Below are 58876 nucleotides of genomic sequence, written 5' to 3'. Positions count from 1 at the left end.
GAGGAGAAGAAGTAGGGGAGGAGGAAGAGGAGGAAAATGCCTCCCTTAATGCAAATAAATTAATTAATAGATGTGGAGGGTTTTGTTTTGTTTTGTTTTGTTTTGTGACAGAGTCTTGTCCTGTTGCCAGGCGCCAGGATGGAGTGCAGTGGCGTGATCTCAGCTCACTGCAACCTCTACCTACTGGGTTCACGCAATTCTCCTGCCTCAGCCTCCCAAGTAACTGGGACTACAGGCATGCACCACCACACCCAGCTAATTTTTGTATTTTTTAGTAGAGATGGGGTTTCACCATGTTGGCCAGGCTGGTCTCGAACTCCTGACCTCAGGTGATCCACCCACCTCAGCCTCCCAAAGTGCTGGGATTACAGGCATGAGCCACCTCACCCAGCCTGATATGGAGATATTTTTAAAGTAAAAAAAGAATTTGTGCAATCACTGGACAAATATTTGTCCAATGCCTTCTAAATGCCAATCATTCTGCTCTTTGTATTTTGATTCACGGAATCAAGGTTAAAAAATTGGTTTGGGCAGCTTCCAAGAGATATTCACAGGTATATATATTACTCTGGTTTTCAGTCTACATTTCCCTTTTAATTACATGGACTTTCCCTTAATACAATAGCTATCGTTTCACCATGTTGGCCAGGCTGGTCTCAAACTCCTGGCCTCAAGCAATCCACTTGCCTCGGTCTCCCAAAGTGCTGGGATTACAGGCGTGAGCCACCACACTTGGCCAAGAACTGGTAAAACACGTTGTTAGGTATGTAAAGTATCCTAATGGTTAAAAGGAAGATGAGAAAAGCAGCAATGGCTAGCAGCAGAGAAGTTTTCTCTTTGCCAAAAAGTGCAGGTGGGTGATGAGTTTTGATCTGACCATGGCTAGATGTAGACATGACTCTCCTCTACTCAGCAGTGACCTAACACCATCTAACCAGAGTCGCATTCCGCATAGCCATTAGCCCCAGCCAATACATACATCTGAATCCTATTCAAACTATATTCTGCAGGATAATAATCTATAAAGGCAGACAAGACAGAATCCTAAAGTTAAGGGCTTCAGGTTAAGTGTACACTTTTAAATTTGTACAAAAATCTGGATTCTTGGGAAGCAGAGCATCTTAAATTTAAAAGCAGACTTTAAGGTACAAAAAGAAATCATAAAACAATATAGGAGAAAACACCGTTGGATAATAAGAATTGCTTAAGATGGGCATGGTAGCTCACGCGTGTAATCCCAGCATTTTGGGAGGCTGAGGTGGGCGGATTACCTGAGGTTGGGAGGTTGAGACCAGCCTGACCAACATGGAGAAACCCCATCTCTACTAAAAACACAAAATTAGCCAGGCCTGGTGGCACATGGCTGTAATCCCAGCTACTTGGGAGGCTGTGGCAGAAGAATCGCTTGAACCCAGGAGGTGGAGGTTGTGGTGAGCCAAGATCACGCCATTGCACTCCAGCCTGGGCAACAAGAGCAAAAGAAAGAAAGGAAGAAAGAAAGAAAAAGAAAGAAAGAAAGAAAGAAAGAAAAAGAAGGAAGGAAGGAAGGAAGGAAGGAAGGAAGGAAGGAAGGAAGGAAGGAAGGAAGGAAGGAAGGAGAGAAAGAAAGAAAAAGAAAGAAAGAAAGAAAGAAAGAAAGAAAGAAAGAAAGAAAAAGAGAAAGAGAAAGAAAGAAAGAAGGAAAGATTGCTTAATATAATGCATCTTTATGGAGATCCTGATTAAGGTAAGACCAAGCTGAGTGATAAATAGTTGCAGGGCATAGGACAGGAGTAAAGGTGATGCTGAACGGTGGCTCACGCCTGTAATCCAAGCATTTTGGGAGATCGAGGAGGGCAGATCACCTGAGGCCAGGAGTTCAAGAGCAGCCTGGGCAACATGGCAAAATCCCATCTCTACTAAAAATACAAAAAATTAGCCGGGCGTGGTGGCGGGCACCTGTAATCCCAACTACTTGGGAGGCTGAGGCAGAAGAATTGCTTGAACCTGGGAGGCAGAGGTTGCAGTGAGCGGAGATCACACCACTGTACTCCAGCCTGGGCAACAGAGAGAGACTCCATCTTGATGCCTAGCAGTCTTCTCTAGTTGCAAACAGTTAATAAATTCCTCAGGGACATATGGATTAAATTTTAAAATGGCCAAACAAGTGAATGTATGTTTTGTCGTGGTATAAATTTGATTGGGTATTTTATAGTCTCCATGTGGCTCTTAGAATAACACTAAAGGCTGAGGCTGCTTCTGGAATGCAGTTAATACCAGAGTCCTCACGTTTGTCATGGTTATATGTCTCTGATAGTGTCAAGGTGTCATTACTACAGAACTTAATTCTGAGGTTTTGCTGATAGTCTCCTTTTATATTAGAAACTTTGGTCATCTAATCTTATTTGAAGTCTGAGCTACTTTTTTTTTTAAATGTCAGCCAGGTCTATGGGTTCACCATCATAAATGAATGACTTGCACAAAATAAGTACCATAGTCACTTGCATCTCTCTCATAAACACGTGCACGCTTCCATCTATCTGTATTTGTAATTTATATGACACACCAGGTTTGGTGATAGGTGATGGGGCGAAATATCCGCCAAGTACAGACCCTCCTCTTGAGGATTCCATGTTCTTTTTTTTTTTTTTTTTTTTTTAGATGGAGTTTTGCTCTTATTGCCCAGGCTGGAGTGCAATGGTACAGTCTTGGCTCACCCGCAACCTCTATTCCCCAGGTCCAAGTGATTCTCCTGCCTCAGCCTCCTGAGTAGCTGGGATTACAGGCATGCAGCAACACACCGGGCTCATTTTGTATTTTTAGTAGAGACAGGGGTTTCCCCATGTTGGTCAGGCTGGTCTCAAACTCCCGATCTCAGGTGATCATCCTGCCTTGGCCTCCCAAAGTGCTGGGATTACAGGCATGAGCCACCACTCCCGGCCTTAAATAAATCTTTACTAACTGAGACTATCCTAAGCCCTCTAGTTTTTCTCAGATGGACAGCAGGAACTCTTGCTAGGAACTATTTGCTCCCTGAGTGGTCTTGTCCCTGCCACAGTTCATCTGGCATTATCAAATTGTCTAAGATTAAGAGTCCTCAAAGGTAGAACTCATCCTTCACGTGTAGCACTAGAATTTAAATATCCCAGACAAGGCATGTGAATCCTTTAATCTGTTTTTCTATCCGATATTCAACCAGCATGCCCTGGCACCACATTTCGGCTAGGTGTGTTCTGATTGCCAGGTGTACCCCCTGTATCAGTTGTTGAATATTTTGAATATGGGAAGTACTCATATAATGTAGTTGATAGGTTCTTAGAAACTGCAACTTTAAGTGAAATGGTGAATAATGAAAACAATTTTACCCTAGGCTAATTGATATAAACAAGAATTAAGTTGCTACAGCATATTTCTAGTAACAAACTTCTTCTTTCTTCTTCTTCTTTTTTTTTTTTTTTGAGATGGAGTCTCACATTGTCACCCAGGCTGGAGTACAGTGGCATGATTTCGATTCACTGCAACCTCCACCTCCTGGGTTCAAGCGATTCTCCTGCCTCAGCCTCCAGAGTAGCTGAGATTACAGGCGCCCACCACCATACCTGGCTAATTTTTTGTATTTTTAGTAGAGACGGTATTTCACTATGTTGGTCAGGCTGGTCTTGAACTCCTGACCTCATGATCTACCCACCTCAGCCTCCCAAAGTGCTGGGATTACAGGCATGAGCGATTGCACTGGCCCAACTTCTTTTTTTTGAGACAGGGTCTTGCTCTGTTTCCCAGGCTGGAGTGCAGTGGCATGATCACAGCTCACTGTAGCCTCAACTTCGTGGGCCCAAGTGATTCTCCCACTTCAATCTCCAGAGTAGCTAGGACTACAGGCTCACACAACCACATCTGGCTAACATTTAAATTTTTGTAGAGATAAGATCTCACTATGCTGCCCAGCTGGGTCTCAAACTCCTGGCCTCAAGCGATCCTCTCTCCTCTGCCTCCCAAAGTATTGGGATTACAAGAGTGAGCTACTGCACCAGGCCCAAACGTCTAAAAAAGACCAAAATACTTCTAATTTTAAACATTGAAATAAATGTGAGCTATACATGCATTTAAGAAAGATGATAAAAGTCAGTGAAGTGGCTCACGCCTATAATCTCAGCACTTTGGAAAGCTGAGGAGGGCAGATTACCTGAGGTCAGGGGTTCAAGGCCAGCCTGGCTAACATGGCGAAACCCCGTCTCTACTAAAAATACAAGAATTAGCTGGATGTGGTGGTGGGCACCTGTAATCCCAGCTACTCAGGAGGCTGAGGCAGGGGAATCGCTTGAACCTGGGAAGCGGAGGTTGCAATGAGCCGAGGTTGCAGCGAGCCGAGTTCGTGCCACTGCATTCCAGCCTGGGCAACAGAGCAAGACAAGAAAGAGAAAGAGAGAGAGAGAGAGGGAGAGAGAAGGGAGGAAGGAGGGGAGGGAGGGAGGGAAAGAAGGAAAGAAGATAAAAACAAGTAAAATTATTACTTATGCCAGTTCGGGGTCACAGGTGGCTGGAGCATCTCCTGGCAGCTCAGGGTCCAAGAGGAGAACGAGCCCCAGATAGGATGCCATCCCATCACAGGACACACTCATACCTACACCAGACTGGGACCTCTAGATATGCTAGTTCACTCACTTTCACAACCCTGGGATGTGGGGGAAGCTGGAGTACCCGTAGAAAAGCCACGCAGACATGGGGGGAATGTGCAAACTCCAGACAGACAGTGGCCCCAACCAGGAATCCATTTTTCTTCTTATTGACATTATAATGAAACAAGGCTGAATGAAATAACATTATTTGAGGACCAGCTGTGTTCACCTCACTGTATTAAGAGTAGGTAGGGATGTATATGATATGAAAGAATAAAATAAGGCAACTGCTGTTTTTTGTTTGTTTGTTTGTTTGTTTTGTTTTGAGACAGAGTCTCGCTCTGTTACCCAGGCTGGAGTGCAGTGGCGCGGTCTCAGCTCACTGCAACCCCTGCTTCCTGGGTTCAAGCGATTCTCTTGCCTCAGCCTCCCGAGTAGCTGGGATTACAGCCATGCACCACCATGCCTGGGTAATTTTTTTGTATTTTTTGTAGAGACGGGGTTTCACCATGTTGGCCAAGCTGATCTCAAAGGCCTGACCTCAAGCGATCTGCCGGTCTCGGCCTCCCAAAGTGCTGCGGTTACAGGCTTGAGTAACCATGCCTGGCCACTTACTTCCTCAGACAGCAAGTGAGCGTTACAAGAGGGGCAAGAAGGGAGGTATGTAGGGGTAGGTGTGGCGGCTCACGCCTGTAATCCCAGCACTTTTTGAGGCTGAATCGGGAGAATTACTTGAGCTTAGGCATTTGCGGCCACCCTGGGCAATATAGTGAGACCTCATCTCTAAAAGTTAAAAATTAGCTGAGCCTGGTGGTGCACGTCTATAATCCCAGCTACTTGGGAGGCTGAGGTGGGAGAATCACTTAAGCCCAGGAGGTGGAGGTTGCAGTGAGCCCTGATCATGCCACTGCACTTCAGCCTGGGCAACAGAGTGAGACATTGTCTCAAAAAAACAAAAAAACCACACACACACACATAAAAATAAAAAATAAGAAGAGAGATATTTAAAACCCTAGTAGTGAGGATCCCAAACCTGACCGCCCTCTGTATTTGTCTTTGTGGAAAATGTTATGAAAAGCACTTGTCCCAGGACTGGACACATAAGTGACAGGCTCCACTCAAGTGAGAGACCTAGACCTGCCTAGGTGCACAGGGCCTGAAGTTTCCCAGAAATCTTTCCACCTACTATTTGGTATGGGCCCGAGATATTATTTGTACCCTCTTTTTATAGTTAAGGAACCCGTGACTCCTGGAGGCTGAGGGGTTTTACTCATGGCCACACATTCAATGTGAGCTGAGGACAGACCCAGGACCCCGGCCCTCCATCGTTCTACAATGTTCCATGGAAGTGAGCAATAAGGAAGTCCAAACACGGGGCCCATCAGGTAACACAGCTGGTTCAGTACTCCATCTGTGGCTACTGCCGTGGCAGCCGACTGAGCTACCATTTGATGTGGAAGAGTTTCGCGTGTGCATCTCAGGCTATTCCCTGCCCTCTTGCAGAGTCAGGACTTAGGCTCTCCTAGTAGACGCCCCTCGTTCCTAGCGTAGTGCCTGGCATATACGAGGCACCTGGCAGGTGTTTGAGTAAAGGCCTTGAAGCGTTGCCAGGGCTTGCAAGAGAGCCGGCCTTGCGCCGAGCTCACACAAAGCCTCAGGTCTTAGCACTCTATGGGTGGACCCACGTTTTGTCAGCTCAAGAGGTGTCCTTCCTTGGACACTGGGGCAGGAAGGAGAGTTGCTTCCCATTTTTTTGTTTGTTTGTTTGAGACGGAGTCTTGCTCTGTCGCCCAGGCTGGAGTGCAGTGGCGCGATCTCAGCTCACTGTAACCCTCTGCCTCCCGGGTTCAAGCAATTCTCCTGCCTCAACCTCCTGAGTAGCTGGGATCACAGGCATGCACCACCATACCTGGCTGATTTTTGTATTTTTAATAGAGACAGGGTTTCATCATGTTGGTCAGGCTGGTCCCGAACTCCTGACCTTGTGATTCACTCGTCTCCGCCTCCCAAAGTGCTGGGATTACAGGCATGAGCCACCGCCCTGGGCCTGTTTTCTTTTTTAACCAGTTGAGAGTAATAGTGACTGGCCTCATCACTGTCCAAGTACTGGCAGCCACATGGGGAATGAAGGAAGTCCATTAAGTTTTCATTCATTTGGAAATTCGGCTTTGCTTAGTCAGTCCCAAGGGCCTTACTGTAAATGTAAGATGAGAGAGCAAGGCTTCCAGGAAGTTCCTCGATTTACAGTGGGTTGCTTGTGTGTGCGTTTATGGGTGGGCCTGGGAGTCAGACCTCCTCCTTTGTCTTCTGGGAGAGCCCACCCTGGAGGCTGTGGGATTGTCTGCAACACCAGCTCTGCCAAATGAACTCAGCGAGGGATACCTCCTTCACAGAAAGAGCTCACAGAAGCAGGGAGAGTTTTCCACCCTACGTCACATCAAGCTTCGCTTTTTAACTTGCTGCTCTACATTGCTACCTAGTCTTAGGCCACTAACTGCCCAGCTGTCACAATAAAATATGCCTGTACCATTAACCCAGCTTCACCCTGTATAAGCCAAAAGTTACTCTGGGAGAAAAGTTGACACACGGGCCAAATTCCAAGTTGCTAATGGTGCTTTGACAGTCTCTAGCTTCAAGATGGTACCCCTGACACACACACTTTTACGTAACATCGGCAACTCTTTTTAAAACCTGTTTCAAGCCTGCTGTGGTAGTGTACACCTGGAGGTGATCAGCGCTCGATGCGGCTTTGAACTTTTGGGCTCAGGTGTTCCTGCCTCAGCCTCCCAAGTACCTGGGACTGTGGGTGTGCACCACCACAGCCAGTATTTTTTTTTTTAGAGATAGGGTCTCCCCATGTTGCCCAGGCTGGTCTCAAACTCCTGGCCTCATGCAATCCTCCCCATAGTGGTCTCCCAAAGTGCTTGAATTACAGGTGTGAGCCATTGCAACCACCCAGGTTTTTTTGTTTTTGTTTTTTTTGGACTTTAAGTTTTGCTCTCATTGCCCAGGCTGGAGTGCAATGGCGTGATCTCAGCTCACTGCAACCTCCACCTCCTGGATTCAAGCAATTCTCCTGCCTCAACCTCCTGAGTAGTTGGGATTACAGGTGCCTGCCACCACACCCGGCTAATTTTTTATGTGTGTTTTTAGTACAGATGGGATTTCACCATGTTGGCCAGGCTGGTCTTGAACTCCTGACCTGAGGCAATCCACCCACCTCGGCCTCCCAAAGTGCTGGGATAATAGGCATGAGCCACCGTGCCTGGCCCCCCAGTTTTTTTAGTAATAAAAATTATCTTAGTTATTGCAGCATTACCATTTGTATCTTGAAACTGCGACAGATTTTAGCAACTACTAGCAGCTCATAATGACTGACTTGAGCATTCTGGCATAGGTCATTTTTTCCCATTTTTTTCCTCTCAAATCCCCAGTGGAACTCTTCAGTGGATTTTACGGGCATGGAAAGACTTTTGAAGGACTCATAGAAAATAGATAAGTGGAAGGAGAAATTATGACTTAAAAAAAAAATCTCACTGTGCTCATCTTAATTTCCAGGTCAATAGATTTCCTTTAGGGAGCTTTGATTTTTAATTAATAGAAAAAGCATGAGCCTTGATCAAGACCCCAGGTGCATATATAAACCACAGTGGAAAGATCTCATGAAAATTGGTGTCATTTGAACATTGTAAGGCACCTAGCCACACAGAAACACAACAACAAACCCCAGTGCATTGTGAAAGCCAGAAGACTCTGCCTTCTGGTGTGGGCAGAGTGAGAAGTGGCTTTAGTACGCACCCCTGGGTCACACAGCCCCTACACTATGAGCGAAACTGGCTGGCTGGCTACATCTGTAATTGCACTAAAAAGCCATTAGCTTAGGCTGCTTCCAATATTTCTCTCTCCAGGCATCTCTCCCAGAGAGTAGGAGCAAGGAAAACCCAAGGTTATTACTTGAAAACGAAACAAAACAATGAAAAACAGAGACTACTGTGGCTTTACATACTGGTCTTGGTGGGGAATTGGTGGAAGATTTCCATGGGATAACAAGCTGTCCCCAGGCACCGGGGCTGGCAAAGGGGCTGGGCTCATCTTGGTGTATTTCACAGGGAAAATACACAGGGGTCCTCTCATCCCGGTGAGGAGTGTGAGATGCCCTCATTTCTAGGCGTGGGAAACCAGAGTGACAGGCAGGGCACCTTGTGTTGGCGACTCTTGATACCTCTTCCAGTCGGGGAGCTGGCGCAGGGCTGAGGCTTCTCACAGCAGCACCTTGTTCTGAGCTCAGAAGGGCTGTGGAGCTCTTTGTTTTTTGGATGACTCTGAGGAGTTGCCCACACCTAGCAGAATTCCACAGAGGCTCGGGAGAGAAAAAGGAACTCTGTCCTGTGCCCAGCGTCTGTGGCTTTGGTTTACTGACCACCTCAGCTAGCTCACACTTGATCTTCCTCCCAACTCCTATCCCCGTCCCCCTGGGGCATCCAGCGACAGCATTTCCTTCCCCACCTCCCTGCTCAGAGGCTGCCCTCCCTCCCTTCTCTGCCCAGTGCCAGTCTATCTCCTCCTGTGTTTTGACCTCAGCACTACCCGCCCCTGCCTTTCATGCAGTCATTTCTCTTCCCAGAGTTTTCACACCCTGGGAAGATCCTCTGGGTCCTGCCTCTCTCTAGCCCCTGTTTGCGCTCCTGCATTCTTGTTAAGAGTCGATTCTCAGCCAAGCCCAGTGGCTCATGCCTGTAATCCCAGCACTTTGGGAGGCTAAGGCAGGCGGATCATGAGGTCAGGAGTTCGAGACCAGCCTGGCCAACATAGTGAAATCCCATCTCTACTAAAAATACAAAAAAATTAGCTGGGCATGGTGGCTGGTGCCTGTGATCCCAGCTTCTAGGGAGGTTGAGGCAGAAAAATCACGGAGGTTGCAGCAAGCTGAGATGGCACCACTGCACACCAGCCAGGCCACAGTTCGAGACTCTGTCTCAAAAAAAAAAGAGTTGATTCTCACAAAGACAGCACAGTTGTCCCTGGATTCTACTTGTATGCCTCTCTAGGTGCTAGAAACTGTACTTTTTTCACATGCAGACAAGTACAGAGGATTGGTGCCTCTTGGCTTGCTGTGCCAACCTAACATGGCTGCCCAGGTAGGTAGCAACGGATCTTGGCCAAAGATATACAATGGAAGCTGCCTAAGGCTATGTGTAACCTTTGTCATTTTTGTTTTGTTTTGCTTTGTTTTGTTTTGCGATGGAGTCTCGCTCTGTACCCAGGCTGGAGTGCAGTGACATGATCTTGGCTCACCGCAACCTCCGCCTCCTGGTTCAAGTGATTCTCCTGCCTCAGCCTCCTGAGCAGCTGGAACTACAGGCACGCGCCACCACGCCTGGCTAATTTTTTTTTTTTGAGATAGAGTTTTGCTCTTGTTGCCCAGGCTGGAGTGCAATGGTGCGATCTTGGCTCACGGCAGCCTGCGCCTCCCGGGTTCAAGCAATTCCCCTGTCTCAGCCTCTCAAGTAGCTGGGATGACAGGTGCCTGCTGCCACATCCAGCTAATTTTGTATTTTCAGTAGACACGGGGTTTCTCCATGTTGGTCAGGCTGGTCTCAAACTCCCGACATCAGGTGATCCGCCCGTCTCTGCTCCCAAAGTGCTGGGATTACAGCATGAGCCACTGCACCTGGCCTTAATTTTTGTATTTTTAGTAGAGACGGGGTTTTACCATTTGGCCAGGCTGATCTTAAACTCCTGACCTCAAATGATCCACCCACCTCAGCCCCCCAAAGTGCTGTGATTACAGGTGTGAGCCACTGAATGATTAAAGATGGGGTACCCCACCTCCTGGTAAGCTGGGAGCTCTGGGATGGGATCAGCTACTAGAGAGATAGACGTTCACATTCGCATGATTTCTTCTCAGCCAGCAGCCCAACTCTGCCAGGCCACTGGGAAGCTGCAAGTGGAGGTGGGACATATACGTATGGTGATGCCAGGCTGGATTTTCTTCCCTTTGGCAGAATAAAGTGGCTAATCATGCATAGAGGGAGGGAACTTTTCACTGGGAACTGGAGCTCAAAATGACCAAGGACCCAGTGTCAGTGAGGCTAGGAAGTCCACGTAGAGAGAAAACACCAAGAGTGATTGGGAAAAAGTGGGCCTTCGTGGCAGGTGGTGGAGATGGAAAATGGAGAAGGGAGTGTGTCCTGAGCTGAGCCCTCCTGGAGGTGGACTCTGAGATGGAGATTTGCATGTGGTAAGTTGATCAGGGAGTGCTGCTGGGATCGACACCTGGGGAAGGTGGGGAAGGAAGCAGAATTGGACAGAGGGAGGGGTTGGTCTGTGATTCAGTTGCAACAGAGTCCTCAGTTAACCTTCCGGGGAACGCAGAAGCTGGGATAACTCTGGGACAACTCTTCCTTAGCGGGGGCAGGCAGAGGCCTGGATCTTTATTCTGCCTTAGGAAAGGGGTGTGTCCTTGGGCAAGGCAGCTCTTCTTAGCTAAGGCAATTCCCAAAGAGCACAGAAAGCAGTGTACGGCAGTATTCGCCGCACTGCGGAACCCGAGGACTCACAGCCAGGACACTCAGAAAAAGGAGCTCTCTAGAAGCACTGTGAAGAATTAACAAAAAGGCCAGGCACGGTGGCTCACGCCTGTAATCCCAGCACTTTGGGAGGCTGAGGCGGGCAGATCACCTGAGGTCAGGAGTTTGAGACCAGCCTGGCCAATGTGGTGAAACCCTGTCTCCACTAAAAATACAAAAATTAGTCAGGGCATGGTGGCTCACACTTGTAATCCAAGCACTTTGGGAAGCCAAGGCAGGCAGATCACCTGAAGTCAGGAGTTCAAGACCAGCTTGCCCAATGTGATGAAACTCCATCTCTACTAAAAATACAAAAATTAGCCTGGCATGACGGCAGTTGCCTGTAATCCCAGCTACTCAGAAGGCTTGAACCAGGGAGACAGAAGTGAGCTGAGATTGCGCCATTGCACTCCAGCCTGGGCAAGAAGAGTGAAACTCCATCTCAAAAACAAAATAAAAACAAAAATCCAGGCAGGGCGCAGGTGCCTGTAATCTGGGCTAATCGGAAGGTTTGAACCAGGGAGGCAGAAGTTGCAGTGAGCCAAGATCGTGCCATTGCACTCCAGCCTGAGCAACAAGAATTAAACTCCGCTCAAAAAAATAAAAATAAAATAAAAACAAAAATTAGTTGGGCGTGGTGGCACGTGCCCCTCTAATCCCAGCTACTTGGGAGGCTGAGGCACAAGAACTGCTTGAACCCACGAGGCAGAGGTTGCAGAGAGAGAGTGAGGCGAGATCGTGCCACTGCACTGCCACCTGGGCAACAGAGCAAGATTCTGTCTCAAAACAAACAATTAACGAAGAGCTCGAGAACTATGCAGGCCACATTAGGAAAAGGTTGCCCCCAACCTCACCTCTTTGTGTCTTCTTTTCCCGGGCGATGGTGGCAGTGGCGCTGAGGTTAGGAGGAGAGTGGCCTGCTAGGATGTTCGTCTGCCTGGGATCAACAGGCAGACTACAATATGCTGAGACAGGGAGTCACTCCCTGCTGCCCAGTTTCCTGACATTGATTGGCCCCTGCATGTCATCTCTCAAACTGTCAATTCCACAGGTTACTAGAAGGTCACCCATTTTTTATTGTTTAGAGGGTCATTTTGGGATAAAGATGAATCTGAATGAATTATTTTACCACCCAGCTTCCGTATGCCAGGATGTGCATGTGAAGAAAATGGTCGTCCCCCTGTCTGTCTCCAAAGTAAACTCCCAACCTCAGGATCAGGATCAGGCTGGACTGGTAACTTTCCATAGTACGCTTTAATAATTGAGATCACCTATGTTTCAATTTGTGTGTGTGTGTGTGGTGTGTGTGTGTGTGTGTGTCTAAAGCAATGCCTGTCCTTCACAAGCAATGCCACAGCCTTCACTTTTTGTATGATTTTCTAGCAGAAAGTTTTTGGCAAACATATTAGAGAGCATCATTTATTTTTCCAAGGATCTCTCATAATTTTTTGACATTTATATCCATTTTACTGAAACCTACATCCTGTAACCATCTTTGTTGATTTTTCTTCTCTAAAACTGAATTATTTTACCTAGTTTGTCATCGGTTCTTTTCTGCATTTCCATCAATACTTTAAAACTTTTATCTACTTACCCGATACTTCCCAACACATTTTTTTTTTTGAGACGAGGTCTTGCTTGGTTGAGCAGGCTTGAGCGCAGAGCATCATCACAGCTCACTGCACCCTGCCTCCACCTTCTGGGCTCAAGCAATCCTCCCACCTCAGTCTCCTGAGTCGGTGGGACCGCAGGCATGCGCCACTAAACCTGGCTAATTTAATTTTTTGTAGAGACAAGGTCTCCCTATGTTGCCCAGGCTGGTCTCAAACTCCTCGACAGGGATACATTTGAGAATATTCTCCCGTCTGGCTCCTCCAAGTTTCTTCCACCATTCTCCACTTGTGCCTCCCACCCCTCACTGGAACGTAGTAGTCTCTGTCCATATCATTTGCTACTGATAGTTTCCAGTGTATGGAGCTCCCTTCCGATAATGGATGTTTCCTTTCTCCAGTCTTTCTAGCCTCTTCAAGTCTCACTTTAAAAAATTACAAATCGCTGGGTATGGTGGCTCATGCCTGTAATCCAAGCACTTTGGAGGCCAAGGCGGGTGGATCACCTGAGGTTGGGAGTTCAAGACCATCCTAACCAACATGATGAAACCACGTCTTTAAAAATAAATAAATAAATAAATAAATAATCACAAATCATCATTTTGAACACTTGAAGTATTTTTGAATGATTTTATTGGTTTTGAGCTAGGATTCAGTCAGTTTCTATAAAACTCAATGTTATCTGTAAGCTTGATGGGTCTTGGAGAGCCAAGGGTGGATATTTCACAGGTGCCACACACACACGGCTGACACTCAGGTGCACATTTACTCTGTCCTCTGCCTTGTCTTCCATTTATTTATAGAGTTGCTCATCCTCAATAAATGCATAGAATGTGATAGAAAAGAAGACTTTCGGCCGGGCACCATGGCTCACACCTGTAATCTCAGCACTTTGGGAGGCCAAGGTGGATGAATCACGTGAAGTCAGGAGTTCGAGAGCTGTCTGACCAATATGGTGAAACCCCATCTCTACTAAAAATGCAAAAATTAGCTGGGTGTGGCGGCATGCACCTGTAAATCTCAGCTACATGGGAGACTGAGGCAGGAGAATCGCTTGAACCCGGAAGTTGGAACTTGCTGTGGGCCGAGATCGCGCCGCTGCACTCCAGCCTGGGCAACAGGCATGAAACTCTGTCTCAGAAGGAAAAAAAAAGACATTCCAGGGTGCCTTGGCCTCACAAAGGGCATGAAACTTGTTTTGGGTGACTCAGAGAAAATTTGATCAGGTAATGGAAACAAAGGGAAGTCCTCTTCTTTGGGACAGAAATAGTGCAGTGGTTAAGAGTGTGGACCTGAGGATCAGGTTTCTGAGGCTGGAATAGAGCAATTAAAGTCAAGCCATTAAAGATGATTAAAATTTCAAGTGAGCCTTTTTTTTCTTTTAATGAAAAATAAAGCTATAAATTATAAAAATAACATTTCATCTCATCCAGTAGAACATAGATTATAATTGCAACTATGCGCTCATTCTTAGCATGAATAAAAATAAATCTCATGTGGATTTTTTGGCATAATTTTTAAACTAAAATTATATGATAGCATGGTACAACAGCCTTCACTTTGTCGATGATTTTCTAGCAGAAAGTCCTTGGCAAACATTAGAGTGCATCATTCATTTTTCCAAGGATGTCTCATGATTTTTCAGCATTTAAATCATTGGTTTTGTTTTGAAACCCACACCCTGTTATCATCCTTGTTGATTTCTTTTCTCTAAAAGTGAACCATTTTACCTAGTTGGTTAATTTTTTTTCATGCATTTCTAGCAATACTTCAATATTTTTATCAATTTCCTGGACTTCCACATCTTTTGAAGTAACTGCAAAGGTAATTTGTAATCAATTCGCATTGCATTGTTTTTTTTCTCTCTTTCTTTTTTTAATTTTTGAGACAGAGGTTCACTCTTGTTGCCCAGGCTGGAGTGAAATGGCACAATTTTGGCTCACTGCAACCTCCACCTCCTGGGTTCAAGCAAGTCTCCTGCCTCAGTCTCCCAAGCAGCTGAGATTACAGGCATGCACCACCACACCCAGCTAATTTCTTATTTTTAGTAGAGACGGGGTTTCACCATGTTGGTCAGGCTGGTCTTGAACTCCTAACCTCAGGTGATCCATCCACCTCGGCCTCCAAAAGTGCTGGGATTACAGGCACGAGCCACTGTGCCTGGCCTGTTTTGTTTTTCTGCTTTTTATTTTGAAATAGTTTTAGACTTACAGAAACCTGCAAAAACAATAGAGTTCCTGTATACCCTTTTCCCAGATGCCCCAAATGGTAACAACTTTCATAACCAGAGAACAATGATCAAGATTAGTACATCAACACTAGAATAGATAGATAGATAGATAGATGATAGATAGATAGATAGAAGATAGATAGATAGATGATAGATAGATAGATAGATAGATAGATAGATAGATAGATAGATAGATAATAGATTTTTTTAAAAAAACAGGGTCTTACTCCATTGCCCAGCCTGATGTGCAGTGGCACAATCTCGGCTCACCACCTCCCAGGCTCAGGCAATTCCCCCACATCAGCCACACGTCACCATGCCTGAATAATTTTTTGTATTTTTTTGTAGAGATGATTCTCATTATATTGCACAGGCTGGCCTCGAACTGCTGGCCTCAAGCAATCTTCCTGTCTTCACCTCCCAAAGTGCTAGGATTACAGGCATGAGCCACTGCGCCTGGCCACTGGTACATAATTTTTAACTGAACTACAGTCCTTATTCGAATCATACCCCTTGTGACACTAATATGATTTTCTGTTTCAAGATCCAATCCAGGTCCCAGTTGTGTTGAGTTGTTGTGTCTCCTTTGTCTCTCTCAATCTGTGACAGTTCCCAGGCTTTCCTTATCCTTCATGACTTTGGCATTTTGGAAGACTATGGGCCAGTTATTTTGTATACTATCTCTCCATGTGGGTATTTCTGACATGTTCCCATGACTAGATTGGGGTTACAGATTTTTTGTAAGACCACAGAAGTGATGTTGTGTCCTCCTCTGCACATGCTGTCTGGAGGCACACAGTGTTGCTACATTTTACCACTGACAATGGTAACTGTCAGCTGGGTTTCTCCACTGTAAAGTTACTGTTTTTCTCCTTGTTATTAATGAATATCTTTTTTTTTTTTTTTTTTTGAGATGGAGTCTTGCTCTGTTGCCCAGACTGAGGTGCAGTGGCATGATCTCAGCTCACTGCAACCTCCGCCTCCTAGGTTCAAGCAATTCTCCTGCTTTAGCCTCCCAAGTAGCTGGGACTACAGGTGCCTGCCACCATGACCAGCAAATTTTTTGTATTTTTAACATCACCGTGTTAGCCAGGATGATCTCAATCTCTTGACCTCGGATCTCCTGACCTCACAATCCACCCGCCTCAGCCTCCCAAAGTGCTGGGATTACAGGCGTGAGCCACCACACCTGGCCAATTAATGAATATCTTGAGAGAGTTACTTTGAGAGTATAAAGTAGGCAAGTATCCTATTTTTCCTTAAATTTTCATTCTCTAATACATAAATGTTAAAGAAATGAGGGCAATGGAAAATCACCACTTGCCAAACACCACAGTAATAATTGTTGCATGTGATGTGCAGGTGGCTCTTGCATGCAGCACTTATTACCATGGTGTTTGGCAAATGGTGACTTTCCATTTCCCTCATTCCTTCTACATTTGTTTTGTTGTTGTTGTTTGTTTTGTTCTGGTTAGAGACAGGGTGTCATGCTGTCACTCAGGCTGGAGTACAGTGGCATAATCATAGCTTACTGCAGCCTCAAACTTCTGGGCTCAAGTGATCCTCCCATCTCAGCCTCCCAAGTAGCTAAGACTACAGGTGGGTGCCACCACCTGGCTAATTTTTCTTTTTTTCTAGAGACAGGCTATGTTGTTCAGGCTAGAATTGAACTGGGCTCAAACAATCTTCCTGCCTTGGCCTACCAAGGCAAGTGGCCTGCTGGGATTTCATAGGTGTGAACCAGCATGTCCAGCCTTCTACATATGTTCATTGAAATTTGGATTTTGAAGACTTAGTACAAAAAATGAATGTAAAATAGCTTATTAACAATTTTATATTGATTGCATATTGAAATGCCAGTTTTTAAGATGTATTTGGTTAAGCAAAATATGTTACTAAAATTAATGATCATGCCACTGCACGCTAGCCTGGCCAATGAAGCCAGATCCTGTCTCAAAAAAAAAAAAAAAAAAAATTAGGCCAGGCATGATGGCTCACACCTGTAATCCCAGCACTTTGGGAGACCAAGGTGGGCAGATCGTGAGGTCAAAAGATTGAGACAATCCTGGCCAACATGGTAAAACCCTGTCTCTACTAAAATTACAAAAATTAGCTGGGCATGGTGGCAGGTGCCTGTAGTCCCAGCTACTCAGGAAGCTAAGGCAGGAGAATTGCTTGAACCTGGGAGGTGGAGGTTTTAGTGAGTTGAGATCACGCCACTGTACTCCAGTCTGGCGACAGTGAGACTCCATCTCAAAAAATAAAAAAAATTTAGCTTTCCTTGTTTCTTTTTACTGTTTATAATCTGGCTACTAGAAAGCTCAGAATTACATCTGTGGCCCACATTTGTGGCTCACATTCTATTTGTATAGGACAACACTGTTCTAAGGACTCAGATAGTAAACTCTTGTGCCTATTTCATAGGATTATTGTGAGAATTAAATTTGAATCTTATATAAAATATTTGGCATGGTGCCTAGCACATAATAACTGCTCAATGAAAGTTAGCAATTAGTACTAAGATACGAAAGGACAGCCACTCTTAAGAACTCTTGACCGTTCTCAGGGGAACCAAAGTGTTTTCATTAAGAATATCAGATGATCAGGATTACCTTAAGAGGAGGATTGCTGAAGACTCTGAGCTCCTCCTCAGACCTGGAGGCTTTGTGTCATAGTTGAAAGCCAGTGGATGGCTGGACGCAGTGGCTCATCCCTGTAATCCCAGCACTTTGGGAGGCCGAGGCTTGAGGATCACTTGAGGCCAGGAATTCGAGACCAGTCTGGCCATCATGACAAAACCCTGTCTCTACTGAAAATACAAAAATTAGCTGGGCGTGGTGGCCAACACCTGTAATCTCAGCTGAGACTGAGGCAGGATAATCACTTGAACCCAGGAGGCAGAGGTTGCAGTGAGCCAAAAGGGCACCACTGCACTCCAGCCTAGACAACAGAGCGAGACTCTGTCCCCCCCAAAAAAAAAGGAAAGCCAGAGGAGAAAAAACAAAACTTGCTTATAGAAACCTAGGTGGGTCATTGATTTAAAATGGGAAATTGAAGAAGAGGATAGAGGGAAGAGCACACAGTAACACAGCCTGTCAGGAGGGCAAAGATGCATTTGCCTCATGGGACTGATGCCTAAGTGAAAAGACCTTTGTGTTGAATGGATGGGGAACCACGCTAGGCTTTCAGTTAGCAGTGATGGATGTCTGCTTAAAAGACCTGTCTTTATTCTGCATCAGGCCTACAGGTAAGGCCACCTGGTGCTTTACCTTATTCTTTGGGCATAACCGATTAGCTGCCAGGCTGAGGCCAGGGACCAGAATGTGCTTTTCCAATTATCAGTATCCAGTATATTCTTTTCCTGATGACAGCTAAGACACAAGCCCAATTCCCTTGATCTAACAATTGGCAGTGCTAGTACAGAGGATCTGTTATTTCATCCCAGAAGTTATTTGGGCTACAGCCAAAAAATGTGAAAAAACTATGGACTGATCAACATTCCAGATAAGTCTGTCTAAAGATACATGAATAATTACTAAAATTACTGTGTTACTGAATGACTTACACAGTCTTTAGCACATACTAGGCATGTTCACAGTGCTTTCCTTATAATAAGTCATTTAATCTTCATGTCAACTCCATGAAGTAGACATGATCATCATTCCTATTTTACGGATAAGAACACAGAGGCACAGAGAGGTTACATAACTTTTCCAAGATCACACAGCTAGTTGGTAGCAGACAGGAGTCAAACCCAGGTTGTCTGGCTTTAGAGTCCATGCCCTTAACTCCAACTCATACTGCCTCTGTATGTGACTTACCTCCTTCCTAATAAAGGAGATAAATCATTAGTTTTGCATTTGGGATTCTTAAATTGAGGCTTATGGAGATTTTGGCTCACCTTAATGGGTGATTGCCTACCTTTCTGCCAATGGGTAGAACTCCACTTTTTCAGAGAGGGAAATTGAGATGCAGAATGAAGTGTCAGGTTCTGTGATTTGCTTGAAGCCTTAGACAGTTGCTTTTAAGGCAGAGAATTGATTCACTGAAAGGATAGAGGACCTTCCACCCTGGCTGTCCTTGGCTCTAAAGAGTGAATCGGTTCAGCTGAGTGGATATGTCTCTCTCTAGTTCTTTGGTTGTCTGAGTTTTGTGTATTATCATTTGCTAAAGATATGGCAATGTGCTCTTTGCTTGGGTTTGCAGCTAGGAGACCTGTGTGTGTTTTCCCACTTCCCCCAGGAATGCGGCCAGAAAAAGCAATGACATCCAGGAGCCATCTGGGAATGCTTCCCAGACCTGTTCTAAATTGGGGCACAGAGCCAGCTGCACACTCCCGAGCTTCAGAGTTCACCTGGATTAGACTCACTGCAGAGGGGCTGTCATCAAGAATGATTTTTCTGGGGTCCCAGCTGTCCGGCTTTTGGTGGGTGATCCTCTTGGAGGGAAGTAGCCGTGATGTAGCTCTGAGCTCCGTGGGTAGGGGGCAGAGATGAGGAGCAGCTCTGCCTTTGCCACTGCCAGCCTCTGGAAGCGTGGGCACATGCCCGACTCAGATTGCTTCCAGACTCCTTTGGCCTACTGAGAAATGGGGAATAATGGCACCTAAGCTCATGTGACATTAGCCAAGCTTGCAGACATACTCAAACTACCGGAGAGATCTACAGAAGCAGCAAGAACCTCTTGAAATATTTTCATTATGTTTATTTAAGCGATGGAATCGTATGAGTCAGACTGAACACTCAAGCAGGGATAGGATCATTGAGGAGAGTTTAATTGGCAAAGGTGTGGACAAGTTAAGAGAAGCCAAAACAATAACAAAGCCTGCCACATCTAGCGACGGCAGAAGCTGTAACTTCCACAGGCTAGCACCAGCAGGAGGAGGAGTCCCTGCAGACAGAGGGCCCGTGAGAGTGGCAGGCTAACGAGCCCCCTGGTAGGAGCTATGACCTTAGGTAGTGGGGCATGGCTGTCAACCTGCAGCCCAGGGGAGGGCAGGGGTAGGGGAGGATTCATATCTGCCCCTTGCTCTCCTTCCTCCAGTCTCTGGCCGGTGGTACCCATTGGTCAAACCCAACCAGAAGACAGAAGTCAAAGAAACATAACAGGAGGTCAGCCTCCTGGGGCATAGGGCAGGGTAGAAAATAGAGGGCTAGCAGAAACCATTCCACAGAAAAGCCATGCAGTATGAGGATTTTAGGCTCCTGGGCTTGGATACTTTTTTTAAGATCTCACTCTATGAAAAGCCAGTTATGGCTTTTATACATGGCCAAAGAGAAGAAATCAATTGAAGAACAATTTCTACTTCTTGTTACAAGAATAAAATACGTTATTGGTCCTTTTGCCAAATCAAGAAATCCAGAAGTAATTCAAAGTCAGGGCTTCATCATCATCACCATCATTAAAAATATAGATATTCTCTACTTTTGTCGGGACTAAGCAATTAACTAAATGGAATGTGTATATTTCCCCCCATTATCCTCACCATAACCCTATAATGTTATTGCCAGTCATCCATTTATTCAGTAACTATTTTCTGACTATCTGTCCTGTGCCAGGCTCTGTGTCAGGTACTGAAGATCATTTTTCTGAATCAGATGAACAAAGATTTTTCTATCATGAAGTCTTCAGTCTCACCACACAAGCAAGTATGAAACAAACGTTTTCAAAAAATTAAGAGCATTTGAGATAAGAGCTTTAAAATAAAAGTGGAAGCCAGGGTTGGTGACTCTTGCCTGTAATCTCAGCACTTTGGGAGGCCAAGATGGGTGGATCACTGGAGCCCAGGAGTTCGAGACCTGCCTGGGCAACATGGTGCAAACCCTGTCTCTACAAAAAATACAAAAATTAGCCAAGTGTGATGGTGTGTGCCTGTAGTCCCAGCAACTTGGAAGGCTGAGGTGGGAGGATCGCTTGAGCCCAGCTGGCCAAGGTTGCAGTGAGCCATGATCATGCCACTGCACTCCAGCCTAGACAACAGAGCAAGACCTTATCTCTAAATAAATCAATAATAAAATGGAACACCTGAGGCAGTGGCTCATATCTGTAATCTCACTACTTTAGGAGGCTGAGGCGAGGATTGCTTAAGCCCAAGAGTTCAAGACTAGCCTGGATGACACAGTGAGACTCTGTCTCTATGAAAAAAAATTTCAAAAGAAATTAATTGGGTGTGATGATGTGTGTCTGCAGTTCTAGCTACTCGGGATAATGAGTCAGGGGAATCCCTTGAGCCCAGGAGTTCAAGGCTGCAGTGGGCTATGACTGTGCCACTGCACTCCAGCCTAAGACCCTGCCTATAATATAAATAAACAAATAAAACTAAATGAAAGTAAGCAGTGTTCTGAAACAGGGCACCTGACCTAAACTGGGAGAAAGAGAAGGCTCCCTGGAGGAAATGAGGTTTACGCAAAGTCCTACAGACTAAGTAGGAATTGACAAGTCGAAAAAGAAAAAAGAGCCTCCAAGGCAAACAAAGTATTCCCAGTTCTGCGGCGTGGAAGAGCAGAGAGCACTGGAGAAATGGAAAGGCAGACAGCGCGGTTGGACTTGGCCCTGGAGGCGTACACAAGATGAGGGTGGAGAGGTGGACGGGCTAATCACATGGAGCCACACAGGCTGGGCTAGGGATGCTGCATTTTATCCCAAGCATGATGTTTGTGCTCCTACGCGTTTCCAAGGATGGTGATAAGACGTTTTAAAAAGATGCCTGAGAACAGAATACAAGGTTTGGTGCAGGATGCATTCAGGAGGTTTTTGCACCTTTTCCTGTAAAAGAACAGCTAGTAAATATTTTCAGCTTTATAGGCCTCACGGACTCTGTTGCAACAACTCAGCTGTGCTCCTACAGTGCATGCAGCCATAGACAGTCCATAAATGAATGAGCACAGCTGTATTCCAATAAAACTTGTTTGCTGCCTGGCCGTGCTGGCTCACACCTGTAATCTAGCACTTTGGGAGGCCAAGGTGGGCCGATCACCTGAGGTCAGGAGTTTGAGACCAGCCTGGCCAACATAGTGAAAAGCCATCTCTACTAAAAATACAAAAATTAGCTGGGGTTGGTGGCCCGCACCTGTAATCCCAACTACACGGGAGGCTGAGGCAGGAGAATCTCTGGAACCCAGGTTGCAGAGGCTGCAGTGAGCCGAGATCGTATCAGTGCACTCCAGTCTGGGTGACAGAGCAAGACTCCATCTCAAAATCAAAAAAACAAACAAACAAACAAACCCCAACAACTTGTTTCCTGGAAAAAAAAAAAGCTTTGTTTTGAAATAAAAATTAAAGAAAAACACTTGTATTTACAGCAGAGTTTCACTATCTCAAAAAAAAAAAAAAAAAAAAGGAGGTGGGAGCTTATTCAGGGAAGACCTACTAACCTGAAGTTGGGAAGTTAAGGAGCTCCTATCTGAATTTTTTGTTGTTGTTGAGATGGAGTCTTACTCTGTCACCCAGGCTGGAGGGCAGTGGCACGATCACAGCTCACTGCAACCTCCACATCCTGGGTTCAAGCGATTCTCCTGCCTCAGCCTCCTGAGTAGCTGGGATTACAGTCACGTGTCACCATGCCTGGCTAATTTTTGTATTTTTAAAATGTTTATAATAAATCTCTTGATTGCAGACATGTATGGTTGTTTGGTAGAATTCAGAAACATTGCAGTAATGGCAGTTTTTTCAATTGGTGTGAAGTCCTCAATAATTATATATAAAATTGCTGTCAAACCAGTAAGACTGCATTTATGCATCCATCATTTTCAGGATTGTTCGTAACCTGGGCATATTTTCCCCAAATAACTTTGCCTCCTTGCATCACAAGGCCCAATTCGCTCACATTTACCTCAATGACAGTACCATTGGTAATAACACCCAAAATCGTATACGATGGGGATGAGGGATTCTTCTTTACACCAAGCATTGGTAGGCAAAAGGTGGCTTTCAGTTCAGGATGTGTCACATGGGCTTTCTTGAAACGCAAGCCCAGTGGCCAAATGAATCTTTCTTTCTTTCTTTTTTTTTTTTTTTTTTTTTTTTGAGACAGAGTTTCGCTCGTTACCCAGGCTGGAGTGCAATGGCGCGATCTCGGCTCACCGCAACCCAACCTCCGCCTCCTGGGTTCAGGCAATTCTCCTGCCTCAGCCTCCTGAGTAGCTGGGATTACAGGCATGCGCCACCATGCCCAGCTCATTTTTTGTAGTTTTAGTAGAGACGGGGTTTCACCATGTTGACCAGTATGGTCTCAATCTGTTGACCTCGTGATCCACCCGCCTCGGCCTCCCAAAGCGCTGGGATTACAGGCGTGAGCCACCGCGCCCGGCGAATCTTTCATATTTAGGTGGTTTTCTTGTAAATCCATCTCCAACAAAGCAGACTTTAGTAACCATCCTCTTTCATGCCTTCTTCTTTCTCTTTCCTATTCGGATAGCTTTTAATACTTCTGTTTCTCCCTGGGCACAGACTTTAGGCAGAGGGACTTCCCGTGTTCCTGCCTTCTCTTTTCGTTTCTGTTTAATCATATTGGAAAGTACTTTAGCTCAAGATCGTCCCTCTCTGTTCAGCAGAGAGGCAGGTCCTGCTCCCTGTGGAGTCTTCTCATTCTTTTGTTTGGTGTTTCTCTTTTCATGTATCTTGACAGTCTTTTTCATTTGTATTTTCTCAGCCTGGCGCTGTTTATGGTAAAGCTTAGCCTTCAGACCAATCATTTTCTTTGCTTTCTTTGAACGTTCATGAGCCTCTCGACTTTCCTTCTTTCTCTTTTCCTCATTGTAATCCAAATGGTATCCATAGCGTTTACACTGTAATTCAATATATTCGTTCTGTGGCATGGTGATGGCCACAGAGCCACCAGGAGTGGCCCCTGGGGTGCGAAAACGCTCTAAATTTTCAGATCTCAGAGACCCACAAGCCAACACCACGCAGGCTGTGACAGGAAAGGTAATTTTGTATTTTTAGTAGAGATGGGGTTTCACCATGGTGGCCAGGCTGGTCTTGAACTCCTGACCTCATGATCTCCCCGCCTTGGTCTCCCAAAGTGCTGGGATTACAGGCATGAGCCACTGTGACCGGCCTTATCTGGGAATTTTAAAATAAGGTCATTTTCAAATAAGAAGAGGGTAAGAAAAACGTAATACAAGAGGAGTCAGAAATTTGACATTGTGCAAAGCTTTGAAATATTTATTGCATACATGGGAGAATGGGTTGATTAGGGAAACAGTTACTGGACAACCAGGGCAACCAGGAATTCACCATCTACCCAGGTACATATTTTTTTCCATCAGTGCTTTAACTTCAAGGTACAAGCCCAGGGAGGTTAGGTTTCATCCTGGATTGCAGTTCTCCAAGTAGATGCAATCAAGGCACAAGAGAATTTAGAAAAGAAAGTGAGGGAAATGGTAGGTCATGGAATATACGGGGATGGGAGTCCCTACACCACTCCTGACCTTAAGTTGTAACGTAATGTATGTTGTGATCAAATAAACGGACTAACTAGAGAGAGCTGCAGGGGACGCCACGTCTTCATTGGAGGTTGAAGATCTAGAGATGGGAAGGAAGAGGAAATGGGATACTTGTTAATTACGGAGAGGGAGTGCTAGCTGGCACAAGGGTTTGGGAGGCAGTGTGGGAGAGGAGACTGCATCAAGGTCGAGGCAGAGCATTATGGAGATGAGAACAAAGCAGGTGATGCAGAAGCAAAGGCGTGCAGCAGGCATGGACCAACAAAAACATCGCCAGTGTCTCTTGGAGGCTGTTGAGCACCCCGCCTTCCAGTGCTCCGTGGAGGTGTAGAAATTAGAAAGTATGTATCCAGTGCTGCCAGACGTGCCTCTGCTCATCGTCTGTGCAGTGTTGACAGCTGCGTGTTGCTTGGTGGCTTTTTTGTGGTCATTCGCGAGGGAAGGAGGGAGGTGGGCAGGGCAGGCAGCCGCAGCATGGCATCATGGGGTTCTGTGTCTGGATGCAGCCTGCCCAAGGTCAAGCCCACAGTCATTGGCAAAGCCCAGGCTGATCTCTAACGCTTGTGCTGTTAGTCGCTATTGCTACACTCCCCTCTGCTGATCAGCGCCCAGACCTTCCAGGATGTCTTCTGCATTCTAAGTGCTCTGTCAGAGAACCAGGGCCAGGGATAGGGTGACGCAAGAGAGGAAGCTAGGGACAAACTGAAGGACAGTGAGATGGAAGGAATGAGTTCTAGCATTTGACAGCAGAGTAGAGAAATTATAGTTAACAATTATTTATTGTATATTTCAAAATAGCTACAATGATTATATTGTCCTCAACACAAAGAAAAGAGAAATGTTTGAGGTGATCAATATCCCATTTAACCCAATCTGATCATTACACATTGCATACAGGTATAAAAATATGACGTGTACCCCCCAAGTATGTACAATTATGATATATCGATTTTTAAAAATGTGAGAAGGTACTCATTCCCAGTGGTATGCACCCACTCTCAGGGCTGACCTTGAAAGTGGGGTCCCCCTTAAATTTTATGCACTAGCACTTCCCTTGCCTTGCCCTGGTTCTGACCCAGCAAAGAATTGTAATAGGAAGTGGTGTCTATAGGACAATTCACTTTGATTTTACATAAAGGTTTGTCAATTAACAATTCCAGAAAACAGGTACCTTTTTTTTTTAGGAGATTGTGAGCCCTTGTTGGGAAAAAAAATTACATGTCTCCAATAATTCTCAAACTTTGCTATATGCCATTCCACATTACTGCATTTTTTGTGGACTCTTTTGATCTCTAAAAGCACTATCTTGCAGATTCATGCAGAGATACAATATTGATAAGCCCCATGACATCCTGACTGATAGTACATACCTCAAAAGACTTTAATAAGAAAAACATCATTCTTTGAGGAGCATTTGGAATTTATCATAAGGAATTAATTTATAAGTCTGCTACCTTCATTGGAGAATATTTCCTCTACCAGGGTATAAAGCAGAGATATGTGTGTACCCTTCAATGACAGGGAACAAGAATGACATCAGTCCTTGAAGTCAGTCTCCTTCTTCAGAGCTCATCCTGAGACATGGCATCTTGACTGTGAAAACCAGGCATTGGATATTATGCGAGAGATAGAATTAGCATAGCCAAAATGATGGGCAGAAAGTAAGGTCACCTGATCCTACAGGGTCTTTCTTCACCATCTTTCTTTTTTTTTTTTTGAGATGGGGTCTCACTCTGTTGCCCAGGCTGGAGTGCAATTGCACGGTCTCGGCTCAGTGCAACCTCCGCCTCCCAGATTCAAGCAATTCTCCTGCCTCAGCCTCCTGAGTATCTGAGATTACAGGCACCTGCCACCATGCCCAGCTAATCTTTACATTTTTAGTAGAGACGGGGTTTCACCTTGTTGGCCAGGCTGGTCTCGAACTCCTGACCTCATGATCTGCCCTCCTCGACCTCCCAAAGTGCTGGGATTACAGGCATGAGCCACCATGCATGCCTAGCCTCTTTGCCATCTTTCTAAAATACATGCTGTGTCTCCATTAAGAGTGCTTCTGCTGGGCATGGTGGCTCACGCCTGTGATCCCAGCACTTTGGGGGGCCAAGGTGGGCAGATCATGAGGACAGGAGTTCACGACCAGCCTGGTCAACATAGTAGAACCTCGTCTCTACAAAAGATACAAAAAATTAGCCAGGTGTAGCGGCGGGCATCTGTAGTCCCAGCTTCTTGGGAGGCTGAGGCAGGAGAATTCGCTTGAACCTGGGAGGCAGAGCTTGCAGTGAGCCAAGATCACGCCATTGCACTCCAGCCTGGGTGACAAGGTGAGACTCTGTCAAAAAAAAGAGTGCTTCCTAGGTGAGTCACAGAACCAACCTGAGCAAAGTGATTCCTACGATGTCGCCTTTGGGCTCTTGAATTCTGGGATCTTGTCATCTCCTGTGTGGCCTTCATTCTTTGGTTTCTTCTTTCTTTATTTCCAGGTGGTCCAATGAGGTAGATTACAAGAGCAAATTATTTAAAAGCAGTTTAGGTTATATGCTTGGTTGATAAGTGCACAGTGAAGCAGAAAAGATGATTCACTTCCCCCTAGATTCACACAAAAAAACAACAGATAGAGAAAATGGGCACTGAAACTTTTTTTGCGGCGTTCTATTAACTAGAAATGAGAGCGACCCTGTGACTTAAATAAAGGACAACCAAGAGCACTATTCTCTGCTTTGTTTTTTTCCAAGAAATAGTTCAATTGGGAAGCCATTCCAATGGATAATTAGAAAGGAGGCAGTTGTCAGCATTTGCTAAAATTGAAATAATAATAAACATTCTTATATATCTCCAAATAGACAAAGACTTTGTTTTTACCAAATCTGGCTTTTTCAAGTCTGCCCTAGCATTTCCCCCAAGGTTGTACTTTCTGTGGATTTCGCCGGTGCTCTTGAGAGCAGCAGAGATGCAAAATGCATTTTTTTGTTTGGCTCACTAATTCATACATCATGCAAATTAGTTGTGAATGATGATTTATCAACAGCCTTATCAACCACACTTGGTAATTCTCTCTGTACATTGAGAATAAATGTAAACCATCTTATTCATGTACATTTTATGACAAATTGTCGTTCCAAGAGCTGTTGCTCTCACATTCTCTCATTTGAAGAGAACTTTAAACTTTTCCAAAGTACTTTCCCATCTTGCTGTGGACACAAGATCCTAACAGACTTTTAGAGATAGGTATTAATATCCCCATTTTATAGAGAGGTGCTCAAATTATACTGTGTTATTGTGATTGGTCATAGAACGCAGCACTGCGTCTTTGTTGGTTTTTTTAGGCTGGGTATCACTTAGCTGACTTTTAGTTCCGTGTTCATGTTAGCTATACCAATAAAGTCAGGTGCTAAGATAGGCAAAAGAAGTATTATTTAAAAAAAAAAGGCCGGGCACAGTGGCTCACGCCTGTAATCCCAGCACTTTGGGAGGCCAAGGCGGGTGGATCACGAGGTCAAGAGATCGAGACCATCCTGGTCAACATGGTGAAACCCCGTCTCTACTAAAAATACAAAAAATTAGCTGGGCATGGTGGTGCGTGCCTGTAATCCCAGCTACTCAGGAGGCTGAGGCAGGAGAATTGCCTGAACCCAGGAGGCGGAGGTTGCGGTGAGCCGAGGTCGCGCCATTGCACAGCCTAGGTAACAACAGCGAAACTCCGTCTCAAAAAAAAAAAAAAAAAAAAAAAAAAAAGGGAAAAAACCCTCTCAAAAAAAAAAAAAAAAAAAAAAAAAACCAGGGCTGGGTACAGTGGCTCACTTCTGTTATCCCGACACTGGGAAGTTGAGGTAGGAGGATTGCTTGAACCCAAGAGTTTGAGACCAGCCTTGGCAACATACTGAGATCCCTTCTCTACAAATAATAAAATCTGAGCCAAGAGTGTGGAATGCACCTGTAGTCCCAACTACTTGGGAGGCTGAGGTGAGAGGATCGCTTGAGCCTGGGAGGTTGAGGCTGCAGTGAGCCGTGATCACACCACCGCACTCCAGCCTGGGTGACACAGTGAGAACTTGTCTCAAAAAACCAACTAACCAACCAACAAAAAACCCCAAAGAAAATGGAATACATAGATAAGAAATGTAATTTATTTTTATAAGTACTTTTTTTGAGATTATTCAGTAAAAATATCTCGAAGCAGGAGTATCTGATGAAGGAGTAAAAATAGTATATGATTAACTTAAAATAATGCCTTTTCATAAGTAAGTAATGCAGAACAGAACAAGAAAGATCAGCAGCGGAGATAGGAATTAGGGATGAGAATGTGATGTGCAAATAGCTTACCTATATCTCGTGGTCTACAAATTTGGATACACGGTGATTTGACTGAATTCTAACAACGTGGGAACAGGGAATGGGGGAGAACCCAAGCTTCACAACTTTTACTGTGCCTGGGTGACAGAAGCTGTAAGCCCCAAGAAGACTCAGTGCCATGTCCTGTCTCTTGTGTAAACCAAAAATAAAGACCAAAGCCAAGTAGAAAACAAAAGCTATGTGTATGTGTAACTAAAACAGCTTCTCTGAGATATGCTGATAGCAGAGTACTGGTTATGCTAAGCAAAACTGAACCTCTCTCTTTCTGTCTTTTTTTAGTAGGCTTGCTTTGCTAGTGTCTTTTTTTTTTTTTTTTTTTTTTTTTTGAGATGGAGTCTCACTCTGTCTACCAGGCTGGAGGGCAGTGGTACAATCTTGGCTCCCTGTGATCTCCGTCTCCCAAGTTCAAATGATTCTCCTACTTCAGCCTCCCGAGTAGCTGGGATCACAGGTGCCTGCCACCACACCCAGCTAATTTTTGTATTTTTAGTAGGGATGAGGTTTTGCCATGTTGGCCAGTCTGGTCTTGAACTCCTGACCTCAGGTGATCTACCCGCCTCGGCCTCCCAAAGTGCTGGGATTATACGCCTGAGCCACCACACCCGGCTTGTCTTAATGTGTGTCAAGCAAGTAAACTCAGAGGTAAATCAAATCCCACCTCAGTCCAGGATAATCTACTTGGATTCACACTACACTCTACCCTTTTGCAAAATGACTGTATCATCTATATAAATTGTGAAAGTCATACCTAGTCTGCAGTTATTAGTTTGTAATTCAGTTTTTTCTGCCAAAACTTGTATAAAAAGATTACCCCGGCAACCAATTCTTCCATAGTATAAATGGAAGGCTGAGAGACAAAGATATAAAATAATGGGTTGGCTTGTAAGGGGGAGCCCAGGAGAAGATTGCAAATTCTTCATGTGCCGTATCATTAGACCGCACTGGGAACAGGAAAACACATTTGCATAAAATCCAATGTCATGCTCATGGATACAGTGAAACTCATCATTCTCAATGTACATAGGATGAAAAGCGCTTAAACCTTTCCCCTAATTATATATTTTCAAACAGGATGGGCTGGGCGCAGTGGCTCACGCCTGTAATCCCAGCACTTTGGGAGGCCGAGGCAGGTGGATCACCTGAGGTCAGGCGTTTGAGAACAACGGCCTGGCCAGCATGGTAAAACCCTGTATCTGCCAAAAACACAAAAATTAACCAGACATGGTGGCGGGCGCCTGTAATCCCAGCTACTCAGGAGGCTGAGGCAGGAGAATCACTTGAACCCAGGAGGTGGAGGTTGCTGTGAGCTGAGATCACACCACTGCACTCCAGCCCGGGCAAAAAGAGTGAAACTCTGTCTCAAAACAAAACAAAACAAAATCCCAATTTTTTTTTTTAAAGTATGCAACAAATGCAGGTCCTTTTTGTGTTTTGGCTCCATAAAATATTTGGTCTGAGGATAAATATTACAATATTTTCATCAACGTTTAAAATAAAGTCTATCTCTACAGTACTAGGACCAAATACTGGAATGTGACCTTGGGCTCCGTGTCAGCTGTAATGTCATTCCACTTCAGTGTTCTCCATGTATCCTCTGTGGGCCACCCAAATTGCAATCACTGCGGTTCTGGTTAAGGGTCAAATAGGGAGCTCCCCAAAGACCAAGTATATGGTGATCTCAGGGAGTGAGGCTGCAGTTTTTAAAATTTTCAAATCTCCTAGGAATCCTTAAGTGCAGTCCAGATTGGGATCTGCTGAATTAATGTTTTACTGTCATTGTTACTCATTTGTTCTTTTTTTTGTGTGACTCCCAGCAGGGAGTGCAATGGCACGATCTCAGCTCACTGCAACCTCCACCTCCTGGGTTCAAGTTATTCTGCTGCCTCAGACTCCCCAGTAGCTGGGATTACAGGTGCCCACCACCACACCTGGCTAATTTTTGTATTTTTAGTAGAGGCAGGGTTTCATCATGTTGGCCAGGCTGGTCTCAAACTCCTGACCTCAGGACATCCACCCATCTCAGCCTCCCAAAGTGCTAGGATTACAGGCATGAGCCACCATACCTGGCCTCATTTGCTCTTTTTAGGCCCCTTTCTTGGCTAGGAGGGATGGCTCATTCCAGCTTGAAGTCCAGAATGGAAGAGTTAGTGGCCAGGAATTTCCGGAAGAAAGAAAAAAGGGTAATTAGCTAGGTAAACAGGAAGTTAGAATCTGTTTTGGAGATAAAATGAGCCCACAGAGGCTGGGAGGAGAATGGTGACTGAGCCAGCTGTTGACTAAGGCTACTTCGCCTCCTCCCTTGAAACTTACTTGGAAGAGCAGCTGAGGCAGAAAGACGGAAAGCAGTCATTTCAAGAGTTGGTAACAAAACCTCCAGTTTTAGTTTCAGCTGCCTGCTCTGTAGATTCTTCTTCATAGAGAGAAAGCTCAGAGGTAAACCACATGGCACCGTGATCCATGGGAATCTACTCGGACTCACCTAAAGCGCACTACATTCTATCACTCATATAGCTCGGGATAATACATTTTTTCTTTGTTCATCATTTTAGTCTTCCCTTGCTCTGAAGTATTAGATTTTCTATATACAGCCTCCTCCTCCACATCACATATCTTATGAGCACTAAATTAAACTGGCAACTTTGATAGAAGTACTAATCTGTGACTAAATATTTAACAAGAGGGCAGAAAGGATTTACATTTTGATCTTCAAACATTGGAAAATAAATGCCCTTAGTTGTCAGCTTTCCAAATGGACAAGACTGCAAGAGCAAAACAAAATTTCCATGCATTTGATTGACCTCTTGTGAGTTGAGCTATTATTAGCAAACGAGAACTTGCCAAAACTATCTGGAAAATTCCAGATGAAAAGTGATTGAAACAAAGTATTTAAAGCAGGTTAGCAGGACCATGTCTGAAGGAGACAGATGATAAAATAAATCTGCATATATTGATACATCATATATGCCACATATAACATACATATATATACCTAACAATTCATTTTAATTCAGCAAATATTTATTGAGTGGCTCTTGACCATGCCACCCTAGGCTTTGGGAACCCAAGCAATAAGCTTTAAGTTTTCTTACCTCCAAGAACTCACAAGCTAGAAATATGTGAGACGAAACGCCATGACTCCCACAAATTAATACACCTGACAAGGGTTAGATTAGCAATTTGCATAAAGTGCTACTATTGCAGCAATTAACGAAGGAGAGGAAACTGATGTTTGTTCTGATGATCAGAGAAGCCTTTTCAGTAGAGATGACATTTACCTCCTTGGAATTACAGCAGACACGGGAGAGTGAGAATGTCACTCTGGCAGAGGAAACAGAATTTACAGGTTAGCAGTACATGGCTGGAATGAAAGAGTTGGGGATGGAGTAGATAAGAAATAGCAGTGACTATGGTTTGAGTGATAAATTTTTTTGCATATTCATTGATTCAGCAAACTTTTAATGGGTGCTGAGGGAGGTAGGCCTAAGTGCTGGGTACAGAGGCTGAGAAAACACGGGACGGAGTGGTGGAAGATGGCAACTTCATGTCCTCTAGCTGTGAAACAAACAGAAAGCACCAGCCCTGTTTGATCCTTCTAGAAGGATTTTTTGTGGTGTCCTAATGATCCCTTTCACTGATAATGGTTACCATTTCATAAAGCACCTTCTAAGTGCTGTGCTGAATAGCTGTGTTACTGCTAGTCCCTCCAGCAATCCTGCATGGGAGGTGCTTTCTCTATTTACACATAAGAAGAGAAGCTCTGAGTGCCTGAGAGTGCCCAGCTTGTAACAGACGATGCTTGGATTTGTGCAAGCATTGATCTCAATGGCCTGGTAATTATAAAAGCTGAAGAACAGCTGAAATCAAGAGTGTCTCCACCCCAACCCCGGAGGAAAATACCATCTCCAAACACCTTGGGACCACCCTGGTCTCCGGTGTTGCGGGACAGCTCTGTCCGATCTGTGCAGGTGATTTATGTCCGCCTGCTTTTCAGAGAGACCAGAGCTTATTGCCTTGCTGGGCAGAACTGCAACTGGGGCCTGCCCTGTCTCGTCCCCATCCCCCCGAAAGCAAAGATTTCCAATTACTGCTCTGTAGAAAATGTCAAAAGCATTATTCAACTATTCATTACCCCAGGTTTTGTAATTTTTCATATGTTTTTACTCTTATCTGCCAGCACTTGAAAAAGACCAGCTTTTTCCTCTTAAGAGAGCTTAATTTGCAGAGCTGTGCAGTCTTCCTATTATGTTCTTATCATCCTCTCCCTGTGGTAGGCAGAATGACAAGGATGACAAAAAAAGAACCAAAAATATTTGAAGGCCTTCCTGAAAATCCACAGGAATGAAGGATCCCCAAAGCCTGAGGCTCCGTTCCTCGAGTGACCTGGACGGAGGCCAAGGGCGGCTGGCACTAGCTCTCACGGTCCACTCAGCAGGAGCTCGTGGCTAGTGCTCATGGGACCCAAAGCACCACCCCAGGCCCGTGGGATTTCCCCCAGTGGCTTAACGGGGGGATTAAGCAGCTCTGAGGTGCCAAGAGGTCCCCTCTCCCCGAAATCCTCATATCAGTGCTAAATTACCTTTGGTATCCCAAGGACCAGAGGCTAAGGGTAGCTTGGGGTGAGTGGTTAGCTCTGCTCCCTTCTTCTCTGGCCCCTCCGCCCCATTCTTTGATAAGGCAATTGACATTTTTCTCTTTGCTATGTAAAGTGCTATGCAGAGGCAACTTCAAGTCCCCTAGCTCGCTCCGTTCCACCTAGATGGCGCCCCAAGCCCTGCCAGTGTGGAGATTCTGAGCAGCCATCTCCCTGGATGCTTTCCTCCCACGATCCCCAGGTTTCTGAAGCGGGCGCACCAGGACTCCTGGCTCACCCGGAGAGACGCCTTGCCCGCGGCGGGGCTCGCTCGGGGAAATCCCCGCCCACCTTGTTATTTCTACAGGGGAATCCCCGCCCCCCGTCCCTGTCACTCCGGGAAGGGAGTTCCCGCCCCTCGAATCAACCAGAGGGAGGGAATCCCCGCCCATCCTGGAGGCTTGGCGGATCCCCTGCGCGGCGCGGCGCGGCGAGGAGCGGACCCCAGAGCCGGTGCGTGCCGGCTCCGGGCAGCGGGACGCGGCGGGGCGGCGGCTGCAGGCGGCGGAGGAGCCGCAGGCCGAGCCCAAGGCGCCGGGATTGCGCCTCCCGCGGCTGCCGGCGAACCGCGGCTCTGCAGCTCGAGGCGGGCGCGGCGGCGGCTCCGGTGGTGGCCGCGGTGCGGCAGCTGCGCGGGAACCCGCCGGGCGGCGCCTGGGTCTGGACGCGCGAGGAAGCCGCGGGAGCCTCGGCCGAGCCGCCAGCAGGTGAAGCGACCGGCGCGCTGCAGGACGCGCGGCTCCGGGGGGGGCAGGGGAGTGGGGAGGCCCGGCACCCCCGAGACCTTGTGTGTCCGGGAAAGTTTAGCGACAAATGCGGGTGCGGGAATCCCAGCCCCGGCGGGGCGGGGAGTGAGGACGCCGAACCGGGGTCCCACGTTGGGCGGCGCAAACTCCTCTCGCATCCGGCCGGGGACGGGGAGGGCGCGGCTCAGGGGAGGGGGCCCAGCGGAGCTGGACCAGGACGGCGGGACCACCGGAGACACACTGCCGAGGGAACTCAGGACAGGGCCGGGAGCCCCTGCCCTGGCGAGCACCCCGGGTCCCCATGCCTGGATTGTCTTCTGGCCCCCTCTTTCGGCAGGAGCGGAGGTACTCAGGTACTCCGGCCGCAGGTTCTGTCTTGGGAACCATCCTCCCTCGGGTTTGTTTCATCTCTCGGTCCCTGTCTGCCCAGAAGAGACGTTAGATGCGGGGCGAGGGAGTGCAGGGGGCGCGCAAAGAGCAAGGGCATCTCAGGGCCGGTTATTGGCGTCTGCCAGGGAGCTGGGGAATGTAGTGATAGGAAAATCCTGGTCTCCCTCTGAAGTCGAGTTTCTCCTAAAACCTGGTTTTCCCCTCTATCTCTTCCTCGCTCCCTCCCTAGGGTTAGCGTTTGCGTTTTAAGCCTTTGAGCTGCCGGTTGTCCACGCTATTTGGAAAATCCATTAAAGCGCAAGGCTGAATTGAGCAGGGGCAGGGTTCAAGACCCCTGGCAGGAGTTTGCCAGAAGCTGTCCTCGGCAGCCCAAATCTATGCAGAGACCTTGGTAAGGGACACTGGAGTGGGAAGAGGACGAGATCTGGCATGGGCTGGTCACAGAGACTGGAATGGCAGGCACGAGGGCATTCCAGAGCCCCAGGCTTGCCCTGGTGCTGGAGGTTGGGCGGTGCTGGGGGATGGAGCTGAGTCTGAGTCTGTCCCTTGCAGCTGGCCCAACCATTTGTCTCCTACAAAGGTAGGGTAGGGGGATATGTTTGCCTTGACAAATCGCAATGAAAGTACTGGAAGTGGTTGCCGAGCGGCTGCAAGAAGTGATGTTCTGATCTGTCCTTGCAGAGAGACCCCCTGGACCTTCAGGGCTTTTTCTCTATTGTGGTCTCCCACACTTGCTCTGGGCTTGGGCTTTAGGAGCCTGGTATCTCTGCTGGGCCAGCTTTTGTGGGCTGTGACTTCTGGGTGGCGGTCAGATAGGTACAGGTTAGCAGGTGTGGTGTAGGAGTGCTGCTTGTGGGGGCTGAAGAGAATGTCTCAGAACACACCCCCGGCTGTAGGTGGTGGTTCTGGCTTCATCAATTTCTTCTTCCATTAGGATGGGCCCAGAGCTGCTGCTCCTGTAATAACCACGTAGTGGTGTGAGTGAGTGAATATGTGTGTGTGTGTGTGTGTGTGTGTGTGTGTGTGTGTGTGTGTGTGTTGCAGGGGTTAGGTGTAGGAGTAGGGGGGTGGCAGGTGCTAGGAGAGGAAAAATCAGAACCATCTGCAGTATATAAGTGCATCTACCTTGACATAGTTAATATGCTCCTGGAAAAATATTGAATTCTAATTTAAATCTATCACTGAAATTAATTTTGCATGCGCTTTATGGCAGTTTACTATTTAAGGAAACTTATGATAATTTCTCTATTCATTTCAATCATTTTATTTTTGGAATACCTGTGGTTTGCTGTGCTGGAGGCTGAGGAGGCTTTGAGGTTCTAGGATATGCTTAGATGAAAGAGGCTCCCACGCTGCCTTCAGTTTGTCAGTTTACATCCAGCAGAAGGGAGAAAATCCTGCTGAGCGCTCTGGTGCAGACCATTGTGCATGCTGCATGTAGTAGGCGCCCTGTGTTTATTGGATGAGGAAATGAAGAGATGATTAAGTGAGTAAAGCACCTGAAGAGTGGTCCAAATAAAACATTTTGGGAATATGGAAGAAAAAGAAGTTGCTTTTGCCAGAGAATCTGAACGGCTTAGTGGAGGAGCCCTTCGGTAGAAGTCGCATGTGCTGAGAGGTTGATCCTGAGTTAGGACTCAGTGCTGAGGACTCAGAAAAACTTGGTTCTCCAGATAGTAGGGAGATGTGTGGATTTTTTTTTTTTTTTTTGAGACTGGGTCTCACTGTTGCCCAGACTCAACCAATCCTCCCACTTCAGCCTCCCGAGTAGCTGGGATCACAGGTGTGTATCACCACACCTAGATGATTTTTTGCAATTTTTTGTAGAGATAATTTTTGTATTTTTTGCAACCAGGTCTTGAACTCCTGGGCTCAAGTGATCCTGCTGTCTTGGCCTCCCAAAGTGCTGGGATTACAGGTGTGAGCCACTGCACTCGGCCTGGACCCTTGTTCTGCTCCTTCATAGCCCTTTAGCACACACCATGCTGCCCTGGGTGTGTTTCTTTAGGGCCTTATTTTATTCATACCCAGATAAGACCTGGAACGGGTCACCCATCAACTTCCTCAGGCTAGACAGGAAAAGAGGCGGAGGGAGCACCCCAGGCCCCACCACCCAGGCTGATCATACTCTAGGGTGTTGTGGAAACCCTCTCCCACAGGCTCCAGGCCGGGTGAGCTGAGCAAGATAACACAGAGCTGTGGATACTCCCTTGCCTTTGATCATTTTGGCCTAAGTGACTCAGACCATGGTGGTGGGGGCATCTCTGTTGGAATGTGGCTCTGGGTCTCTCCTGCTGCACCAACCACAAGGGGACAAATTCCAAAGATGCACCTACAAAAGGTCAGGGGCAAATCCAAAGAGAGGCTGAATCTCTTTAAGAAGACAGACTTGGCCAGGCGCAGTGGCACATGCCTGTAGTCCCAGCTACTTGGGAGGCTGAGGCTGGAGGATCGCTTGAGCCGAGGAGTTCTGGGCTGTAGTGTGCTATGGTGATCGGGTGTCTGCACCAAGTTCAGCATCAATATGGTGACATCCGGGGAGCGGGGGACCACCAGGTTGCCTAGGGAGGGGTGAACCGACCCAGGTTGGAAATGGAGCATGTCAAAACTCCATGCTGATCAGTAGTGGGATTGTGCCTGTGAATAGCCACTGCACTCCAGCCTGGGCAACATAGCGAGACCCCGTCTCAAAAAAAAAAAAAAAAAGAAGAAGACAGACTTGGAGACTCAACAGTTTTCAGTCTCTTCTGCCCTGAGCTGCATCCCCGCAGCACCAGGGAGGATGCTAAGGTCAGAGCTGAGTTTCAAGGACAGGAAGAGCTAGGCAGGCAAGCCCATGAGAGAGGTTAGTGGACAAGTGGAGAGGCAGGGATGTCTCAGAGGCACCCACACCCAGTAGTCTGATAGGAAAAGGCCACTGGTAGGGAGAACAGTGTCTACAAGTGGAATTCATGAAGCCAGGCTGCAAGGGAAGAAGGAGAAAATGATTGCCAAGACGGCGAAACTGTGGGTATAGACACTGGATCCAGAAGTGTGCTGGTTGAAAATAATCCACAGAGTATTTTGAGGAGGTTGTAGCATTAAAGGAAGGTTTATTCAGGAGAGTCCCTTCATTCTCCCTCCCAGACATGTTTGGTAAACAAAAGAGAAGTGGGAGAGAGTAGAGAAGCAAGATCAGGGGTGTTTGGGCTGGAAGAGGCCAGAGAGAGACCACAGATGATCAAGAGCAGGGGCAGAGAAAGAACAGCTCTGGCATCTGCCTTCCCTGGAAGCCCAGAAGGAAGCAGAGGTTGGTGAGGCTCTGGAGAGTGTGAGGAAAACAGGGGAGGCATTTGCTGAGAGCTGGGGGTCACTTTGTGAAGCTGGGGGCTGAGGGAAGGCTGCAGTACTGCTGCCTGCCAGGGGAAGCAAACCCAGCACCTGGCACCAGTGGAGGCACCTGGCACCAGTGGAGGCAGCCGGGGGGGAAAGGAAGGACTCCTGAGCTGGGGTCAGAGGCTTTGGCTGCAATCCTAGCAGTGGAGAGAATTTCCTGCTGGGCCAGATGATTAGAAATTTTGGAGCCTCCATTTGCTCATGTGTAAAATTGGTGCAGTCACTCCTTCACAGGGTTGTTCTTGGGAGGAATCAAAAGAGGGAGTAAGGTGTGTTTGGAAGGCTCTCCATGACAGCATCTGCTCTATAGTGGATCCTTTTGAATAATATGTCCAGAAATGCATAAACCTCTCACCAAAGTCAGCGAGAGTCCAGATGAATGCAGAAGGCTGGAGTTTTTAGCAGACTTGCCTGAAGCTTTCCTTCGGCTGCAGATGTAAAGCTTTGGACTACTCTGAGCAGTTGGGTCTCCCTGTTCGCACCTTGATGAATCCTTCAAGATTTCTGCCTTTTAATCTGTTGACTTGTTGCAGTGCTGCATCTGAATTTCATGTCCCTCTCTTATGCAGAGATCCAGTTGCCAGGTGCAAAGCAGGGAGAGCCTGGATAGTCTCCTCTGTCCTCCGTAGTTTGGAAGGGGATCATGCACTCACACTTGCTAAGGCCTGCATTTGAGGAACCTGAGGCCCAGAAAAGCAGAGAACTTGCCCCCTTAGACAGTCATAACTTGAGTCACAAAATACAGTTGCTTGATCTGAGGAACTCTTGTCTTTCAACAGCAGTGGTGTTGGCCAAGATGCAGGTGGCTGAGGAAGAATTAAACACCTGCAGTCCCCCTTGGTTTTATTAATGGGTCTTTGATTATACTTGGAAAGATGAAAAACTAGTCTTACTTATTAGTGAAGAGGGAAAGAAAAGGAGCACTTGACTTATTAAACACTACGTAGATATCTGCCAAATTAAATGAATCTAGGGGAAATGTGAATTTTTTTTTTTTTTTTTTTTGAGACAGGGTCTCACTCTGTCACCCAGGCTGCAGTGGCATGACCACAGCTCACGGCAGCCTCGACCTCCTGGGCTCAAGTGATCCTCCCACCTCAGCCTCCCAAGTAGTTGGGAAGCTGGGACTATAGGCACTTGCCACCACACCTGGCTAATTTTTTTTTTTTTTTAATTTTTTTTGGAGCTGGGATTTGGCCGTGTTGCCCAGATTGGTATCAAATTCCTGGGCTTAAGTGATCCACCCACCTCAGCCTCCTAGAGTGCTGGGATTATAGGCATTGAATAATGTCTTTTAAGGAAATAGAAGTATAGAATTATCTGAAAAAGTTTCTCAAATTATTCCTTATTTTCTAACCAGATGGTCTATGTCTAGATTATATTGTCTTTTGGACTTATGCATAGGTTGCATATGAAAGGATAGATTTTTTTCTTTCTCTTTTTTTTTTTTTTTTTTTGAGACGGAGTCTCGCTCTGTCACCAGGCTGGAGTACAGTTGCACCATCTCGGCTCACTGCAACCTTGGATTCCCTGGTTCAAGTAACTCTCTTGCCTCAGCCTCCTGAGTAGCTGGGATTACAGGCACACGCCACCACGTCCAGCTAATTTTTGTATTTTTAGCAGAGACGGGGTTTCACCATGTTGGCCACGATGGTCTTGATCTCCTGACCTCGTGATCTACCTGCCTTGGTCTCCTGAGGTGCTGGGATTACAGGCATGAACCACCATGGCTGGCCAGGATAGATCTTTTTATGGTATCTAAAAATTTGACCATCTTGACCTCCTATTATCCATACCTTAGAAATAGAGAAAAGATGGAATTGGAAAAGAATACATTTCCTGTGGGTTCTGGCAGGGAGGGTTTGAAGCCAGGTAGGTCATCTGATTCAGTCTGATTGTCTGAGAACCGAAGAGTTCTGCTTTCTATTTACAATTGTGTTTAAGAAGACACTGGGAGCATTTTCATTTTGAAAACTTAATAGTTGAAGAGGCCTTTTGTGGTCTGATAAAGTGGCTGAGTCGAGAGGTGGTTTGTTAAGACACTAAGCATGGGGAGAAGACACATTTGTCTTTTAAGCCTCTCCAGCTCCGGGAAGAGGCCTACCCCTGGCCATGACCTCTCTCCGAGGCCAGCAGCGTCTTCACCCCACACTCTCGATGGGGCCAGAAAACAGTCTCCAGCCTGAGAGAGTCCTGGCTGCTGTGTGCATGCCTTCCCTACCGGAATGCATCCTGAGTGAATGATGACTGGGCTCTTAACTTCCAGAAAATCAGAAACTTAAGATTCTCGACTCTCTTTAGGAAGCCATTGAATGAAACCAGATAGCATTGAACACCTGGCTGACAAAGGTGTTCTTGGATTATTTGTTTTTGGGTTACGCAGTGTTTCTGTGGCTCATCGAGTTCTGTAGGACACGTGAAGAGGTTTTGGGGAAGCAGCATTGGAGGAACCGACTTCACAGCAAAGAGGATTAATTTTGAACACACAATTGTTGCGAGCTCTGAATGAAATACTAGCAGGGAGATGGGGGAAGTTTTGTTGTCTTTTAAGTCTAAGAAGCAGCCTGAAATGCCTAGATATCTGCAGGAGGATTAAAAAATCACCAATTCTTAAGGATCTGCAAGCCCTTGAAAGGGCATTTTCCAATCTCTTGCCTTCAGGGTGAAATAAATTTAGCTCGTTCCAGTTAAGGATCTCTGGTTTTAACAGCTTCCCGAGGAAGGGGCTTCCAGGGCATATTTGGCCCTTAGCACCATGATGCCCCAGACTGGTTCTCTAAGGTGTTTTAACAGGAGTCGTAATGGATCTCAGAGGGGTTACTCTTGGTCATTTTTATCAACACTTGGACACCTCTAGTACTTGGCTTCGTGAGCCCTAGACTTTATCATCCAAGTTAACACAACACACCCTGTCATCCCGGCCTCAGGACAGCCAAGATCATCCTGCGTGGCTAAAAATAAAGACCGCACTCATACAGTGCAGAATTAGGATTCCTACTGTGAGCGGGGGCACATTTTGTGCTGTGGCTACCGCAGAGTCAGTTCCCTGGCTGGGACCTGCCAGCTCAGGCGGTGGTAGCTGTGCTGGGAGGAAGGTGGGAGAGATGGTAATTTTGGATCACGGTGTACTCAGTAGGGGGAAGAGGGTGGGGAACTGGGCTGCCTTACATGGAGGCCTCCGGGCATCCCCAGACAGCTGGTGGGAGGCGAGAGGGTGCCAGGGAGCTTGGTGCTGCAGGGGCCTTCTCACTACTGTCACTCCTAGGGAGATCTTGGGATACCTAGGGGGAACAAAATAAACACCAATTCTTTTTTTTTGGAGACGGAGTTCCACTCTGTTGCCCAGGCTGGAGTGCAATGGCACGATCTCAGCTCACTGCTGCAACCTCTGCCTCCCAGGTTCAAGAGATTCTCCTGCCCCAGCCTCCCAAGTAGCTGGGACTACAGGCATGTGCCACCTTACCTGGCTAATTATTTTTATTTTTAGTAGAGACGAGGTTTCACCATGTTGGTCAGGCTGGTCTCGAACTCCTGACCTCAGGTGATCCTCCCGCCTTGGCCTCCCAAAGTGCTGGGATTACAGGCATGAACCACTGTACCGGCCAAACATCAACTCTTTTGTCCTTTTCATCAAAGACCAGCACATTTCTGATGCCTGTCTGAGGTGAACCTGGCTCGTCCTGTTTACACATCCTGGGGTGTTACTGTAATTCCAATATTCCAGAAGACTCTGTTTCTGGAGAGTGGAGAGGCAAGTGTATTTTGGGGTAGCCATAATATCTTGGGTTTGTGGGTACAAGTTGGAACACCCAGTAATGCCCCTTCCCCTGAGGAATTCCAGGGACTGAGCCACCAGAAGTGTCTTTAGCAGCCTGACCCCTGCATGTCCTGAACATTAAGTAGCTCCTGACGCTGCTTCTGTTTGCATGCAGGTGATCAAATAGAATCACACACTCTCTCCAAGTGCTTTTCTTTTTCTGTTTAATAAAGCAAGATGCCAATAAACTTTAGATTTTTGTGTGTTGGCCAATGGACACTTGTAAAATGTCTGATTTCAGCTGAGTTTCAGTGGAACACCCCCCGCCAGCCACCCAGCGCACTCTTCCTGGCACAGTGTGTTTTATAGAGATTGGGTAAAACTAGATTGTGCTATATGGGTCTCCTGATGAAGAGAATTCACTTCCCGGGCTAAAGCAGCCATGCAAATATTATTACAAAACCACTCAGCATACAAAATTGGCATCGCTTTCCTCCACACTTTGCCACCGCCCACTCTCCACTCCTACCCCGCCTTGGTCACCTTAATTCCCAGTATCATTAGGCTGAAAGACGGGACAGCTGTCTCCAGAAAATGTGCTCTGAGTGTCCTCATCAGCGTAGATTCCCAAGAGAGAGTAGGCAGTGAGATGGCACGAAGAGAGGAAGGTACTGGAAAGAATCGCATTAACCCCTCTCTGGACCTACTACTTGCCTTTAAAAACCTAAGCAGATGTCAGGCTTATTGAGCGCTTTATTGGTGGCAGCTGTGGAGCTGCAGCCCACTATTTGGCACCTGGGAGATGCACGGGGCCCCTGAGCGCACTTCCTGCCTTCTCATCCCTCACCTGCTCCATCTTTATCTTGAAGATCTGTGAAGACTGCCTCTTCCCCCACATTCTTCAAGATCCAGTAATGCGGCCAGGCATGGTGGCTCACACCTGTAATCCCAGCACTTTGGGAGGCTGTGGCGAGCGGATCACAATGTCAGGAGATTGAGACCATCCTGGCTTACATGGTGAAACCCTGTCTCTACTAAAAAACACAAAAAATTCGCCTGGCGTGTGGCATATGCCTGTAGTCCCAGTCACTCGGGAGCCTGAGGCAGGAGGATTACTTGAACCCAGGAGGCAGATTGCACCACTGCACCACTGCACTCCAGCCTGGGCGACAGAGCGAGACTCTGTCTTAAAAAAAAAATAATCCAGTACAATGCCTTAGTACATGGGTAAAAATTAAAATTATCTGAACATTCACTATTTGGCAGGCACTGTTCTAGACGCTTAACACATACAGCTCATTCAGTTCTCATAATCTGATGAGGTACATACTGTTATTACCCCATGTTCGTTTCCTGGGGCTGCTGTCAGAAATTAGCACCAACTTGTTGTCTTAAACCAACTGAAATTTATCCTCTCACAGTATTCTCTTCACAGGTCGGAAGTCTGAAATCGAGGTGTTGATGGGGCTGTGCGCTCTCTGGAAGCTCTAGGGGAGAATCGTTCCCTGTCTCATGCAGCTTCTGGGAGCTGGCGACATTCCTTGTGCTGCCTCAGCCCAGTCTGTGCCGTTGTCTTCCCATCGCCTTCTCTGCGTGTCTATGTCTTCTCCTCTCCTGTCTGCATGTCTCTACTTTGTCTTTATAAAGACGTTTGTCATTGGGGTTAGGGCTACCCAAGTAATTCAGGATGATTCCAACTTGAGATTTTTAATTTAATTACATCTGTAAATGCACTTTTGCCAAATAAGGACACGTTTGCAGGCTTTGGGATGTGGGTATATCTTTTTGGGAGCTACTATTCAACCCACTGCAGTCCCTTTTGCAGATGGAAAAATGGTGATAGAATGTGGTTAAGAGAATTCTCTGAGGCTACACAGCCAGGAGTTGGTAGAACTGGAATTTACATACAGCAGCTTGGCTCTAGAGCTTGCATGTGGACCACTACCCTCTATTGCCTTTTAGTAAATATGTTCCCTGATGGTTCACGAGATGAATGGATGGGAGGATGGGTGGGGAAATAGATGGATAAAAAGATGCTGATAACAATGGTTGGCTGACATTATCCTTCCCAATGTATTGCAAATAATAACAACAACTGAGAGTCATTGTTTGTTTTATGCACTTGACCCAGGACTTGGCCTTGGATCCTCTTTTTTTGGCTATTCCCGGGAGATCTCAGCTATCTCAAGGCACTGCCTACCGTCTGTGCACTATTGCCTTCCAAATTTATGTCCGCAGGCTTGATCTCTGCTGTGTTCCAGACTCATGTGCCCCACTGCCCCCTTACCATTCCGTGTGGGGGTGTTATAGGTATTCCTGACCTAACACAAAACACGATCCTTGATAATGTCTCTTTCAAGCTAGTTCTTTCCTTCTCCTCCTCTCATCTCAGTAAATGGCACCACCATCCACCCAAGGGCGCATCCCCAAAACTGGAAACCACCCTTCATTCTCTTTTCCTGACATTCTATATCCCAATCCAGGAGTAAGTCCTATTGGCCCCACCTCTAGCATCCACGCCGTTCTCCCGCCTCCACGGCAGCCACCCTTGTTAAGGTCACTGCCATCTCACCCCTGGACACATGTGCAGTCGTCTTCTAACTGGGCTACCTCAGGACACTTGACCCCAGTCCTTTTCCTTAGAGGAGCCAGAGGGATCTTTCATTTTTTAAAGATTTTATTTATTTATTTATTTATTTATTTATTTATTAGCAATTTTAGGTTCACAGCCAAATTGCGAGGGAAGTACAGAGATTTCCTGTATCCCACTTGCCCTCCACATGCAGAGGCTCCGCCCTTGTCAGCATCCTTCACCACAATGGTTCATTTGTTACTGTCTATGAACCTGTGTTGGAACATCCTCATCCCCGAGTCTGTCGTTTACATTAGGGTTCACTCTTAGTGTTGTATATTATATGGATTTGGATAAATGTACCATGTCATGTATCCACCATTATATTATAATACAGAGTAGTTTCACTGGCCTAAAAATCTGTGCTCTGCCTCCTATTCATCTCTCCTGCCCCACTAACTCAGAAGTTTGTTCCTGTTTGTTTGTTTTTTGAGACGGGGTCTCACTATGTTGCCCAGGCTGGTCTCAAACTCCTGGGGTCAAGCAGTCCATTTGCCTTGGCCTCCCAAAGTGCTGGGATTATAGACGTGAGCCACCGTGCCCAGCCAGAGGGGTCTTTTAAAAACACAAATCAAGTCATATCACTCCCTGGCTTAAAAGTGGACATTTCTTGTTGCCATTTCAGTGTGATTCAGGCTCCTCGCCTCCTGCTCTCCTATGGCCCCCTCTCTTACACTCATTGCCCTCATTCCATTCTGTGCCTTCCAAATTTGTGTCCGTAACCTTGATCTCTACACGGTGTACTTCTTTCAGTTTTGGAACACGCCAAGTTCTGTCCCATATCAAGGCTCTTCTGCTTGGAAACTTCTTCCCCCAGATCTTCACAGGAACGTCTTCTCCAGGAACATATGATATAACAGAACCACCCCCAGGTACTCTATCGCATGACTCCTGTTTGAAATAAAATCTTTGTCCGTCTTACCTGTTGGATTATAAGCTCCATTAAAGCAAAGGACTAGTCTGTGTATCTCACATGCTGAAAATCGTTCCTATTTCTGCCTTTCCTTTAAGGGTTCAAGGAAGAGGGTTTAAAATATCTAGTCTCAGCCGGGGGCAGTGGCTCGCACCTGTAATCCCAGCACTTTAGGAGGCTGAGGTGGGCAGATCACAGGGTCAGGAGTTCAAGACCAGCCTGGCCAATATGGTAAAACCCCACCTTTACTAAAAATACAAAAATTAGCCAGGCGTGGTGGTGCATGCCTGTAGTCCCAGCTATTTGGGAGGCTGAGGCAGAAGAATCACTCGAACTTGGGAGGCAGGAGTTACAGTGAGCTGAGATTGTACCGCTGTACTCCAGCCTGGACGACAGAGCAAGATTCTCTCTCAAACAACAGGAACAACAATGAAAATAAGCCTGAAGGCAAATCAGAAAAGATCTTGAGCCTCCAAGTAGAGGAAAACAGAAATGATCTTCTTGGCATCTCAAGATTAAGTCCCAGGCCAACTTTTCAGAGAAATAGTACATTGGGAATCTGAGTGAGCATATTTCTTCCCTGTGTGTTAACAATCTGTGTCCTGGGTTTATGAGCAGGAAAATGAATTATACAATAGACACTCAGTAAATGTCTGTTGAACAAGTCAAGCTCTTAAAACATTTCAGACACTGTTGTCAGTTATCCTTATTTTTCAGATAAGGAAACATTGGCTTGGAAAGGCTAAGTGACTTGCCTGAGGTTACATATCTATTAAGAGTTGGAGTGAGAATTTGAATCCAAATCTCTCTGGCTACTAAGCCTCTATTCCCAACACAACTGCATACAGAATCTCTGAGAAGCAGCAACTCCTTGGGATCCCTAAAGTCTCTACAGAGTTTTGAGTTTACTAATTCATTTTCCTTTCCCATAAACCCAGGACACAGGTTGTTACCACGCAGGGAAGAAATATACTCACTCAGATTCCCAATGTACTATTTCTCTGAAAAGTTGGCCTGGGACTTCATTGTGAGAAACTAAGAAGTTCATTTCTCTTTTTCTCCACTTTAGGACTTTCAGGCTCAAGACTTTTTCTGATCTTTATTGCAACTTGATGGTTTTAACCCCTCTTCTTTGAACCCTTAAAGGAAAGGCACAGATGACCGGGTCAAGTCCTTTTATGCAAAGTAGAATTTTTCTGTAATGAGAAAAAGCTCTGCGATCTTCTTCCTCCTGGCTTTCCTTACACATGGACACTTTGATGTTCTTTGCTCTTTTTGGCCTCCATGTTTCTTCCTAGCTGACAAGCCCTAGGGTGAGAGCATGGCCTCCTTTTTCAGATTGGCTGTTAGCAAGAGCCTCTCCACTGGGTCTTGCTAAAAAATGGGTCCATTTGTTGGTCACTAGCTTTGAGCCAGTCATGAAAGAAGACAAAGGACAGGTTTTTGCCCAGTTCAAGACCCAGGCCCAGGCTGGTCTTGAACTCCCAAGCTCCAGTGATCCTTCTGCCTTGGCTTCCCAAAGTGCTAGGATTACAGGTGTGAGCCACTGCCCCAGGCCTGGACTTGCTATTTTAAATAACTCTTTCTCAACTGCTCTGCCCCATCTTCGTCTTGACACAGCATGTAAGGCTTGCCAACAGTGGCGGTCCTGCAGATGGGAGGTGGGTAGCTACCCACCAGATAGGTCTCAAAGGTTGCAGACTAGGGAGGGAGAATGGGAAATCACCTATTCATTTCTTTCCCTGTTGTTGGACCTCCTTTTAAAAATAAGCTCCATCTTGAGAATTACATTAGCATCCCAGTAAGTAAACATCAGACAAAAAAACTACTATTTTGGGCAAATAGTAATTGTGAGAATGTCCAAGACCCACAAACGTAGGTTGGGCTTTTATTCATAGAAAGGTCTATAGTGGCTGATTTTTAGGATATCTGGCAAAAATGTACCTGCTCTCCTGCAGAAAGGCAGAACTCTGGCCATTTGCTATATATCGTGTGCTTCACCTCTGCTGTCATGAGTGGGGTTTGCTATGGTAACCAGAACTTTGCCCGAGGGTTGTGCGTGTAAGGTGTCACTCATTGGTAGGACCCTTTATTTTTAGCATAAACCAAAGAGGAGCTGCTCATTGTTCCTGCTAGCATGCAGGTGGGTAGTCACAATGGAGCCTGGGAGGAATTGTATGTGCTGTTCTCATGGGGAATGTCACCACCCACCACAGTTCTGATTTGTTGGAGCAAGATGTGCTTCTGGATTTTCATTGGTTAAAATCTGTGTTGAAAGCTGTGCACTAGGATAGTTGGACTTGCTTTTTTTTTTTTTCATTATTTTTTTTTCCTGAGACAAGGTCTTTCTTTGTTGCCCAGACTGGAGTGTAGTGGCACGATCACCACTCACTGCAGCCTCAACCTCGCAGGCTCAAGCGATTCTCCCACCTCAGCCTCCCAAGTAGCTGAAGCTATAGGATGCATCACGATGCCTGGCTAATGTTTTTGTTTTTTGGTTTTTGGTTTTTTTTTAGAGTTAGTGTCTTGCCATGTTACCCAGACTGGTCTTGAACTCCCAAGCTCAAATGATCCTTCCACCTTGGCTTCCCAAAGTGCCAGGATTACAGGTGTGAGCCACTGCCCTGGGCCTGGACTTGATATCTTAAATAACTCTTTCTCAACTGCTCTTCTCCACCTTGGTCTTGCCACAGCATGTAAGGTTTGCCAACAATGGCTGTCCTGCAGACGGGAGGTGGGTAGCTTCCCATAAAACCATTGAAAACGATGAAAGCTCAGCAAACGTTTGAAGGAGGTAGTATTATCCTCTCAACATGACACTCATTTCTTTCCTAGTGCTTATACTCTGTCCTCACTGCCCCCAAATCAGCCTTTTTCCTTTTTTCGTCCAACTAATGTTTATTTAGCACATGCCACATAGAGAAAAGTTATATATACTTCATATTCTAAGTATAGGGAATAAAAATAAAATTCAGCTTGCTTTGAATTATCAATTGTATCAAATTGTTGGCTGTCTTCTGGACCAGAGGGAGGAAAAAATGATGAAAACATTGCTTCAGGAACATAGTGGCCAAGCACAGTGGCTCATGCCTGTAATCTCAGCACTTTGGGAGGCCAAGGCAGGCAGATCACTTGAAGTCAAGAGGTTGAGACCAGCCTGGCCAACATGACGAAACCCCATCTCTACTAAAAATACAAAAAATTAGCTGGGGGTGGTGGTACGCACTTATAGTCCCAGCTACTCAGGAGGCTGAGGTGGGAGAATCGCTTGAGCCCAGGAGGCGGAGGTTGCAGTGAGCCGAGATCGTGCCATTGCACTCTAGCCTGGGTGACAGAGTGAGACTTGTATCAAAAAAAGACCAAAAAAAAAAAACAAAAAAAAACAAAAAAAAAAAAAAAAAAAAAAGAAAAAAAAAAAACAAAAAAAAAAAAAAAAAAAAGAAGAACATAGTGAGCCTCCTGAACCTCACTTCCTTTTGCTGGGCACTTGGAACTAGCTAGGATATCCCTTGGCATAGTTGCTGATAGATAAGTGTATCTAGCACTGAGTGAATGTGGAGCCATATAATACTGTACTCCATCACCCGTGAGTTTGGTTGAGGATGCAAACTAGTCCAAAGTGAAGCCGCAGTTATTTTATCAGTTGATATCAGCTGTGGGGCAGAAACACTGGACTGGAAGGCTCTGCCAGGCACAGACTATACCCTGCTTGATGTTGTGACTCAAGTACCTAGTGCAGCGGCTGTACTATAGTAGACCCTTCATGAAGGTTTTTAATGAATGAAATTAGCATCAGATCAGCATGTCTGGGTGGGAGAGAAGAGCCTGGACTATACTTCAGGTCATACTTATAGGGAATCCGTGAAGATCCCCATAGTCTGAAATACTCCTGCTCTTCAAAAACATATAATCTGATGGGAGAGAGAAGACCTCTGAGGCAGGCTAGTTATGACTCAGGATGTGTGGGAAGATGAATCTTCTGATAAAGGCATCTGAAGAGTTATCCTTCCATCACCAAGTTTCTTTTCAAATGGAAAGATTTCCACTTTACACACTGATCATTTTAGATGATTTCATGAACTGTCTAAAGAATATCACACTTAAGCAGCCCCATTCATTCATTCAGTAAATCAGATTCTTTTTTTTTTTTTTTTTTTTTGAGATGGAGTCTTGCTCTGTCACCCAGGATGGCGTGCAGTGGCATGATCTTGGCTCATTGCAACCTCCCCCTCCCAGGTTCAAGCTATTCTCCTACCTCAGCCTCCCAAGTAGCTGGGACTATAGGCGCATGCCACCAAGCCCAGCTAATTTTTTGTATTTTTAGTAGTGACAGGGTCACCATGTTAGCGAGGATGATCTCGATCTCCTGACCTCGTGATCCACCTGACTGCCTCCCGAAGTATAAATCAGATCTTTATTTAACACCTATTATGTGCTCGACCCTTAGATTCCAGTAGGGAAGACAGACATTCAATATATGTTTTAAGCTGAGTCCAGAACATGACCCCCTAGGGAAGTGGTTCTCCACCCAGTGCACAGAAACTGCTCCTGTCATTGCTGCACATGACATTCATGCCAGCGGTCAATTCTGCGCGTTTTACTTGATGCTGCAAAGCATTTGACACACAAGTCATCCCTCCTTATCCTTCGAATGCTCCCTCCCTTGGATCTCTGGATACCACACTCTCCAGGCATTCCTCCTGCTGCTGCAGGAACATTCCTTCCTGGGTTTCTAGGCTGTCTTCTCTTCCTCCTGACGTCTTGGTGATGCTGGAGGGCCCAGGACTCAGTGGCTGCACTTCCCGTCTTTTCTCTCTGTGATTACTATCTGCAGTGTCGGTCATCCTGATGGCTTTAAATGTTACCCATAAGTCAAGAACTCCCACCGATCTATCTTCATCCTGTATTCCTTGCATGTATAATTATCTACTTGACCATCCTGCTGAAAGTCTAGCAGTCATCTCAGACTTGAACATCTGAAACCGAATTCCGATTCCCACCCTGCCCCTTCCAGATGCTTCATCTCTTTAAAATCATTCTTTAGAATACAACCATTGCTCATCACTTCTTCCCTCATGGAAGCTACACTCGTCTCTCAATTGGGCTATTCTAGGAATCTCCCAGTTGCTGTTGTTTCCTTTCCTCCTCATAGTCCATTCTCAACGGAGCAGGCACAAAGAGTCTAGTAACATGAAAATCATTTCATGTCAGTTCTCTGCCAAACCTTCCTGGGAGCTTTCCGTCTCACTCAGAGGAAAAGCAAAATTCATTACACAGCCCACCAGGCCCTTAGTGGTCTCTCCCCTCCCCTTACCCTTCCCATTCTGATTTCATCTCTTGCTTCTGTCTCAGGGCCATTGCACCTGCTATTTCCTCTGCCTGGAATGCCCTTCCTTCATGTAGCAGACTCTCCCTTGCCTCCTTCAGGTCTGATTCAAATGTCACCATCAGCGAAGTCTGCTGTGCTGCCATACACTAGCCCTTGGCCTCATATCCCTCTTCTCAGCTTTATTTTCTCCGTTGCACATTGTCAGTTTTTTAACATAGTGTATATTTTACTGACCTAATTTGCTTTTCTGCCTGCTTCTTCCTATTACCAGGTAAAACCTATGAGGGTATTTTTTAGAAGGTGGTGTCTGTTTGGTTCATTGTTGTGTCATCAACACTTAGAACAATACTTGGCTTATAGCAGGCACTCAGGAAATACTTGTTGAGAGAATGAATTAGAATCATTGGTATTTAATTTAAATACTGATGCCCCAGGGATGCTGATTTAATTGGTATGAGGTATAGCCCAAGCACTGGTATTTTTTGAAAGCTCCCCAGGTGATTCTAAAGTGAAGCCAGGGTTGCCAACCACTGCTTTCCGGATCTGAACTCTGTTGTTTTTCTGCTTTTAAGGGCTTTGCCTCTGTGGCATAAGTTGTTGTATTCTTAGAAAATCCATTAGTCTGAAAACTCAAATTGCAGTGGATGGCAGAAATGAAATTTGTGTTGTGTATGATAGCATATTAGGGTTTAAATTGGATCGTCTCATTAGAGTAGATGTCGTGGACATTCTTCCCTTTCTGACCTAGGCTGAACTTGGATGGGGAGGCATGGACCCCAGACTGCAGAGTCAGGTGTGTTGCACATCAGACATTTGTCTTTATATTTGAAAAAAGGGTGGGGGTTTGAGTCTGGCTAATTATAAACTTCACTTGCTTAAATGGACTATGCGTATGTATTCCATACTCCCACCCTGAATGTTCACCTGCCCACTGTCTAAATTCTGTCCATCTCTGAAGGCCCAGGGAAAGTCTCATTCCCTTTGAAAAGTCTTCCCCTCCGTCGCTGGCCGGGAGCCTTCCCTGGAACACCTGGCATGTTCACCTGCTACCCAACATATGTTGCTTTGTTGGTGAACCTTTTGATGGAGTTGCCTTCTTTTTTCCCTTCCCTCCTGGACTCAACTATAACCTCTCCAAGGGCACTCAGCCATCTCTGTCACCCCTGTGTGTCCCCAGCAGCAGTCAGTAAAGGGATGTTGATGGATTGGTTAAACTATCCTCGTTTAATGTGTTGGCAGCGTCTAAGCACCATTGCCGAGGGGAAGGAGTGTCACTCAGCATAAACACCTTGGCATTGTTCACTCTGGTTTGTCATGGATCTGCATCATTCTCATTCTATGATTTTTTAAAGCAACGGAGTGCATAGCTTTTAAGATTTAAAATCCATTTTCAGTACCCTGTTTTGAAAATGATGTATTCAAGAAAGCTCAGATACAATCTCATTTAGCTTTATTTTCTAAATCAGATTCAAAGTAATAAAATTTTAGCTGCCTTTTAGGGGCTCTGAGAGGAAGCTCCAAGACAGGGCAAAGAGGCTGCGTTACAGAGCCCCTCTCTCTTCATTAGAAGTAGTGGCTTTTCTGTTGTAGTCTCATTATCAAGTTAACATTCTTCACCTCACAGCCTGGGAGATTGGGTAACCTGATACACAGGAGTTGGAGGAGGGTTTAGAAATGAAGTTCTTAACACCTTTGTGGCCCCTTGAAGTTCTCAGTTGGGGGGTGGAGGGAGTGATGTCATAGTAAGACAGGAAATATTATAAAGCTGGAAAATGTCATAAACCGATCTCCATCTGGTTGTAGATGTACAAGAAACAGCAAAGAAAAGCACATTGTGTTTTTATCCAAAAGGGATAAGGTTACTAGACCTGCATGTCATGGGAAAGCTGCTGACTTAGCCTATCTGGACTTCATAGCAAGGTGTTTGGCTGGCCTTATACAGTGTCTTTGAGGGCAAGATGGTACAGTATGGACTGGACAGTGGCAGCAAGTCGTGACTTGCAGCTGACCCTTGAACGCCTGGACAGTGGGTGGTGGATTGGTGTTCATCCAGAGAGAAAGTTCCAGAGAGAGTCCTGTACAGTTCAACCGTTGGCTTTATCCTGCTCCTGTTCAACATTTTTATCAACTATTTGAATATAGACATGAATGACATGTTTATCTTATTTGCTTATGACCCGGATCTAGGAAACACAGTGACCTCATTTCACACCAGAATCAGAATCTAAATAGGCTTACAGGATAGGCCAAGTCTTGCAAAAGTCAGCCAAGGGCCTCAAGTGAAGGTCCTGCACTTGAATCTGAAAAAGTCAACTGCATTTATTATGGGATGGTCAGGAGCCTGTTTTAACAGCAGCCTTTGTATAGAAGATAGAGGCAGGTCATGAGACTCTGTGATCCACATGCATCAGCACTGGGATGTGACTCTGAAATAAGAGCAAACCCCAGGTCTGAGGGGGCCAGGGACAGTGTTGATCTCGGTGTTAGTCCCACACATCTCGACCACTATGTGCTGCTCCTGGCAATACCCACAAAGGAGGAGCTACTGGAAGAGATGTGGCTCATGCCTGTAATCCCAGTACCTTGAGAGGCTGAGGCGGGCAGATCACCAGGTCAGGAGTTCGAGACCAGCCTGACCAGCATGGTGAAACCCCGTCTCTACTAAAAATACAAAAAAATTTAGGTGGGTATGGTGGTGTGCACCTATAATCCCAGCTACTCTGGAGGCTGAGACAGGAGAATTGCTTGAACCCGGGAGGTGGAGGTTGCAGTGAGCCCAGATCGCGTCACTGCACTCTAGTCTGGGCAACAGAGTGAGATTCCATCTCAAAAAAAAAAAAAAAAGAAAGGAGAAAAGATGTGCGGGAAAGACAATAGCTGCCTTCTAAGTCCTCTGCTTTCTAGCCCATACTCCTAGCAACCATGACTTTATCCACTCCTCTGCCAATACGCTAACCTCCCTATCTTCTTCCCTTTAGTTGTCCCCACCTGCCAAAATCTCTACACAAAATAAGTTCAACCACCTGCATTTTCTGCCCCTATGTCCTAGCTGCTAAGCATTTCTATGAAAGAAAAAATAATCACCCAGCTATTTGGATTGCTGCAATTGCAGAATAATGGTCTCTAAGCTCATCAGATCCACAGGCTGGCAGACAGGTAGACGGACAGTCTTCAGGCCCCTGGTCACCCCAGTGTCTATTCCAGCTCTTCTCCTCCCTCTCAAACTTCTACCTCCCCGTCTTCTCCCTCCCTCTCAGCAAGGGATCTTCATATTTTCTTCACAGACGGATGATCAGTGGAAGCTCCATCCTGTTCCCTCACTTACAAAGGATCTATTTCCACATCCAGCCTGCGCTCTTTCCTTCCTGCTTCTGTGAAAATTCTCCTCCTTTTATCAAAGATTTCCCCCAGGCGCTCAGGAGCCTGTCTTCTCTCTCCTGTAACGATCATATTTGATCAGTGTCGTTTCTTTTCTGTCGTTAACCTCTCTGTGTCTGTTTCCTCTCCACCATGTTTAAACCTCCCTCTTCGTTAATTAAGACCCCTTTGTCTTTATATGCTTAACAACTCCACGATTTGAAAATTTGGTCTATATGAGCTGTTTTCACTTCTTAAATCTCTCATTAATTCCACAGTGGATAGTGCAGTTAGATTTGGCTCCCGCTTCTTCCTTGAAATGCCCTTGCTGCATTCACCAGTGGTTCTCTTCCCCTGCCTCTCAGTGAATCTTTTCCATATTGACTCCGGTTGGCACTGCTCTTTTATGGACCCCTATTCTCCTGGCTTCTTGAACACCACTTTTTTCCTACCTCTTTAAATAATTCTTAGTCTTAACCTTCTCTCTGAGCGCCTTTCCATGGAGCCCTTTAATTTACTTTTGCAACAACCTTTATTCCCCTTCTATGTTTTTGATTGGTTTCATACTTTGCCTCTTAAACAAAGGTTCTCTTCTCACCCTCTGGCAATTTGAGCCACATCTTCGACTTCAGTACTGATCACTCCCAGATCTGTACCTTTAGACACAGCCCTCCTCCTGGGCTCTGACTCACACATCCAGCGTCTACCTGCCATCTCCATCTGGTTATCCCTCAGCTACTCCAGAGTAACACGTCTCAAGCCAAGCTCGCCACTTTCCCCATATAAACCTCTTCCTCTGTTCCCCAGCTTGTCCAGTGGCACCCCACTCAACTAGCCCCCGAGATAAGATATTCAGACTCATCCCTCACCTCTCTGTATATGGCTCTGTATGCTTGCACGTGGGGAATTTGCAAGTACTAGCCATTGGATAAACTATTTGAATGGCTTTTCTTGTACAGGAATTGCTAAGACTTACTCTCATTTCTGGTCCAGCAGCCAGAATAAGGGGCAAAACATTGAAGTTAAGGGAAAGAGTTACAACCCCATGCTGGGCAAATTTTTCTATCCATTGTACCTGTCTCCAAGTGTCATGGAGTGCCTTGGGAGGTTGTAAGTTTCCTTTTCCTGTAGGCATAAAGCAGAGGTTGGAGGACCAATGTTATAAGATTGAGCTGGGTGACTTTGGGGGCCGATACCAGCTTTGAGGTTTAAATCAGCAACGAATAAGCCCATCCTGTATACTTTGTCTACATCATTTCATTTAAGCTCCCTAATAGAGTATTACCTCCACTGAACAGAGAAGAACCAAAAGCTCAGAGGATCAGTAATTTTCCTAAGGCCACCCAGCTGGGTAGTCAGACTTTTGAAGGAGACCTGGTATCCCACAGTCCACTGTTTTTGGTAAACCACTGTCTTCCACTTGGTGTTAGAGACAAATTTCAACTCAGTAGAGTGCAATCATCTGTATATCCTCATTGGCACAATTAAACCTTTAGGGATAATAGAAAGGAGCAATTCTTTGATTTGTAAATTCAATAAATTTGGAGCCTAAGTGCTCTTTAAATATGTCACCATATCTATTGGCATGTTATTCTTCCATTCCATTTCTATGGATACTTTATTGTTATAACCAGTAATTCTTTTTAAAATTTTTTAATAAATCATTTTTTAGAGATGGGGTCTTTATTAGTCCATTCTTATACTGCCATGAAGAAAACCTGAGATTGGGTAATTTTTAAAGGAAAGAGGTTTAATGGACTCTTAGTTCCTCATGGCTGAGGACGCCTCAGGAAACTTATAGTCAAGGCAGAAGGGGAAGCAAATGTCCTTCTTCACAAGGTGGCAGGAGAGAGAAATGCCCAGCAAAGAGGGGAAAGCTCCTTATAAAACCATCAGATCTTGAGAGAACTCACATACTATCATGAGAACAGCAGCATGGGGTAACCACCACCATGATTAAATTACCTCCCATGACACAGGGGGATTATGGGAACTACAATTCAAGATGAGATTTGGGTGGGGACAAAGCTAAGCTATATCAGGGTCTCTGCTGCCCAGGCTGGAGGACAATGGTGTGATCACAGTTCACTACAACTTTAAACTCTTGAACTCAAGCAGTCTTCCCACCTCAGCCTCCTGAGTAGCTTAGACTACAGGCATGTGTCACTATGCCCAGTTAATTTTTTGTTTTGTTTTGTAGAGATGGGGTCTTGCTGTATTGCCTAGCCTGGTCTTGAACTTCTGGCCTCAAATGATCCTCCCACCTTGACTGCCACAGTGCTGGGATAACAAGCGTGAGCCACTGTGCCTGGCCTATAACAAGTAATTCTTAGACCCAAGTGCAGTGTTCTGCATACGCTACAACCCCCAGTTTGCAGAGGCTTGGAAAGAAACAAATGAGACAGGGTTAGCGCTTCCATTTGCTTAGAATGGCTTTTAATTAAATGCAGGTCCTGGCTTCAGAGTTTCTGGGCTCTGCCAAAATAGCAGCCTGTTGTGTGGCCCATGCTGAGGAGGCCAATCCTGGGTTTTCTTTTACAAACTCAAAAGAAAAGGAGATGTCATATATTGCAGGGAAATTGGCTTGAGGTATAGGAAGACTATGTAAGCAAATATTTACCTTCTTTTAATTTTTGCCTCTTAACACATTATCCCGGTAGGAACCAGAGGACTGATTAAAATAGCAGATAAGCATCCAAACAGGGAGGAATCAGCCTAGGACAATCCACCAGGTGGGAGAAAGGAGTCCAAGGGGACAGCGGAGCCAAGGATCTGAAATCCAAGCTGTAGAGACTCGACTTGCAGATAACCTGTGAGTGGTTATTTTTATAGCACCCATTAGCTGCCAGGAGAACTCACCCTCTCTTCTCCTCGTACATGCTGTAAAGTATGTGATCACTTCTCCATCTTTCACCTGATCCTAACTTTATTATATGAATATTCAGAGAGCTTTCTTGGCCTTTGGGCTTGAGGATTAGGGACAGCTTGAGTAATTAAAATCCAGCAATAATCACCAAGCCTAAAGATAGATAGAAATAACCAGTTTCTCTATCAGATTTTTTTTTTTTTTAAATCAGAGATACTCAGGGGCAAAAAGGTAAATGTTGGAACTGTACAAGGTGCAGGCCGGGGAACGTGATGGGAGAGTGAAAAGACTCGTGGGTGGCCCAGACACCAGCACTCTCAGCTCTAGTCCAGACACGTCCTCCTAGGTGAGGTAGCTAGCCTCTCCAGGTCCAGTTTCCTCCCCCTTAGAAGGAAACAGTTGCAGTTAATAATTCCTAAAGTCAGCCGGGTGCAGTGGCCTCACTCCTTCAATCCTGGCACTTTGGGAGGCTGAGGCAGGTAGATCACCCGAGGTCAGGGGTTCAAGAGCAGCCTGGCCAACATGGTGAAACCTCGTCTCTACTAAAAATATAACAATTAGTAGGTGTGGTGGTGCATACCTATAATCCCAACTACTTGGGAGTCTGAGGCAGTAGAGTCACTTGAACCCAGGAGATGGAGATTCAGTGAGCTGAGATTGTGCCATTGCACTCCAGCCTGGGCAACAAGAGTGAAACCCCATCTAATATAAATCAGTAAATATGTAATTCCTAAGATCTCTTTTATCTGTAAAAGCAGAAACTATCCTGACACACAGTTGGAGCTCCATCATCCACATGCTGCCTGTCTCAGTCCTTTTGGGCCACTATTACAAAAATTCCATAAAATAGGTGACTCATAAATAAAATACAAAACAAAATTTCTTTCTTGCAGTTCCGGAGGCTGGGAAGTCCAAGATCAAGGCACCAGCAGATTTGGTGCCTGGTAAAGGTTTGCCCTCTGGTGCGTAGATAGCGCCTTCTAGCTGCCTCCTCCCATGGGGAAGGGACAAGGCAGCTCTCTTGGATTCCCCTCCCCTCTTTTTTTTTGAGATGGAGTCTTGCTCTGTCACCCAGGCTAGAGTACAGTGGCATGATCCTACCTCAGTATCCTGAGTAGCTGGGACTACGGGCATGCACCACAACATCCAGCTAATTTCTGTGTTTTTAACAGAGACAGGGTTTCACTATGTTGGCCAGGCTGGTCTCGAAATCCTAACCTCAGGTGATTGGCCTGCCTCAGCCTCCCAAAGTGCTGGGATTTCAGGCATGAGCCACTGCTCCTGGCCTCTGAGATCACTTTTATAAGGGCACTAATTGTAATCATGTGGGCTTTGCCTTCATGACCTGACCACCTCCCAAAAGGCCCCACCTTCTGATGCCATCACCTTGGAGGTTAGGATTTCAGCACATGAATTTGGAGCTGTGGGGTGGAACACGCATTCAGATCACAGCACCGCCTCTTACATGAAAACAATCACCTCTTTCCTGCCTCTCACTACTAAAGACCCATTCACCTCCACAGTGCCTTGGATTTCACTTTCTGTCCTAGATGAATAAATTGATCTAAATTAAGCTACCCATAAAAAATATCCTGTTTCTTCTGTTAGGAATAAGTTCCATTAATAGTAGAAGACTTGCAAGGCATGAAAAATTCAGTTTCCCTTTTACTGATCATGATTTCTTCCTCCAGCTTTAGAGCTCATCTGTTGTAATCGCCTATATTATAAATGAACAGATCTAAACCCAGAGAGGTGAGGTGGCTTTCTAAGGGTCACACAGCAAAGACTGTTTGGCAGGACTTTTCCCCCTGCCCCAAATGCCAAGGTACAGGTACTTGGCATTCAGTGTTTAAGAGATAATTATAGAGCTATTTTTAAAAAGGAGGCTGTTTTACCTTGGGAATTTTTTTTAAAAAATAAAAAAGTAAGCCAGGTGCAGTGGCTCATGCCTGTCTATAATCCCAGCACTTTGGGAGGCCAAGGCAGGCAGATCACGAGGTCAGGAGTTCGAGATCAGCCTGGCCAACATGGTGAAACCCCATCTCTACTAAAAATACAAAAAATTAGCTGGGCGTGGTGGCAGG

General features: G+C 45.9%; 1 protein-coding gene and 1 pseudogene across 4 annotated transcripts in view; one reads left to right on the top strand and one right to left on the bottom strand.

The window, feature by feature from the left end:
* Nucleotides 1–22590: 22590 nt before the first annotated feature.
* LOC108303018 lies at nucleotides 22591–23835 on the bottom strand (annotated as a pseudogene).
* Nucleotides 23836–33823: 9988 nt separating this feature from the next.
* Nucleotides 33824–58876, top strand: part of PDZD2 (PDZ domain containing 2) — a 462407-nt gene continuing 437354 nt past the window's right edge. For 3 of the 4 annotated variants that reach the window (XM_017526825.2, XM_017526824.2, XM_017526822.2), the window contains exon 1: nucleotides 34053–34134. The gene's annotated coding sequence lies outside the window, so the exon portion shown is untranslated. Of the gene's footprint in view, nucleotides 34135–58876 lie in introns of all 4 variants that reach the window. The other variant, XM_017526821.2, reaches the window with a different exon arrangement.

The sequence above is a fragment of the Cebus imitator genome, unplaced genomic scaffold, assembly GCF_001604975.1.
Source record: "Cebus imitator isolate Cc_AM_T3 unplaced genomic scaffold, Cebus_imitator-1.0 Scaffold44, whole genome shotgun sequence".
Classification (NCBI taxonomy): domain Eukaryota; kingdom Metazoa; phylum Chordata; class Mammalia; order Primates; family Cebidae; genus Cebus; species Cebus imitator.
Note: the sequence above shows the minus strand (reverse complement) of the source record. Positions and strands in the feature narration are given on the sequence as shown.